This window comes from Diadema antillarum, unplaced genomic scaffold (assembly GCF_040938485.1).
Source record: "Diadema antillarum isolate AM-2024a unplaced genomic scaffold, OU_Dant_1.0 scf00000013, whole genome shotgun sequence".
Classification (NCBI taxonomy): domain Eukaryota; kingdom Metazoa; phylum Echinodermata; class Echinoidea; order Diadematoida; family Diadematidae; genus Diadema; species Diadema antillarum.
The window spans coordinates 739,746-811,834 of record NW_027270902.1 but is presented as its reverse complement, the minus strand read 5'-3'; the positions used below and the strand labels follow the sequence as shown (position 1 = coordinate 811,834).

At 39.2% G+C, this 72,089-nt stretch overlaps 1 protein-coding gene across 1 annotated transcript; it reads right to left on the bottom strand.

The window, feature by feature from the left end:
* Nucleotides 1-14,031: 14,031 nt before the first annotated feature.
* LOC139721117 (GTP cyclohydrolase 1-like) lies at nt 14,032-71,454 on the bottom strand. The gene is made up of 6 exons (XM_071632450.1): nt 70,861-71,454; nt 29,215-29,324; nt 20,796-20,851; nt 19,257-19,288; nt 15,659-15,743; nt 14,032-14,158 (listed from the first exon to the last, which is right to left on the bottom strand). Exons 1-6 carry the CDS (start codon nt 71,315-71,317, stop codon nt 14,032-14,034), a joined length of 867 nt encoding a protein of 288 aa, XP_071488551.1. The 5' UTR covers nt 71,318-71,454.
* Nucleotides 71,455-72,089: the final 635 nt, after the last annotated feature.

Sequence of the window (72,089 nt, the reverse complement as noted above, 5' to 3'; positions counted from 1 at the left end):
TTGTTACGCTCATCCCGCTGCGTTTACGCCGTCACTACGCTCTCCCCGCTGCATTTACGCTGTCACTACGCTCTCCTCGCTTGCCGTACGATTAAAGATATGTCAATTTTGATCGGGGAGATCGGGAAGAAATTTTGAACCGGTTCAAAATTTCTTCCCGATCTGAAAAAATGCCCGCTCCAACCCCGACCTCCACACGCTGCTGCTACGATGCTTCCGATTCCCGTACGCTTTTGCCGCTCTCTCCCGATCTGCTAGATCGGGACAGATCGGGGTCCAAATCGTGATAGTGGAACGGGGGCCTATAAGGCACTTCACTCATATTCAAAGCAACATAATGCGTACCCGGCGTAACAATTTATGGAATTCGTGTTAAACAAAAAATGATCTTGCATAGCGAGACCAGGTGACCAGAATGGTCCGTCAAACAACCCTCGGGGGAAGCATCCATTTCTTTATTTTCTATTGAATGCATTAAAACACGTTTATATTCGTATTGCCAAATACCAGGTTTACAGTCAGGTGGATGTAATGGCAAATATCATGTACAAGGATTGCATTAATAATCATTATAAATGCTTATCTCCGTGAATTTAAAAACCATCATGCGTTATGGTACCAATTACCTTTTTCTGCTCATGCGCAAAGTAGAACTACGAACTGGCTTATTCCTCATGTTCATTATTTCATTACGCTACTGTTCAAAATGATGAAGACATTCATTTTTGTTTGTATGTAGTGGGTATGATCCTATCTTTGAACGTCTTGAAGTCTTGGAGTCTCTTCGATATTTTAGTGGTACATATTCAGCAGTTTATTTGTCAGCGGAGGTCTAATTTCTGTGAAAACAAATCGAAGGATAATTTTCTGTAAATGTTTTCAAATTTGCAAGTATGAGAGTAAAAAATGAAGAAAGGTAAGGAAGGGGTTTCCTGCAAAAATGCATTGTGACGAAGAATGAAGTTGATGTGTGGTAAGAAGCGTTGAATAAATAGCGCCCGCTGGAGGCACACAGGTGTGAGCGAAGGACGGGAGTTTGGGATGCATCAGTAAAGGCCCGGTCCCACTGCACTTACGGATGCAAAGAGGATGTAAAAAGTAAAAAAAAAATCTTGCCATCCGTTGGAAAACGCTACGCATCCGCTGTGTACTCATCGCATACGTGTTTCATACGCTCTATCCATCGAGCATCCGTCCACTAGCTGCATGTGATTTCATCCGCGCAAAAAGTTTTAAGCTGCTTAAAACTTTTAGAACGGATAAACTTTCCGCCTTGTACGATGTAAATCCGCGACATACGAGCAACAAATGTTGTATGTCCGTTGAATATCATCCCTTAAACGTCCGCTGTATAATATCCTCTCTGCATCCTCTGGGCATCCTCGCAACTCACATCCGCTGCAGCTCAAAACGGAAAGAGCAGGGAGGTGCTAGAGAAGGAGAGACAACTACTGCTCTCCTTTGAAGTCATGCGCGGCACCGCCGAGAAGTTTATGCGTTCAACTACAGGTGTTGCCCATGTGCTTTGACAAAAGAGAGCATCAATAATCAGGACTAGCGCTTTCACATCTAGAAATACTTTCCCCTACTGCAATTCGCTCTCTCTTTCAATGTGATGGCAACAATGAATTTGTGTACCTTGAATTGGAGCAGCGAATCAAGATGCAGTGTAAAACTGACAATTTTAACAGCAAATACAGTGTAGTTTAAAAGCACGCTGGAACACGCTTTAGCAGAGTACTTTATTTGAAAAATCAAAAATATCCCAAATTAAAAGATAGAAAACTAACATGCGGAAATATGCGCATTATAGAAAAATATTAGGATTTTATGAGGGCCTAATTTTCATTTCATTACGATTTGCGCATTACGAAGAAACTAGAAATACATGTTTATAATGTTGAATTCTTTCCTAAACTATTCTAAATCAATTCGAGTATTTCATTTAAAATTTTACGGTGAAATAAAGCTTGTAATTCAACGAAAGGTGAAATGCGTTCTTCGTCTCCGAACTTCGTCTTGCAACTAGAGCGGTGCCGAGCATGACTTAAAAGCGTATATAGTGGAATGCTAGACATCCCATTGTAACGCCTTGAACCCAAACATGTGTTTGCATGAATTAAGAAGAGTTGCCACTCCATCTCTGTAACACCTCCCTGGAAAGAGGGAGGAAAGATTATGGTACATGGAACGTCTATACATCGTTAATAGCACGGAAATAGAAAGGATGTAAGCGTATGCATCTCGTATAAATATATATAAAGTATTCAGAACGGACAAAGCGTTTGTTTCCGTTAGGCGTACGTGATGCATCCGCTTCATAAGCTCTGCATCCGCTCTTTCCGCTATGCGTCCGTTTCGCAATTATCTCCGGTAACCCCTTCGGAGCTGTCATCCACTTCCATCCGCTTTCATCCGCTAGGCTTCCGATGAACATCCGTTTAACATCACCGCTACATACTACCCACGTCCGTTCTTTTTCCGTTCTGTTTTCGCCAATTTTCGCCAATTTTGTCAATTTCTGGAACGGATGAAAGCGGATGGAGCCATCTCCGAAATTTTGCTCGTCCGCTGTGTCCTTTCTGCATACGTTTTGTGTCCATCGGCCAGTGGGACCGGGCCTTTAGATTTTGATTACAGTGTACATGTCTTGTATACAGTTATGTATGTGCAAGGAGCTTCAAGAAGCTCGTTGGTATGTGACCACCTGAGCCAAATGCATGTACCGATGTTTCCGGAGAGACCGCTGTGTGCCCTTATCAAATCATGGACCCTACTTTTATCAAATCATAGACCCAATTTTGTGGTAGGGTCCATGATCAAATTGAGTTAACGACATCTGGGGCGAGCAGACAGGCTGACAGAAGGAAGGACAATCCAGTGACAACACTTCCTACTGCATCTTTAGCAAATTTTTAATGGACGTTTTTTTACGTACGTTTTACAATAATTTAGAAGAAATGTTGCATACATCGCATGATATGTAAAGAACTCAAAGGGCTGATTAGAGGGCAGAACGTGATGGAATTAAAGGAATAGTATAGTATTGGTCGAGGTGAGGATTCAGCTTTTAACTTTTTGCGAGATTCTTGAAACCACTTTATGAAATGCTGACGAGCATACAATTCTAAGAGGAATTCAAACTTTGTATGATGAAAGTCCGTTTTGAAATGGCTGAGATATCCAAAAAAAAAAAAACACAAAGCGATCCTAATAAAAGCTGGGTCCCACCATTTATCAGGATCGCTTTGTTTTGGATATCTCATCCATTTCAAAACCAATTTTCATCAAACAAACTTTGAATTTATTTTAGAATCATATGCTCATTCTTATTTCATAGCAGGTTTCTCATTATCTCAAAAATATCATCATCAAAAAAACATCTCAACCGAAACTGTACCCATTCCTTTAACGGCAACTTCACAAGTGGAAACTTCTAAACTGATAGTCCAACTTTCTAGCGTGTGAGAGGAAAACTGTACCGTGATGTATGAACGTTGCGTGAAGTATGTCCTTCGGTCGGTATTGTGATCATAGAGATTACACTATAGCTGGCTAGATAACTGGCAAGAAGGTGTCGATTCATCTGATCGATCTGACTTCAGAACACTGCATTTAACATGTTTTATTCTTTCTGTATGAATGTATTTTAAAGTGTTGCTCAGTTGAATATAATTTGCACTTTCTTTTTCTTTTCTTTTCTTTTTTATGGAGACATTCATTATGAGCCCCCTTATGAGCCCCATTGTATATACAATGATTCTGTTTGATTTGTATAAGATTTATTATGGTTTGATTTTATGTCGGTAGTGTCTGGGACAAATTATTTCTTAATAGGGTCGCATTTTTTCTCTCTTCTTTTCATTTTCCTGTTAAAACAATGACAATATTTTCTTTTAAAAATAAGTATACACTGTACTTTTTGCTGCACTTGAAAATAATAAAGAAAATTAAGAATATATACAATTTCAAATAAAAAAATGTCCATGAACAAAACAACCAAGACATGTTGGCTCTTATGGAAGTTAAATGAATTTTATTTCATTCATGGGACATGCTGAGTATACATATATATTATATATATATATATATATATATATATATATATATATACATATATATATATATATAAATATATATATATATATATATATATATTTATATATATGTATATATATATATATATATATTTATATATATATATATATATATATATATATATATATATATATATGTATATATATATATATCACTTTTTTTTTGGCTACAAACACGAGAGAAAAAAAGTCAACTACAATGCATGCACTCCCATCATAAGAAAGTAATCAGGACCTGCAATTTTCTTTCATATCAAAAATTGGTTACTGTAAAATGAGGAATGTTCGCATGCATTTTAATTTTGCGAATTTTGTGAGAGCCCAGATTCGCGAAATTAAAATGCATGTCAAAGTTCTCATCTACACTACACGCATTGAATGTTAGAGGCAACTCGCAAAAATTTAATGCCGTGAAAAAGGCCGTCAGCTCCAATTTGTGAAAATTTGATGCCGCAAAAATAATGTTTTACAGTATAACAAACAGTAAAGTAAATAAAGAGATAAACATGTAGATAATAATTTTGAGACCTAAAGTTTTGATTTGCTGTAACTAGAATTTTGTTATAACCATGCTTTTCAGAAAAGGGGTGCACTGTATAAAGGTGACATCTCAAGAGGGAAGTGTGTATCAAACCAGAAAGAGGAAAGTATAGAGAGACACACAACTTTATACACAAGAAGCATACATGAAGATAGGTGATTGATGTAAAAGATTATATAGATATATTTTCTTTATTTTCTATTCGTCTTTTCACATCTCAGACACATACACAATTGTGTGTTCAGTTCTACAGACTGATGGAACTTTAAGATAACCTTAGGATGTTTTAGAACAGTGTATAATTTTCATTTAATAACACCCACATGATTTGGTCCATCATATCAAAAAAATTTGATTTCTTCCACACAAAATACATTGTACTACATAATTATGAAACCTTTACAATATTACTACCAAAACAAACCCATTGTGCCTTAAAAAGTCAGCTCCATAGCCACATGTACTTTGAAATCCTAGCATTCTAAGTCCCCTATTTCATGATTTTCGAGATTTTTTTCCCCGCATGAGTCCATTCTGATGCCCTTAGGCACTGCTATCTAATACACAAATGGACATATACACAAAATAGGCCAGTCTAAAAATATACTGAAATCCACACCCATTTATCATCAAAGGTCCAAGAAGCGAGTCTTTCCATACACCTTAACACACTCAATGCTTTTAATACAGTAGTTAGAAGCCTATTTGCATGGATAAGTTGTTGCCTTGTTGGGCTAGTGTACTGGGTACTGAATTGGAACAACCTTGATAACTATACAAGACATGCATGTAAATTACATTTGAATACAAATACATTGTTTGTACTTTCATAAAGTGGTCTACTCTTTCCTTGGTAGACATTTTTAAGTTCATGTTCTGGTCAACTTTAACCTCATTGATGTGGTCACTGGGGGTTGGAACGTCCATCTGTCCACCTCTGACCAGTCCACAAACCAGAGAGCAGGAGGACTTGGTATACTTTCATAACTACATGTATATTGCTATAATGTTATCATGTTGGCACCTTTCATCAATCTTTATTCATCACAAGAATATTTTAATAACATTTAACGCTGTTGAAATGAAATATGTCACACACATTTTTCTTTATTCTAATGCCCTCCTTTTCTTATATCATAACACTATTATCTAGACTGGTAGGATACTAATAATTTATTATGGTCATATTTATCATCATTGTGCCTATTATGCATATTTCAGGACATTAACACTGACATTTTGATAAAAGTAACAATTCATGACATTCAACCCCCATGAATAAACTCTATTAAGTGTATTCTCCACAATTGTTAAATTATGAAAGGGTGAGTTTTATAATAGACGTATTAGAAACTGAGAAACTGTATCCCTAACAATGTCTCAGAATAAGTACATTATCCTTTACGATGAAGTTCTTCATGGGGCATTACATATGATTTGTGCAAATATTAATTGAATACGTTCAGAGATTTTGTGCTTCTTTTTCTTCATCCAAATATCTTGTACATTACACATCATGATCGACTTCCAACCATGTATCCTGAACAGCTATCCTGTCAAAAAAAATAAAAAAATAAAAAAATGAATGAATAAATAAAAAAATCTTCACACTTAACATACGGTCCCATGCATTCAAAATCATGGTGGCACTATTATATGCAATGGTGAAATGACCACATTTCAGTGCCATATCGTATTATGGCATCACATAATAAATTTTCTCCATCAATTCATCACACATTAATTTGGTTACTGGTATGTGACAGTTCATCCAACTCCATACAGCAATAATTACACCTACCACTTTTGAATAACACATTCAGATATTTCTTAACATGACAAACATAATTCCTACAACAAAACACAAAAGACTGCAATCAGTTGGACACAGTGTCCCTCCAAAGAAAAAGGAACTCTGTGAAATACTTTGTGCAGCTTACCCAAGTACATTATGAAATAATAATGATGAGAAAAATAATCAATATCAACTGTGCATGATGATGAACATACACTTTCACAAAACACTCCTGGGTATCTCATTACCAGTAATATAAAACCACACAAGTACTGGAATACAGCATGATGTTTGTACAAACATATTTAGGAATGCATGAATCAAGAACAAGAGATACATGTATGTGGCCAGTTACGTCACAAAACAATTTTGCATCACCATTTCCCACACAGAAAGGTTACAGTTTGATATTCTGAGGATTCATTTTTGCAAAGGTTCATTAATCTGAAAATGAAATAAGGTTTGTTATTCTGAAGGCTGCTTATTCTAAATGTTCATCATTTCAAAAATGAAATAAGGTGCGTCATTCCAAAAATGAAATGAGGTTTATTATTCCGATTCAAATTCACTTATCCGAAAATGAAAAATGGTTTGTTATTCTGAAGGTTGGTTATTCTAAATGTTCCTAATGAGGAATTAGTCACAATTTCAGTTGTTATCAGTTAGAATACACAATTATTTCATGATGTAGCTCTACTGAACTGCTTAAAATCAATTTCAAAGTTTCCTTCAACCTCCACTGGAACCATTTATAAATCATTTGATATTACCTGCAAAGTATAGAATTCATGTGGAACCTGTCTCCAACATCAAATTCAATGTGTATTTGATTGAGAGACTGTCAAATGATCTTACTAATATTCCTCTAATTCCTACTCTGCTGCTGTTGGTTATGGATTTTTTTTTAAATGTAATTGGATTGAGATTCACATAGTGTGTAAGTAGGGCTAGATCACGTTAAAATCTTTGGAAACTACAGGTTCCCTGCTTGTACATGTACATGAATCACATTGTTCTAACCATGTATATTACTACAGTCTTCAATCGAACAACCATGTTTGAATTATTTGTACATGATGAAGCCAAACAGGCAATGAAAAAATCACAATGGACTTTGGTCTTTCTTTGAATCTGCAAAGGAATTTCTATTCTGATGAAATCAGCTTGTGTCTGTGAGTAGCAAGGTCATGGAAGAGGTCATTTCACAGGGCCTATGTGTGCATTTGTCCTAATCACCATGCCAAACATTGGCAATATATATAAGTATATCTATATACATTTACATCTATATATATATAAATATTATCTATCTATATATCCACATAGGACACACACACCTGGTTTAGTATTGTACTACAGACCTTTAACCCTCTGCATGCTTTGAATGGCGAATGGCAAAGAAAACCCATAGCATTGTACACACTGTCCAAAGTCCCTGGTGCAGAAAGGGTTAAATACGCCCAGATAATGGGGACCATGGCATCACAAAATGATGGCTTCGCCAGTTATGTCTGGTCAAAGCTGATACACAAAGAGCCTGGAAAATTCATTTCTCTCAATCTTTTTTTTTAAACTTTCATTTTTATTTAATTGTTATCTTCACACTTTCGCATACTGCACATCTCGTCTTCAGCTTACTCGTAAAGGATCCCATTTCCTTCTTCTCACATTCCGGAATGTTGCGGACGGATCGCAAAGTTTGAGGGAATATACATGTCTTACAGTATATAAATATGCTATAACATCAGCCTGTGACAACAAGCCAGAGTAGATTGTCATATAAAAGTTGAGGTCAACAAGTACTTCTCAGTTCTCAAAATCAAAATTTTGAAATACCTTTGAAATCTTCACTTAATTTCACTTTCAGAAGGTTCTAGGGCAATTACCCCCTGGAAAATTACCCCACCCGTCCCCTGACTCTAACCCTAATCCAAACACTAACCCTAAACCTAACCCTAACCCTAATCTTTACTCTAACCTTATCACTAATCAGTATTTAGGGGGGGGGGGGATAATTGTTCTCAGGGGGTAATTGCCCTGATACGTTTCAGAATTCTTAGCCTATATAACAAATGAATTTCCAGGATTTCATCTTTATGATCTACTAGAGTAAACACTCAGTGAGTTGCATGTTGGGTTTACAGACATTTCCCCCTACAGATCTTTAAATACTTTGCAAACACTTTCACATTTTTTTGTTGCCTATAACCTGCTGGTAAGGAAAATTGGATATTCAAATCATGCTAATGTTAACACAACAGAAACTCTCACATCCTAAAACTAACCCCAAAATATATATTATATGGTAATTCTATGCTTGATACATACACAGTACATCAACATAAACATACTAAAATAAAGACACTTTAGTCAATCAAGAAGCCATTAAGTCTCTGTGTGTGCGACAAATTGTCGGTCCACAACACTGTGTAAAATGAAAGGGGCAAAACTTCACTTGGTGTTACTAGCAAACAAAGAATTAATCTACAGATATTGAGGTACTCATCAAGATGCTTTTTGAGTCTTTTCTTTGTCACATTTATGGATGTCAATCCACTGCATCATAACACAAGCTTTATAAAATGGACAGATAATTTCATCACACTTTAGCTGAGGACTAAATGGCATGATGATTCTGAAAAAAAAAAAATGGTTCTTGCTTTGTAATGAAAATGAATCACCTGCAGAAACCTATTCAAATACATGTACAAATTTTGATAGGAAATCGAAACTTGTCAAGTCCTATTAAAAGTACTTGCTGTAGAAATTGTCATCCTGTCTTCTTCAAATTGGCAACAGAATTTTTCTGCATATAAATCCTATATTGGAGAAAGATTAGATGGTAGTGGCTAACTTCGCTGAACAAAGTGGTAAGATATGAATGAAAATGAGCACAGAAATGGGGTTCAATTCTGATGGAATCCTAATATATCTGCTCATTTTCTTTTGAATATCCGGTCAGTTCCCCAATCATGTTTCAATTCATTATCAAAACAATAAGAAAACACTACAGAGACAGACACATTAACATTAATCTTCTAAATTGCACTGCCAATTTAAGAATCAGCTACAAATCTAATGATTTACAGGCTTTGACTACAGCTAAATATCCCCACGACTTGACTTCACCAAATGGTTGTATGGAGAAAGAAGACATCGAAAAAGACACTCTAGTTTTTCAGAATTTTATACCTCTGAAGAAATGCTTGTTCGTAGCACCAGATCGATCATAGGTGTATAATGCTGTTTACGAAAGTACGTAAGCACATCAATGAATGACAGAATACTTTAATATTTGCCACACTCATTATGTGCATCACCAATCATATTTTCTAGATATTTAAACTCAGTATGATATCTATAAATATTTTCTTCTTCCACAAAATAATTTGTGCTGTTCTATAAATTTCCTCTTATTACAGGTACAGTTGACCAAAATGTATTACATAGTTTGGCCTTCTACACATAAATTACTCAGTCTTCAGTGAAGAACGACAAAAGTCTTTATTTCTCCTTCAGTGCTGAAAGGGCAAATGTACATCCAATCTTTTAAAGTCCTATCTCATCACATATATTCTATATACATTTTAGGAGTTCATTTCCCTTGATCATTTGGACTAAAATCTAGAAGAGATGATTCTTCTGACACTTATCTCACTCTTGAACGAAAACAGAGAGGGAAATTAATCAGACCGTATAATATCACGGATATGCTAATAAAGGAATCAACTCTAAATGCTAGTGTATATCAGAAAATGTGGCACAGACGCAACATTGCTGGCAATAATGGTGAAAACTATCACAGCACATATTCATTCATATGCTTATATCTATATTTTCTATATGCTAATATCCATTTCTATGCTTATATTTAAGCACATTTATACGGTTACCATAGGCAAACGTTCCTGGAGAACACACCTGTCTTCTAAAATCAGCTTGAAAAAGAAATCTATACACTACAAAAACAAATATCTTGATTCACATGTAAAGTGAAGGTATCATGATGACTGTTTCATAATGGCCACTTTGGTTGATGAGAGATTTGACCACAATTGTAAAGAAAATATAAACAAACAGAAAAATCCATAAACATACCCTCAAAACAAAAAAGTCTCCACTTGAGTCTGTATGGGATTCAACAGCAAGAAATGTGACATGGCATTTCTAACACAGGCTTGGTGTTTGATATTAATAATCATTCTCTTTAAGTCTGACATCTGCACATGAAAATATTCTATAACTGTAAGCTATAAACAGCACTGCCAATACAGTGTACATTGGACATGCTTTGATTTAGGAGGCAGATACATTTGATAGGGAGCTTTAGATCTGTAATGCGGATGTTAACAGAAAAAAAAGCTCTGTTCTGCACATGTGCAAGACCAGTTTAAATATCAAAATCGATCTCACGTCATCTTGAGTTTTTACGACGGTTCTGGGACATTTTAACGTCTGGTCAAATTCACAACACACAGAGCGCGACTTGATGCCATTATGACCAAAGACATATGTGGTGGCACTATTTTACTTTGTATAGGCTGCATCTTCACAAAATCTAAAACTACTTTGCAACACGTTGCAGGGAGAGAGGGGAATGGACAACGCAACCGTCATCTTAACTTCCCCGTCAAAGATCTAAGCCTAGCTAATAAAGGCCATGGAGACAACATACAAGATTACATCTTACAGCTCTAGATGCCTGATGCAAATTCTTAATATATCACTATACTGAGCTGTGTAAATTTGTTGGGTACTGAGATGTTGACAGGATTGCCTTTTCACAATACTGATCAATTCAATGTCATGGTTGCATAGTGAAAGTGCATTAGGATCCCAGAGTAAACCATCCGCTATTAAAGTTTGTGCATATATATGAGACTTTTGTGCGATCTTTCAATCAAATGAACATAGGAACCATGAGCATTGTCTACAGACATATCTATAGCAACATTCATTTACTGGCAAATTAAAATGTTCCAGTCGAAGAAAGAGAAGAAGAGGAGGAGGAAGAAGAAGAAGAAGAAGAAGAAGAAGACGAAGAAGAAGAAGAAGAAGAAGAAGAAGAAGAAGAAGAAAGAGAAGGTCAAGAAAGAAAGAGAAGGAGAATAAAGAAATCATAATGAATCATGATAAGGAGATCATAATGAATAAGGAGATGTGAAAGAATAAAAAAAAGAAAAAAAGACAAAGACGAAAGGCAAAGTTGATTAATATATGTAGATCGAGCATATCTCTGAGACCTTCAAAGCAATTTGTCGCTGTGGGCAAGAAACACACCAGCCATCCTGTGAATACAAAAGAGTTTATAAGACTTCAAACTTAAAGGCACAACAAATAAACATTAACATGTCTGCAGTGATTTTCCAACACAATGATTATCATACATATTAGATTGCACTATATCTCTTTAGTACTTTTCCAAGAGAGGAAAAAAAGAGCAGAATGTATTTGAGTGTGTTTATTTCACTTCAAGGTCAGGAGGTCTAGAGTCTTTTAGGCAGAAAATACCAGGTTCATTTTCTTTTTCTTTTTTCTTTTAACTGATGATTTGAATATCTTTCTCCCTCAAAAAATATATTACCCTATTCCTTAACTGAATTCTGAAAGCTCCACAGACTTAATACACCATTCAACAGGTATCTGTGGGGTTTCCAATCTTAAGTATGCTCAGTTATCAAGGGTCTATGGGAAACATAAGTTACTACAACATTGGCTTGTCCTCAATGCTTTAAAACACTCCATTTCACTCATTTAAGCATAACAGAATTTTTGAAGAGAGCCCTCTACAGAAGTCAAAGTGAACTTTCAAGAAGGCAGAGCAGCAGATCATGGATTAGGTCCATTTCTGACCGAGCCAACAAGAGAGGGCGTAACAACTAGTACTCTTTTGGAACAGGATCGTCTTGTACCTCATAGACGGAGGTAGGAATCCCTGCTCGCCTCTAATTTGTGCGTCCCAGCCATGTCACCTGTGCTCTAACACCACCACCTGTTTGGTTGTACATAGGGGGTCTTCTGGGCCCTATTTCTTGAAGAGACTTCCAATTACTGGTGAGCTGCAACAACAGCAATCCCAAAGGTGGCAGCAAGGAAACAGCCATTGAGCTGTGAGCATTCCATACCCCACTGCCTCATATAATTCAAACATCATTATGGGGTTAGCACATGGCATACCTGGTTTTCACTCTGCAGTGGGTTTGAATAGTTATTCCTGTGGTACTTCCAGTCACTCCAACTTACAATCACAGGCACATTTCCCCCCCCCCCCCCAAAAAAAGGTCACTCCCTTGAAGGGTGAGAGATGACTGTCCCCTAGGAAATGGTGGCCTGACCCACCACTCTGGTGACACAGGGTGCTCAGTGCCCCCCTACCACCACCACTCGATTTCCCAGGAGTGGACTCTGAGGGTTTCCCTCGGAGCATAACGCTTGTGGATACTGTGTAAGGTAAGGTTTAACAGAACAACCTTAACAGAATACTTCAATTTTCAACATGATTATGACAATGAAGGTAACATGATCTGAATATTATGATTTACAATGATGGCACGTCCACACATTAAAGTTACACAGGAATGGTATCATACAAAAATATACTAGATTCTGTATACCATATTTCACTATACATCAGAGTAAGCTATTAAAGATGATATCCTCAGCAAAAAGAAGAGTGATAAATATCCAAGCAAGACAACAGTTAGATTAAATGCACATAGCAACTCCATGCAAGCAAAGCATAAAGTGTTTTCAGTTGCCAACAAACCTATCAGGAATGGACACAAATTCCTGACTACATAACATATTTTTTTTTGTCAAAGCGACTGCGTGGAAATAAAAGGAGGCCATCATAAGATAATGAATCCTCCTTCTTCCCGATAATGCCCCTCCATCATTTTTCTTCCCCTGAATTCAGGACAATTCTGGAATAGATATAACTTTAATATAAGATAATTTACAAACACAACAATGATTGTTTTTGTTTCCAAAATCAGAACAAAAATTGAAGTAATAAAATTGTAAAGATTCTCTAAATTTTGCAAAACAGTTTTCAAACAGTTGGTATGAATATGCAAATGAGTGAGACAATGCTGTCATCACCTTACAATTTTCCATTGATCGTATATACAACAAACTTATGATAATTAAACTCTTCTCCTGAAAAAGTATATAACTTTTTATGCATTGCTGAAAAACTTCAAAATATTGATCAATCAGATATACATAAGGATTTGAGACAGGGTCATATTTTCACCCTGATTAAAAGTTTTACAGACAAACAATATGGCAAGTTGTCATTATCAACTCACTCATTTGTGTCATATCAACTGTTCGAGAAAACAAGCGAAACTTTACAACTCATAACTTCTCTAATTCTTATAAGCGATCTGATTTTGATCAAATATTCATTGTTGCGCTTGGATACTTTTTCTCTTTCTTATCAGACAAACTTTCAACAGGTGTAAAATCATCCTTTACAGTGATGACCCACAACCATCATAACCACATCATCCCTCTCTCCCCACCCCAATACTTCCACCATTCCTTCCCACCACCCCCTCCCACCCTCCTCCTCCTCCTCCTCCTCCTCCAAGGCGTCAACCCTTAATGAGAGTGAGGAATTCGTCTCTGGTCTTTGGATCTTCCCGGAAGACACCAAGCATGGTGCTGGTGATGGTTTTGCTGTTCAGTTTCTGCACTCCTCGCATCACCATGCACATGTGCCTGCAAAAATATGAAAAGAAAAGAAAAAGGGAAGAAAATGCACATTACAATTTTTTTTTCTGGCCCCCTTTTTCTCAGGCACAATTTATCAGTCATGCAACACACTCTTACATTCACATTAGTTTCCATTTTTGTGTATAAGCATGGCACAAACTGAAAATAATGAAGTTTGGAACATAAATCGTAGTGACTAGTCCACAAATTGAGTTCCATTATGCAATGCATGGTGTGATAAACACACATATAGACAAAGCTAGAGCACATTTGTATCATATGATTCAATATGTCAAGGCTATAAACATCCTGAAAGGCCAAAATACCACACGACCACAAATGTTTCCTTTATACTTAACGTTTATGGTCTGCATACAGATCTAAAGGGTGTATTTGCTGGTATTGAGAGGGATTACACTTCAAGCTCAGGCTAATCAATGTAACCACATGTAAAACTTGGCTTACTTCCAAAAGTACCAATTGAATGCCAGGGGGTGACTAATACATGCATAATTTTTGGCAGCATTTCTGGAAAATGAAAAATGCCAAAATGAAATAAACATATGTTCCCTATCATGTTCAATAAACACAGTCAAGCACAAAGAAAGAAAAGAAAAGAACTTATCTCATCATTTAGAATTGAATCAAAAAGGCACTAAAGTCTTTAAAGTCTAGGTATGGTTTGAGCATAAAACCCTCAAATACTTCAAAATTATAACACATATTCAATTCAATATTTAATGATACATGTACGTACTTGTGCATTCATTTCATGCATAAATGACAGATAGATAGATAACATAGATTGACAGACTGAGAAATAAATAGATGATGATAGATAAAAGAATAAACCAAGTTTTCTTGACAAAGTTATTTTTTGTACTGACACCAATAGCTATAAGCCCAAACCTTTTCTTTAATAAAACATAAACACAAACACACACACACACACACACACACACAAACACACACACACTGTATTTGTCTCTTTATCAACATCAATCTACATGAGAAATCCTATCACATGAACAAATTTACATTTCAAGGTTTGCTCTGTTGCACAGACGTAGTCACAATTGTGAAAAAAAAAATATGTGTGCAAACATGTAATTGCACATACATGCTCCTATACACATCTAGATGTTTATTGTAATCTTCTGACGGTCTGGTCTATGAAAAATGCATTGCAGCTGTTGACCTTTTCAAAATCTTCTCCCCATGCATTTATCCCACCTTTACATGAGTAACAAATAAGACTGAAACACACAAACCCAAACATCTCAAAGACTTGAGTGTCTACACAAAGAAATCAAGACGTGCGTCAATAACGAATCCATATTTTCCATTATTTGGCAAACAAGATAACAGTGAATGACAAGCAAAAAACAAAAACATAAAGAGAAGACCCAAGCATGCGATGTGGTGATGGTAGGTCATATTTCATACATGAGATAGTAACTATGGTAACCGCACAAAGATGCCAAGAAATAACGGGCGGCAACTCACGTGGCCTCTATGACAACTCCTACTCCGGCCGGTGCAATGGCTTCTGTCACCGCCAGGGCGATCTGTTTGGTGAGACGCTCTTGCACTGGAAACAAGACCATAAAAACGTTGCTCATACATTATGTAATATGATGACAGGCTGGAGAGAAAACCTACAATATGTTCCATCCCCCCAAAAAAACACAAAACCATATATAGTTTGGAGATGCTATTGACAAACCTATTACCTACCGGTGATAGTTTTTCAAATCCTGAATTTAAAAGATTATTCACTATAGGCCTATTCCTGGCAACAAAAGATATCATGCATCATATTGTGCTGATCGGTCACTCTATTCTGAGAGCACATTACCTTCCAACTTGTCATAAAAATCTCAGCGGACCATGAAGCAGATAATATTGCCACTAAATGCCAGGCATTCCAAAGACTTGTGAATTTTAATACACCTTTTCCCTATACCACATATCTGTGTGCATTGCAAATTACTATTCATCCTTCCATAGATGGGATAGTATTTGGTGGAGATGTGGATTGGGCTTTTAACTTTTTGCGAGATACCAAGAAACAACTTGTGAAATAATACAGAGCATATCATTCTAAGAGGAATTCACAATTTATTTTGATGAAAATCAGTTTTGGAATGACTGAGACATTAAAGGGAAGATAAACCCCAAGATCAATGTGGATTGAGTGAAAGCAGCAACAATAGTAGAACACATCAGTGAAAGTTTGAAGAAAATCGGACAATTGATGCAAAAGTTATGAATTTTTAAAGTTTTGGGGTTGGAACCGCTGGATGAGGAGACTACTAGAGGTTATGACGTATGAGTGGACAACAATACCAAGAAAATATAAAGAAAATTCTACAAAAATCCATTTTTCATGAGAATTACAAATTCCATCAACTTGATATTGACATATGTTAAGGGTAGCAATTATTACCTCTGCTTTCTGAAAGCGGTTGGTCCATTGCTCTTTCATAATTCTAGAAAAGTGAATTTTTGTTGAATTTCCTTTATATTTTCTTTGTATTGTTGTCCACTCATACGTCATATCCTCCAGCAGTCTCCTCATCCAGCCGTTCCAACATCAAAACTTTAAAAATTCATAACTTTTGCATCGATTGTCCGATTTTCCTCAAACTTTCACTGATGTGTTCTACTAATGTTGCTGCTTTCACTCAATCCACATTGCTCTTTGGATTTAACTTCCCTTTAAAGAACAATGTAAAGCAATAATAATAAAAGGTGGATCCCACCTTTTATCAATATTGCTCTGTTTTGGATATATCTCAGCCATTTCGAAACCAATTTTCATCAAATAAATGTTGAATCCCTCTTGGAATTACATGCTCTTTCACATTGCATGAGAGGTTTCTCATTATGTCACCTAAAAATGTTATAAACCTGAGGTTAGGTCTCAACCAAAATTGTACAATCATTTTCAGCATTGCATGTGACATGACATTTCCATTCTCTTGATTTCATTGAAATCATCATCATTATGTCATAGCTTGGTATTACTTGCGATTTGTTGACATGAACAGTTTCTCTTATGGAGAACATAACAAAAAATTCCCACCGTTACATGATCTCATTCATCAAATCAGTGCCCAGTATTGACTAACCCATGCAAACAGATGCTGAATGGCAGTAGAGGAAGTATCACTCACAGAAGGTTCAAATTCTTTTAGCAATCAAACGAAGCCAATCGCATGCTTGCAATATGATGTAAAATTTCAAGGCAACGGCGTTTTGTGACATCCTGGATAGCCAGGTCTACGTTTACCACCACATCCTATGGCTGTTATGGGTCATTGCACTTTGTGAAGGAAGGATGTGGCAGATTCTATAAAGCCCCCCCCCCCCCCCCCCCACCCCACTACACGATCAAGAGGTCGTACGACCTAACTGTCGGTTTGACGTCACCAAACACCCTAGTGTAGGACGTAGGACTAGGTTGCATGACCTGGGCCCCATTTCATAAAAGATGTTAGGATGACAACTCTTGCTGGAATGACAACTTCCCACAGCAAACAGCCAATCAGGAAGCTGGATTCTTGTCGTTACCATGACAATTGTCATTCCAGCAAAGAGTTGTCATCAAATCAACTCTTTATGAAATGGGGCCCTGATCGGAAAGTTTTGGTAGGTTGAATTTTTTTTCAACTTGTTGTGGTTTGCTGCAGCTAGCTGCTAGCTTGCTCATGCACTGTGTGCTAAAGCATGTGGGAGGCAGGTTGCAGGTTCAAGGTCAGGTCGCATAGAGTGCATTGACAGGTCGCACGACCTGGGCTTCATTTCATAAAGAGTTTATTTGATGACAACTCTTTGCTGGAATGACTATTGTCATGGTAACGACAAGAATACCGCTTCCTGATTGGCTGTTTGCTGTGGAAAGTTGTCATTCCAGCAAGAGTTGTCATCCTAACATCTTTTATGAAATGGGGCCCTGGTCTCATGTTTGGAAGGTCATACAACCTCGGGTCATGTAGTGTGCGGCAGGCTTTACACTCAGGAAAACTGAGTTCATATCAAACATCATTGCATACTATTGCTACTGATAAATGATAACATCACAGTACATAGACAGGGAAGGGCAATGATGGTGATGATGAAGTGATGGTGGTAGTGATGGTGACGGAAATAGTCATAGAGACGGTGACAGAAATAGTCATAGAGACGGTGATGGTGGTAGTCATGGTGAAGATTGTAGTGATGGTGACAGTGATGGTACTAGAGATGGTGATAGTGATGGTGATGGTGAAGTAATGGTGGTAGTAAAGGAGATTGGGGTGGTGATGGTGAAGTAATGGTAGTAGTAATTGAGATTGTGGTGGTGATGGTGATGGTGAAGTAATGGTAGTAGTAATTGAGATTGTGGTGGTGATGGTGATTGTGATGGTGTAGTTAAATGGCGATGGTGATGGAGGTAGTGATAATATGGAGATGGTGATGGTGATGGTGGTAGTGGTGGTGAAGTGATAGTGGTAGTGGTGATATTGATGGTGATGGTGGTAGAGGTGATATTGATGGTGATGGTAATGGTGGTAGTGATGGTGAAGTGATGGTGGTAGTGGTGATATTGATGGTGATGGTGGTAGTGATGGTGAAGATCGTAGTGATGGTGACAGTGGTGGTGACAGTGATGGTGATGGTACTGGAGATGGTGATAGTGATGGTGATGGTAAAGTAATGGTGGTAGTAATGGAGATTGTGGTGGTGATGGTGATAGTCATGTCGTGAAGTGATGGTCTAGTAATGGCGATGGTGATGCTGGTAGTGATAGTATGGAGATGGATGACAAAAATGGTGGTATTGATGGTGCAGTGATAATGGCAGTGATGGTGATGGTGATGGTGACAGTGACGGTGATGGTTGTGGTGGTAGTGATGACGTTAGTGATGGTGAAATGATGGTAGTGGTGGTGGTGGTAGTGATGATAAATGTGATGTTGGCAGACATGGTGATGGTGATGCCGTGCATGGCATCTGCGGTGGTGGGGGTGTTTGCCATCGATTAAGAATATAACCCTAAAATGGGGATTTCTAAGTTTCTATGTTGAGATAAATGGCAGGTGGCAAACATCCATACATACCTTGTAACCTTCGACTGTAGATTTCAACAAGTCTGAAAGAAAAAGAAAAATGATATTAAAACAAATATCTCAAAATGTAGGCTAATTTCCTTTCTTTTTACTAATCCTGTGATATATAGTGCCGGAGTCATTGTTGGTATTTTGTTTTCTTTTCTTTTAAGGGGGGAGGGAGGGTACTCTCTGTCTGTTTGTTTTATTCTAAAATGTCTGTCCCACTTTCATGGTAGAACTTTCTAACTTATATTGTTTCCACTGAGATTATACTTTCACTTCAATTTTTTTATCCCACATCCATCAAAGATATACAAAAAAAATATACAAATCATATTCTTGTGAAATTGAAAGGTTCTAAACTAAGTTGAAACTTTTAATATTGGCAGCTCGCATCATTCCATCCCTCGATCAGTAATAGTATGATACTACATGAATTATTGGATCTCTTGATGTGAGTTTGCCTTTTCAGTTTTGTGCCTTATTAAATGACTCTATCAAAGACTGAATCAAACACTGGTCACAACAGCGGTCCACACAGCCTAGACTACTGCTCCTAAAAAGGGGCAAAGCATTACTGTCCGAAACTTTGCAGGGGTTCATGGGCCCGCTCCCCCACCTCCTGCAGCCACTGGTTATATGCTGGAGTGCATCAGCATTCATGTATACTCTTCATATAACAAACACATATAATATGCGCGGAATGCATCCTACCTGCGTATCACAGCACTGTATCCACACAGAAGAAGCAATGAGGGGAAAGTGTAAGAATAGAGGAAGAAGATAAGAAGAAAAGTAGTCTCCTACCATACCCTCTGATAAATGTTTTCCACAATCGCATACTGCATAAGCTGTTAATTTTGAGAGGATTTAACTTCGAAAATTTCGCAAATCACTGTTGGACTGAAAATTTAACACACAAAAATATATCAAACAGACTAGGCATTAATGTATTTATGACAGCCTCAGTTTCAAAAGCCTGAAAACAATACCTCGTGAAAATGTCAGTGACCGCCTCATTTGCAAAGATATCTGTATGCAAAAATAACAGCTTATAGAGTACTTTAAACTACACATAATACAAAAGAACTGGCATTCCTGTCCTTCAGAGACTCCAACTCTCCCACTTTGAACCCATTTTCTCAAAATCTCCAGCTCGACTTTAAATTTCTGCTGCTTTAGCTGTGTGTTTCCAGCTTTAGATGTCTTTTCTCCTGCTTACATTGCAAAGGACGTCGTCTAGCTGTGTGTCTCCCGCTTAAAGGGATGATATACTTTTGATTGAGATGGGACTTCATGTTTCCAACTTTTTTGTGAGATAATGAGAAACCCCTTATAGAATATGAAAGAGCATACAATTCTAAGAGGGATTCAATGTTTATTTAATGAAAATCGGTTTTGAAATGACTGAGATTATATCCAATTATAAATTGGTTTTGAAATGATATCTCAGTCATTTCAAAACAGATTTTCTTCAAATAACTCACAAAATACATGGTAGAAAAGGTAAATCAAACAATGACAAACCCGGTCCAACTTCTGCCTTACCTTGCTACTTTGCTGAGGCCGAGAACACGTTTGTTTGGCAAGTATCCGACAGAAACCTGCAGTACACATACAAGTTCATGTCAAAGGTAGAGAAACAAAATGCATTCTTCTTTTATACTTTATTGTAACAAGAGACCCGCGGGTCACGCGCTCACCCGAGTATCGCAATTTTACCTTCCATGCATTCTTGCACACTTTTACCTGAGAACATTGGACATTTTAGGTCTGCATATGGATCCCCCCCCCCCTCAACTCGGGGGGGGGGGGGGGGGGGGGCAGCCCTGGATCTGCAATTAACAAACTTGGAACTAAAGTCATCAATGTACAAACTCATGATATTAACTTTGCTTTATCATTTCTGGTTCTAGAGCAGAAGATTTTAAATATTCCTTAATGTGGGGGGAGGGGTGGGCCCCCTAGGGGCCCCCCAAGAGGGACATGGTGCCCATTTGAAGGAATTGAGATTCTATCCCCCTAGGGATGCTACCTGCTAAGTTTGGTCAAAATTCATCATGAGGTTTTCAAGAAGAAGATGAACATGTACAATTCAGGCTCCATTACAACTGTAGGACTTCTTCCCATCCCTCTCCTGGATCCCCAAGGGGGGGGGGGGGGGGGGGGTGGGCACCCCTGATTCCGCCATGAACAAACTTGAAACTATGTGTGTCATCAATGTACTAACTCATAGTATCATCCAAGCCCTATCACTTCTGGTTCTAGAGAAGATTTTTAAAGGTTCCTTAATTTTAGGGGGTTTGGGCCCCCTGGGGACCCCCCAGGTAGGCCATGGTGCCCATTTGAACAAATTGAGATCCTGTCCCCCTAGGGATGCTAACTACCAAGTTTGGTGAAAATCAGACATGGCGATCTCAAAGTGAAGATGAAAATGTACAATTTAGGCCCCATTAGAACCCCTCCCCACCCCCCCTCCCCTGGGTCCCAAGGGGGGCACCCCTGATTCCCCCATGAACAAACTTGAAACTACAGTCTTCAATGTACTTACTCATAGTATCATTTAAGCCCTATCACTTCTGGTTCTAGAGAAGAAGATTTTTAAAGATTCCTTAATTTTAGGGTGTTTGGGCCCCCCTGGGGCCCCCCAGGTGGGCCATGGTGCCCATTTGAACAAATTGAGATCCTATCCCCCTAGGGATGCTACCTGCCAAGTTTGGTGAAAATCGGTCATGGGGTTCTCAAGAAGAAGATGAAAATGTAAAAAGTTTACGCACGACGGACGACGGACGACGCACGACGCACGACGCACGACGCACGACGGACGCCGGACGAAGAGCGATCGCAATAGCTCACTTGAGCCCTTGGCTCGGGTGAGCTAAAAATGGCAGACCTTGATTAAAGAAATATACTTTGTGTGTAATCAAAAGGACTTTATTCTATGACAACAAAAATATGAAAGTAACTTCATATAATATCATATTGATGTAATTAGTAAAACGAAAGAAATAAAGATCTGTTCTTCAAGAAATATCTTTCCTTTGTTCCATAATGATGTATATTAGCAGATCTCATTCATCATGGCTGCATCTCAGCAGTTAAAACGTTTAATATTTATTGCTTATATAGAGAGCTATTTCATTACACTAGTACAACATTTGTCTTTGAAAAAGCTAAGCATATACTATACTTGTGGTTCGACTTCATCAAAGCATTATAGGATCAGATAATTATGTTTCTTTCTTTCCTTTTCCATCTGAGAAGATAGGTAGAAAGCCAATATTTAACTGCACAAGCAAGTATTTCGTGGGGTCCAGTTGGATGCGAGGTGGACCACTTCACCCGCCTTATGCACCCTGCTCTTTGCAGTGAATGAATGAAGCTGGATCTTTTATGTGCATGATATTTAGCCATACAATATGATCATTCAAACCCTTTAAAGCACCCTTGACTTCTAATCATCAATGCCAATCAGACTGTATTCATTGATAGAAAAGGCAATAGAGTGGAATCTGACATCAAGGGGCAAAGTTTCTGCAGTCTACATAAAGGTTATCACTGCCTTGTCCATCTTAAGAGTCCCAGCATACAAACATACACCTGTCGAGCGATGACATCATCGCCTCCTCCAATTTGCATAATGTGCAATTGTATACAGATGTGGAATGCTTTTTGGGGCAATGTTGATATTATTGCCTCCAGGCATCTCAACATTAGTTACGTTCAGACGACAAGCCCTAACCTCGAGGTTAAGCTCTTGCCCCCTAACTTCGACGTGCGTCCACATGACGAATCTTAACCTCGAGTGTGTTGATTTTTGTGTCCACACGGTGCTTAACTACGAGTGGGGACCCCCCCCCCCCCCGACTCGTGGTTAGAGCGCTAACCATAAGATTTCTTGTGGCTCTTAACATCGAGCTAACCTCGAGGTTAGCTATTCTCGAGTGCATCTTCACGGTCCCTAACTACAAGCTCAACCTCGAGGTTCTGACGTCTGAACGAAACTTCTATGTTATGACCGGTCATAGCATGAAGCTGAGATGCCAAAGTGTTTATTTTGTGGGTTTAAAAAGATAAGGACGTTTACGCCATAGGGTTAGTGAAACCTTAAAGTGTATCTTTGGCCAAAACATTTTTTTGGATATGTGAAAGAGACACATTTCAGTAATCCATTGCACCATCTTTCAGAGAAAATGGGTCATTAATTAGTGAAATAATGCATCTCAAAGTTTCCAAACACACTGTGTCTGGGAGATTCAGGAACCGCTGTGGTTCCGTAACCCACTGCAAACAATAGGGTTTGCTGTAGTCTTGCCTCCCAGACCCATTGTGTTTAGAAACTTTCAGATGCATTATTTCACTAATTAATGACCCCTTTTCGCTGAAAGTTGGTGCAATGGACTACTGAAATGTGTCTCTTTCACATATCAAAAATAATTTTTTGGGCAAAGATACACTTTAATGTCCTTGCCTTTCTCAAGCAACAATTTCTGTTTCGCCAACTAAAATTAAAATGAAATCTAATTTGGTTGATCACAATTGTGCTAGTCAGTTCACTCATCGTGATCCGGCACTGTATGTCTGCACAGTAATATATACAAGGGTCACCTTTCATGTGGTGGAAGCTACATAATGTGTGCAAGCATTTTTTTTTAATATGTGGATTTTACCAGCAGTCCAAGTTTAGGTCTTTATCTGATGAAATTTCTACCATTATGGTGGTCTGAATTTACTTTTAATAGGAGTATGCATAAAGGCCAGATATCTTGCACCTTGCATCTCAAACCAATCAGAAATGAAAAACTGTCCTAAACAATTGTGTATATGTGTGTCTTTTTATTTGAATGTTGGTTGACAAATGAGAAAAATTAATTTAGAAAAAATATATCGCAACAACAGACCCGTTCTTAAAGCCTCTTGAAGTTATTCTCTGGACTGTTTCACATCTGCATGTCAGATTCTTCAGAACTGTGGGACAGCCTGAATAAGACGATCGGCACCTTTAATTTGCATCTTAAACCAAAAACCACAAGTAAATAGACACTCCTGCCAACAGGGCGGAAATTAATGTCGCTGGCAAAAAGGTAGTGTCTGGAAGACCTGCGCTACCATCTTCCTACCGCTGAAACTCTGTTTGTCTGCTAAGTGAGCTCCTGATATTAAATTCCTCAAAACCTAGTCAACAGAGATGATGAAAGAGACCGGCAATTAAGAGAGCTCTCTGCTTGTAAGACATGCAGTTTATTAAAAAACACTCGCTTTATTATTCTCACCATGTTTTCAGAAGGGGGAGACCAAACAGTGGTTTTCAGGGAAGACTTTATTTAGATGTCCCAAAGGCATAAATTCCAAAAAGAAGATCAAGTTAGAAGTGACTCACCATAGAGGATTATTACCTCAATGCCAAAATTTAGCCCCTCAAATTTGTACACATTGTACTTTGCCTCTGTTGAAACTTCTAAAACCTGTCAAATTCAGGTGAAAGAACACTGGTGCCATAGTCACACTTTTTACAGGTATCATTTTATAATTTTCACTATTCAAGTTCTAACAGAAGTAAAGTATGATAGCGGTACTTCTTGAATTCAGTTGATTCTTCGCCAATAAAAGAATGGAATCCCATTTTCTTTGCTCAATTTTCCACTAACAAAAGAATTCAAGACATAACATACCACTCCACAAGAGAGCCAACATTCTATCTACAACTACTTGTTGTAAACTTTAATAATTTTTTTTTGCATGACATGAGGTTTCACCTCATTGCCTTGAGGAGAATGGTGTGTCCTCTGTACAGAGTTTCAATGGAATATTCATAATCTCATCCACATGGGATGCAGAGATTTAAGGGCTTTTTACACTTGTAAATTTTTGCTTAGTCCCGTACCAACGGTGGGGCTAAGGGGGGGCCTAAGCCCCAGCGTTGGTACGGGACTATCCTTAGCCCACTTTCTGTTTACACTCGTTTTTGCCAAAGTGGGCTAGCCCCACCGATAATCCCATACTATCTGGCCCTGCAAAATAGCAGGGTTAGCACCGCAATTGCGGTGCCAAGCAAGTGAGTGTAAACAGAACAAAAAAACAATCCTGGGCTAAGCGACAGAGACGAAGTCCGACCCTCACTGACCAATCAGAAACGAGGTAATCAAGTGCTGCCGGTGAGTGCGTGTACGGGTACAGTACACAGCGTAATCATGAATATTCATGTGGTTTGGAAAGTACCGGACTAATAAATACGAGTGTGAAAAGATCAACTTTCTCCTTAGCCCTGGACAAGAGCTTTCCGGGACTAATTGGCGAGTGTAAAAAGCTGAAAAAAATTGGTACGGGACTAACGATAGTCCTGGGTCAGAGAAAGTATGGGGTTAAGAAACATAAGTGTAAAAAGGGCTATACTGTGCCATATGACTCAAAACAAACATAATTTTTCTGGACCATGGTACCCCTTCTCTCCCTACCCATTTAGCTGAAAAATAAGCAAGGAAAAGACAAAATCAATAACAAATCTACTTCACAGCCATGAATGTTGCAATAAATGTCGTGTGCCCATACACTTGGTCACACCAAGGCTCTGCTCAGAAATTATGTGTGGAGTGTGATCTTTGAACAATAACATTAAAAAGATAATGGTCATGGGGGCACATTTCAGTGCTGCGGCAAAAAGAAAAACTGCTGATGAATCTTTATTTCTGGGCTACGAAATGTAAATGTAGTCCTTCACCTTTTAACAAACAAACATGACAATATAATAAAGAAAAATGTTTTAAGCACCAATTGACCCCATAATCTGTCTACTCCACATTGCCCGCTGCTCAAACTTTGGAGATAACTCTGCAGCAGGTACTCTCTGGTTTGTTTGCACTCTCATGCAACGCACTTTACTGATGTACTGGTAAAAAGATTTGGGTGCGAACTTTAAGTTTTGACAGGAAGTGCAGGGACAAGGATTCCATGTTTGAAAATGCGACCTTCCCCTTTGGCCATTGGTTCTCTAGCAAACCGCTATGGCTTTGCTTTTGGTGTGTTTATGCTCAATTTACGGAAGGCGGAATCAGCATTTTGAAATGCTGATCCCAAATGCCATTCACCGGGGTAGTGTTTATGCTCAGTTCTTTTGAGCTTGAAAAGGAGCCCATTTCGCGGACATTCACTGCATATTGTTGAAAAGCTTTAAAGCTGAAATTTATAGGAAATAATATCATATAAATTGACTGTTTTCCATCATTTAATGTTATTTTGATTAACTTCTGACATAAATCATGCAATAAAGTTGTCTCTGCTTTGAATATAAGAATTTTTATTTTTACCAAATTTGAGCACTGGAAAAAGTTTGATGTGGCTACGAAAAGTGCCAAATCTGTGACGTCACCAAATGTGTATGCAACCCAGTGGGATTTACATATCTACAGGCAAACTGTGTACACTTTTCAGGAAATTGGTGTGTAATTTGTTGTCAATCTAGAATAAATCGTCCGCCAAAACTATATATTCACGTCGTGAAATTGTTTGTTTGTTTGTTTGTGTTCATTGGAATCATTTTTTACACCCATAAATTTACGGAAAAACAAAGTTTTAAAAGCACAAAACCTATCGTCAGCTCAAGATTCACAATCGCCGTGATCAGCTGTTCCTTCGTACAGCCACAATTTGCTGTTATTATTGACACAACAAATCGATCATTGTGGGGGAATTGCGTATAGCTGAGGTAATCTTACATACTCATGAAGGATGATAACTAAGTCAAAGAGCTGTAATTGATTAGAAGGGGGTCCTCGGCGCAGTTGACCAATCGTGAACACGTATTTTGATCACGTGTCTTGGTAACAAGGCTGTTTACGTGTCTGGGAGACAATTTGCATAAACTTACGCATGTTTCAGACGAATTTATGAATGAAAGTGAGTAGCATGACATCATGCCATGACCATATTTGGAATAAGCAGAGGTAGAGCTTTCTGTAGGTACCAAATGTGTCAGGGTTCAACGCAGAATATCTAAGACACAATCGCCAAAAGAACAGTCATTTTTGCCGTAAGCGAAGGCGATTTGGTCTTAAGATGTAAGATTTTGGCCAACTTTTGAGATTGACATCCCACTTTTCTCTTCAAAATTCCACATTTTGTAGGTTGTATTTCAAAATGTTGTTGATATCATCAGAAGCTAGAAAATTTCCCCTACAACGTGATACCAAAATGTCAATTTGGTCCCTGAGGTCATTTTTTGACCTTTTTCGGGCTGTAGCACGAAATCACATTTGCCAAGAAGTTTCGGGTTTTGCCAGAGCGGGTCTCATATAGCCGTACGGCAAATCAGCTCATACACATTTGGTGACGTCACTCAAATCCAATAATTCTTGTAGCAAACGGAGCTATGTGGTCATGGAAATTGGGTGTTTTTTCAATCTCAAAAACAGTTTAGGGGTAAAGTTACATCGTCTAAAAGATATCCAGTTTTGTTAACTAGCTTCTTAGCTTTTCGTAGATATCAAACTTGTCATATTTCTAGATTCTATATAAATTTCAACTTTAAACCACTCTTGTAGCAAGCCGTTTAGCATGTACATGATTTTGTACTCATGCTTCCAATGAAAACGTGATTAGTGAGAATCGCCAATCATAAATGTGACATGCGTTTATGCTTCCCAAGTAAACATGACTAGAAAAATTGCAGTTTGAAATGGCGTTAATATCAAAGTGAGTCGGGATGCAACTGTGTTTTGCACTAACCATTTCAATACACTGCTTATGTCCCCCCCCCAAAAAAAAAAAAAAAAAAAAAAAAAACGAAAAAAGTTTAGCATAAATGTGCTGTAAGTTTACAGTTCAGTCTAAACTTTACTCATACAGGTCTCTGTCATGTCACTGAGCTGTAGCAGCTTTCTATGCAGTCAAATATTAAACTGATATCAAAGGGGAAAACGGTATCTTTTTTTTTGGGGGGGGGGGCACTAGTGAACTTCGTTATTTCTTTGTGCATTGTGTTATGATAAACCACCAGAGTTACTTCCTGCTGAACATTAATGCCAAAAAAAAAAAAGAAGAATATTAACATCTCACTCTTAGCTCTGGTTTGTGTTCTGTTTTGCTGTTTTCAAAACAATAGTAACATCAATGGTATCAATGATAAGAAAGCTTCATTTTTCCACACAAAAAAAGTTCTGCAATATCATGCAGCATTGACATAAGTTAAATACTGTTGACAGACATCACCCAAGAGAGACTAAAATAAGTAGTTTTTATGGACAGGTGACCACTGTAGACAAGTTCTCCAATCTGCAGGTGATACAATTACTATGATGGTCTCAAAAGACAGGAAGTGTTGAAAGGCTAGTAATCACTAAAGCCTGTATGATTACAAAAATCTAAAGATCTTGTTGAATCAATAGGGACACTCACACTGTAAAAAAAATTGAAAAAAAATTTGAAAAAAATCAGAATCATTATGCGATGTTTTTTTCTTTTCAGAAGATGCAAATGCGCAGGAAAGACTGGAATATATTTGGAGGTTTTTGTAAGTGCACATGCGCGACTTGCTACTTTCTTTGAGTGGAGACCACTGATCTGTGTGATTCTGAGATCAGTGTTGTACGCAGGCTGGTAAGAGATTGAACCTGTGTCAAGGATGGATATCACGTAACTAAAAAACAAACAAACAAAAAAAAAAAAAAAAAAAAACAGAAAGCAACTGGTGAGCAAGGAAGCCTGGAAGACCTGAATAAAGCTGTTGAGTTAAAACAAAAACAAAAACAAAAACAACTTTACTCCTGAGGAAGGGTTTTCGATTTTTTCGTTTTTTTTGTTGTTTTTTTTGTTCACATAACAGCAGTTGCCAGGCATATTGAATATAAAAATCTGGAATGAATGAAAAACTAGGGTTTTGGTGGGAATGTAAATGCCCCTAATCTCTCTTCTTTTTTTTTAAATGATTTCTGAAGACACATGGTCAGAAGTGACCACCTGTGGATGACCTTACCTTTCCTATAAATGGCACCAGGTGGTGTTCACAGAGGGAGAACATCTCAATGTCCTTGACCACCACCACCTCATCATGGTCCTCGTCGAAGATGGCGTCATTCAGCACATCTGGAAGAGCAACAAAGATTGGGATGGAGAGAGATCAGGATTAGGTGGCAACAAGGCACTGTGGGAAACTGACTACATTGACTTCTGTTGGCTGTAAAAGTGGAAATTTTTGCAGTGTTGAAATTTTCGTGCATCTCGTGCAACCAGAAACTGGCGCGAAAATAGAAGCATGTGAATATTTTTGCTGCCCATATGTTCGTTGTTGATGTCGTGGTTCCGTGGAATTAAAAACATGCGATACTCTTCTTGCCCAGCCGAGCGCGAGAAATTAGTCGCGCGAATATATCCACTTTTACAGTATAAAAAAGTTCTTGGGACCGGCAATTTTCATTTGTTACATTGAAATTTTGTTCTAGTCGAACTCGTACAGAATATATATAGATAATCATTTTGGGACCTGAATCTGTACTTTGCTGTAACAAAATTTCATTATAACCATGTTCATTATAATGGGAGTGCACTCTACCAGTATTGGAACTGTGGGGGCATTTCATAAAGTGTTTTGTCAGACTTTTGTTTTTCTGACAAACTGTTATAAGCTACGGAAATCCTTGCATCTGATTGGCTGAGAGTGAATATGTCAGAAAAAAAAAATATCCCACAAAATGCTTCATGAAATGCCCCCCTGAAAGCAACTTGACAAGTGTATCTGGAATTCTTCGTGGCGTATTGCACATAAGACCTCAGCTTGTTCCATCTATGGATCAAAAGTCAAGAGTTTTGGATCACATGTTCAGGGGACTTTTCAGAACTATTTTGAAACTGGACTATGTCACCTTTAATATCATCTGTAAGTTTGCGCAGCGCGTGATAGCCATAACAGCCATGTGTCATACACATTGTTGAATATATGCCCAGCTATTTTGTACACAATGAGTAATTACCATATGTTTAATAATCATTGAAATCTTATCTTTACTTTTCTCATAACACTTAATGAAGAGGGAACATATCCCACATGATAAATTGTGTCAACTTTGATCCACTGTCATTTTCTGAGATTCCATTTGGTCTGAAGTGTGTAGAACGATACAAAATACGACAAAAAGTGATAAGTTGAGACAGTTTGAATGGCGTGCAAGTATGTCATCAAACAAGCCATTCTTTGAACATGTCAAAACAGGTTTAACCGATTCTGCCATGATGACTTTGTGAGTGTGCTTTTCTGCAATTCCACATATATGTTTTCTAATAAAAGAAAGAAAAATAACACATTGCATCCTACTGTACAATCTTACTCATACAGGAGTGCAATTTTTATACACTATAATAGATTTCCTCCATATGGATATCAAAGGATGTGAAAATGTGATTAATGGACTACCTTAAAAAGAGTAACAGTAACGAAGGAATGATTTCAAAGGTGAAAAGATGGGCAGGTAATGAATGAACTGAGGAACAATGATGGAGGTGTATTTCAGGTACAGGGGATAGCATGAAATTGACTAGAGGGCCATTCTCAGATTAAGTGTTCAATTCCATGTGAGTAAAACCGAAAAATCAACCACAAAGTAATACATTCAAAGATGTGTTTTCGGAAACTTCAAAACCGGTCAAATACAAAACAAAAAGTGGAACATTCTAAATGATGGCCATTCATTGAGTAGAAATGAATTGAAATAGAGCATCATATATGATTTTTGATCATCAATCAGATACGTTACCGCAAATTTACATGTTGTAATGGACTCCTAACTCTCAATTAAATTTATTGTTTTGATCCAATTTCTGTTCAGGAAAAGACATCTGTCCCCCCTAAAGATATTGGGGGTTTTCAAGAGGTAAAGATGTTGTCATTCCTTGCTAATTGGTAGAAATTATTTCTGTGTGGTAGGTTGAAATATGCTTTTTGCTGAAATGAAATATAACCTTAAGATTCACTTTGTATTTTTTGCAAATTTCGCTTACAAATAAAGTTTCGAATCCCACAAATCATGCAAAGGGAACGATCCAATCTGGAATTTCCACAGGAAACAAATATGAATTGCTTTCCCGGGGAAATAACTATTGAAAAACATCGAATCACCTTTGGTAACGTATCTGGTAAAATATAAGTAATAATTTTAGTTGTGTATGAATTAATAAATATCACCTGTTTAATTATTTACCTCATGAATTGATGTAAAAATGAATGATGTAAGCCCAAATTAACCATTTTAAACATTGTACGTAATATTTAAACTATGAAATGTAGTGGAAAAGAGCCCTAAATGTGAAAGCTGAGTTCTTCATTCACAGAATATTCTCATCTTACGTCTGAATGTATTTATCCATCTGACTATAAATATTCATTAAGTTTTGATGGATAATGCAAACAAGGTTTAAAAAATATATTTTTGCAGGCACTTAGAAGGAAGTAGGTACAGTCTCTATGAACTCGATATGCTAAACAGTTGTTTGACCTATGGTAACGTATTTGGCTCATCCCTTTTAATGAAAATGAATAAATAATTGTTCAACTTATCAATGAATCTTGAGTAGTTCTTCATATGTTGAAAAACACTAGAATAAATATGCAACAGAACACTGAAACTTTTCTCGGAAGTGTTTCATAAACTACTTTTTACTCTTTCAAAGTTTGGTAACGTATCTGGCGTACCGTAAATGAATCTGTTGGTGAAGTTACAGAGCAATTTCTACTGAATATTCTTCATTTGAACATAACTTTAATTTTTATGGAAGCGTCATTCTATGCAGAATTGTTTTATGAACACTTTGTTTTACATAACATTATTTGTCAAAGTGGGTGCCCTGAATTATACGTAACGTATCTGCTAAATCTGAAAAGCAAAAAACTGATATGCTGAATCTTAGCTTCGTCTTGTAAAATAAACGTTCAAAGTTGTTGAATAGAATATGAAAGTGGCTGGGTTTTATAGAATAGAACTTTGGAGTTTATGAGCACACAACGATTTGTTTGTAAAAACATTTACAATTTCTTTTCAGCATTTTGATTATGTGGTAACGTATCTGTCGGAAAACTTGGCATTAAGTTGTGAGACACTGACGCACAAAGAAAAATCATGTGGAAGTGTTGCTCTTTTTCACCTCTCTGTCCTTATGGTGTAAGAATATAATCCTGAGGTCCAACAAAACGAAGCATGTAATGTGTAGGGATGAATTTTGACCAGATTTGATCCCCAGAAAGCACAAGACCAATGAGCAAAATTCGGTCACATATCTGGGGTAACGTATCTGTGGTAACGTATATGGTCGATCATATTATTATGAGAGCGATATCTACCGAATATTTCTCACTTGTACTAAACTTTAATGTTGAATCGATGCGTCATTCCGAGGAGTAATGTATAATATACAATTTGTCTGACATTGCAATGTCTGTCGCCGTGGGTGGCGTGAAAAGTATGTAACGTATCTGTCGAAATAAAAGTGTAGAAAACCGATATTTCAAACATTGTACCGTATTCTCAATAAAGAGCTGTTGCACAAAAAAATCTAAGTACTTGCAGTCTATGAAGTATATCCTCAGGGTTTCATATACACAGGGTCATTGCATAGTCTTGTTATTTTTGCAATACTGTAACACTAAAGAAACTGGTAACGTATCTGGCGGTGAATTTGGCGACAGGTTTCAAAAGGCTATAAAAAAAGAAGTCAATAAAAATTTTGGAACTTTTTGAGTAGTGTGATTAGCACATATGATATGCTCATCGTCCATGAAAATGATATTTGGAAAGTATGTTTGTGGACGGAGAGGAGCAATAAAACATAATTCTGAAAAAGCCGGCGACACTGCGTTTTGGGGGTCTTAACGAAGTTTAACAGCAAAATTTTATACAAAAAGGCAGACAACCGCATTTGATCGTGTTTATTTTTAACAAATAAAGTCCTCGTGATATATTATAAACATTTAAATAGTATCTACACTGTAATAGGTTTCAGGGAACCGCAAACTGTCATGGAATGTCGGCGACACCAAAATTCCGTATTTGAACGCTTTTACTGAGAATGGGCCTAGAGTGACATGCCATTTTAACCTTGTTCACAAACAGGCTCTTTTGTACAGTCTAAAACCCCTTCATTAGACATATATCTCATAGGCATTTTAGACTTTACAATAGAGCCTGTTTGTAAACAAGTTTAGAATGGCATGTCCCTCTACTCTTTTGTAAGTCTGAAAGCAAACTTGAACCATGATTCTCCGAAACCTATTTCTCATATCACATTTGACCCAGCATAGCCAAGAGATGTTAAAAGACCATCAGAAGTTTGACCAGGGAGGTGGGTCCACCTCCCTAGTTTGACATCTAAAATGCGACTGAGAAGGGGGAGCATACACTAACCTTGTATTTGAATGGTGCAGGCATATTACATATTTTTGTATGAATTCATATACTCTTGGTTTATGTTCAGTGCATATTGAGACTTGCGTGTGTAATTAACAGGCCATGGCATTTGTGACACAGCTGTTGCATGGGATATCATTTGCAGGTTAGCAGTTGGGGAGAAGACTATCAAATTTCAGCATCTGTAAACTCTGCAAATATGTAAACACGATTACAAACACGTTTCAAAATCGTGAATACAAATGTGAAGATTTTGTAGTCTGAGAAACCCCTCTCGGTTGCATGACCAAGACAATATGTTGGGACCTCATGTGCCCTCAGGCAGTGTTATGTGAAACAGTGCTGAGAGGGTCACGATTCTGCTGATGAATATCTCGTTAATTTCACCCCTGGATGCATCTCTGCCATTTTACTGTTTCAAGTCGTAAAAATATCACATTGTTACAAGAACCTCTCATGGGGAAATTACAAAGTGCAGGGCTTATAACTTAAGGCTTAAAGATGCTGGTATCATCATGGGATTCACAATATATTAACCAGACAGGAGAAGACATGAAATATTCCATTCATTCATTGCAACCACATGACATTTACATATTGAACAGCAGAATGATGTAAAAAAACAACAACAACCAAGAGGCACAGTGTAATACACATTGGAATGAAAACATACAATTGTATGCTCTTTCAAATTTCACAAGACTAGAGGTGTCTAATCATCTCACAAAAAAGTTAGAAACCTGCCGTCCCATCTCAACCAAAACTATACCATCTCTTTATAAAAGTAGCTTCCACAAACAGCAGCTAATTTGAAGTCAGCATTTTCTCCACCCTTCATACACTTGATACTATCTGTCCGACATTTCTGGTTGTATGTTGCTGAAAATGTTGTACTTGATTTAAGCCCAAGAGTAGCAAAGATGTCCACTTTCTGTGTGTCATCAGAGAGAGAAAAGCCAGCGAGAAACAGCCAAGGCACAGCGCTCTACCCCATTTACTTCATTTGGGACTTGATCAATGACCATCCAAGCCTGCGTGGCTCAAGGGCTAAGTTTCGCAGTGTTATTTCCACTCCGGGATCGATCGGGGCATCGCTTTACTCGTCGATCGCAAACTACAGCTAGTCTCCAGTAGCAGACCCTCCAAATCATTAAGTTCTCTGATGCTCCCAAACAAGCATGTGCATTCGGTAAACTATACCTAACCCGCTCAGTCTTAGTACTTCAATTTACCATATGGACATCTCTAGGCGATATACCTTAATTCATCACTGGTAGTGAGAGAGGGCATATGCTTCACTTCAAGGGCTTCCCCTAATCAACACAATTCAGTTTTCAACTGGTAGAGCTCCCACTCTTAAGGCGTGTCTTCATCAGCCGAAGTTCAAACTATCGCACCATTTTGCGGTTCAGGAAAATAGCCACATATTACGAACATGCGTCTTCATCGGCACGAAAACAGCCAACTCGGGACATTAGCCCAAAGTTGACGCATGCATACTTTGCATCATTACTCTGCTCGAGATCACTCAACACGCTCAGCCACATAACTCTACCAACAGTTCTGTGGGCTCAGTGTGCACAGTATGATGGGATCAGGAAAATTTTGAGCTGATGGAGACACAACCCAAATTGTGCGCTAATTCATAAATTAGCATGCTATTTTACAAAATTAGAACAATATCTTGGGGAAAATTTTCCCACTCAAATAGCGCGCTATTTTGCACAAATAGCCAATTCATTTGACATCGAGCTAGTTTCCTTACCTCTATTAAAGAGCATGCTATTTTGAAACTTCAGTGTGATGAAGACATGCCTTTAGACTTTACAGGGTTTCAGTGAGCCTGCATGCATAAGATTATGGGGAGTTTTTTTTCATCGTACATTATGGACTCTTCCTACTTGTATTGCAAACTAATGTAGGTAATGAGTTATGTGCCAGATATAATCAGACCATAAGCCACATCATTCTAGGATACACATTTTCATTGTAAAATGTACCAAAAAAAAAGACCTACTACAAGTGTATGACATGCAATTACACATTGTATAAGCACTATATGCAGTCATACCGAACCACATATAAACACACTATAAGACTTTTTTTTTTCCAATGAGATGAATATCCCTGGCCTCAATGCATTAAATCAGATTCCTACAATCACTTCCAGGCAAATCATACGCATGGCATTTTTTTTTTTTTTACAAATAGTAATTCATCTTGCTTTTTCCTTTTCTTACCTAGCTCTCCCCACTCCAAGAAATAACCACAAATCAAAGCAAAAAACAACAACAACAACAATCAAACAAACAAAACAAAACAAAACAAAACAAAATCCAGAATTGAAGGTTCCTTGAGTCCTCAACATGTATATGAAACTAGTCTGGAAACATTAGACTACTTTCCAACTTCTCAATTTTACCTCCTCCATGTTCCAACTGACACTTGTTGCTAATGAGAAGCACCAGACGTGTAGTCTGCCTGTTGCACACATATTGATATTTCTGTCTCATTGAAAGACAGCTTGCAGTATGCCGCTTCCTTATCTATCCCTATATCTCCCAAATATATATCTATCTCTCACTCTCTCTCCCTCTCTTTCTATACCCAATCCAGTCATCCTCTCCTATGTGTTCTATAACATTTGTGTGCGTGTGTTGGTGTGTGCATGTGTTTGTGTGTGTATGTGTGTGTATGGATGTGTGTGTGTGTGTGTGTATGTATGTGTGTGAGGGGGAGAGATAAGTGAAGCCATGTATCATAATCAAAGCCACCAAACATAGTCATATCTCACTCTTGAGAACCATCTACATTAAAAAAAATAAACAGCAAGCAAACAAGACATAAAACATTATCAAGCTAGTTTTTTATTCTCTTACTTTTAAATACATGTGTATGTATATCAGTCTAATGACTATGGGTGGATGTGAAATGACTGCAAATTTATGATGATAATTGCCATCACAGTAATCACAAAAAGCATCAACTCCTATCACATTACACTATGCAGCATCAATTTTATCTTTACTTGAAATGAAGTCAAGAAAGAAGATCTTATTCAATGACTGTATATAATTTTGATTCTTTTCTTATTCTTTTTTTTTTCTGCCATACAACAAAGCAAAATATTCTTTTGAAAGAAAAAAAGGGTGAGAAAGACACGGTCCATAAAATATAACAGCATGAGTACACCAACATATCAATGAAGATGCTGCGATCAAAAACAACAAAAGTGACCCAGGAAGGGAAAGAAATTGTCTATCCACAACACAAGAGAAGATTGCAACAATGGTGTGACAGGTTGTGATCATTTTGGCTCACATGGGGTTCAAATCTAGGTGTTTGTTCCAGATTTTTTTTTTTTTTTTTGTCAGTGCATGACACGATTTTGTTGGTTCATGACATCTGGGGTCACATCAGGAAAATGAGCATACAAACAAGCCATCTTGTGGTAAATTTTGATGTGTTTTACATCGTCAAAAGTGTTGATGAATGGTGGAGAAATCTGCAGACTTGGCACTCCAGGGTAGGATCCAAAAAAGTTTATTAAAAAAAACTTTGGCTCACCATATATGTCTAATAAGAAATGCCCAAAGTTTTGTTTGTTTGTTTGTGTGTGTTTTTGGGGAGTTTTTTTGGCAACACCACTCAGTAAAATCTTAAAAGAAATTTCATAATTCAGCTATGAAAATACCTTTAGAAGAGTCAAAGTCATATTGCAAAAGAAAATCATGATACATGCATATGGTTGTTATTGGTGTGTTTGATTGTTTTTTTTTTTTCATTTAGGAATGGAGAATACAACTGTATGCACTATATGCATGTACGTATGTACAACCAATTTGATCATAAAATACATGAAGATTTTACTGTCAAGATTGCCAGAGAGCTGAATACTGCATTTATACCATTCACAACTTTGACATCATCGGTGAAATGACAAATTACATGAGGTGTAGTAGAAGATATGCTAGTCTAGATAGAAAGAGGTGTTAATTGGTCACACCTCCTAATTAGCGCTAATTAACTAATTAACGTCCTCCTTCCGTTGCTTCCGGAAGTCTAGTGTTTTAAGGATGAACTAATTAATTAGTCATCCTCTTTCGTCACTCCCCTAATTAGCGAACTTCCCTCCATCTTCACGAAGGGGAGATGCGTAATATATGAATGTTTATGAAATGAACTTATGAATATATGCATCGGTAGTGTGTTGGTGAATATTGCTGCACTGTAGTTGTGTAGTGCAGTTTTGCTGGATGAGGATTGCATGAGTACTATAACGGTCCATGGTGACTTACACATTGTGTCCAGCTGCCACGATAAATGGTAATGCACAGGGTGAGTATCCAAACAGCGATCAAGAGTGTATCCACAGGCACAAAGTTTTCATTCTCGGTGTATATTGTACACAAGGGTATGCAGAATGCGAGTGTCCATCATGTACATAGATCATGGCATAAAGGAGAGAGCAAGTTCACACTGCAATAGCCTACATGAGAATGGTGAGGCGATCAGAGTTTCACTTTACCTCACTGTGCACAATGTATAGGGAGAACAAGCCCGGTTCAAGACAGGAAACCAAGAAACAATATTCCAGTAGCCACGGTGGGAGAAGTTCTTTGTGAGATTTTAAAACAAAGAGTCCAAGACAGGAAGGTAGGTATGAAAGCCCGGTTCAAGACAGGAAACCAAGAAACAATATTCCAGTAGCCATGGTAGGGGAAGTTCTTTGTGAGATTTTAAAACAAAGAGTCCAAGACAGGAAGGTAGATATATCAAGACCGGGGGAATACAATGTAGCTATACAGGGCCAAGGGATGCACGATTTAAGCAACTGTAGAGACTGAGGATGCGGGGGGAGATTGGAAAACAATGGGAGTATGGTAGAGCTATGCTGTACAAAGAGGACGTGGCCAAGTTGACTCGATGAATGGGGACAAAAGCAGGGTGCATAGATGGGGGGAGGTTGGCAGGAAGACTGGTTAAAGAGAGGGAGACAATGAAGAATGGGGGTGAAGGGGACAAAGGGCTATGGTCAATTCCAATGACCAGTGGGGGCAAGGGTGTGTGAAAATGAGGATGTGACCTGATTGGCTGGAAGTATCCCCAAGTGTTGACCAATGGGAATGAAGACAAGGCCTACTCCAGCATACCCGTTACAAAATGCCACGCTGTGATTGGTCAAGAAGGGTGACGGTGGTCAGCCCTCCGGAGATCGGGGTGAGTTGTGATTGGACGATGGAATGTCCCATAGGGTTGTGTGTTAAAGTATGAGAAGGATCGTTATAAAAGCCCGACAAAATTTGGAGCCATCATCAGTGTCAGTCTTCGAACTGTCTCTTGGATATCGCCTATACTTACATTGCGTGACCTTCAGTTTGCTTCGTTGGACCGTGTACATTATATACATCATGATGGCTACCCTGGCTCCTGGTGAATTCGACGCTAGCAACACCGAGGCAACTCCTTCTAGACCGGTATTTCAGGAGAAAACCAACACCAAGGTCCCACCCCATGTGCTTGCTATGCGGGTAAGTTGAACGATTTCAATACTATACACGTAATACCTGAATGCTCTGTAGAAATGATCATTGCATAATATATTTATGCATAAATTAAATAAGCTGCATGCGTGATTTTTTTTTAATGTATCAAATCCAACGTTTAAGATAAACGTACGTAACATAATATAGCATGAAAGTCTTGCATAGTAAATCAATGGGCATGCACGATACAGCATGATTTCTGTCAGAGTATCGACGAGAGTATTGATGGTATCCCATGTTTCTTTTGTTCTGTATAGGCAAGTGCTGATCAAAAAGGAGAAAGTAGTCTGAAGGTTGTTGAAGAGGCGGGTAGTCGGTATAGCCACGAGATAGATTACAAACTTTGCGAATTCGAATTGGGGTCAAAACCATTTCACTTGGGCGGAAAACGTTTTGCGGTAGTGAAAAAGTTCAGAGGGGTCCCCTACATTAATATTCGTGAGTACTACCAGCTGAAAGGGACAAAGAGAATGCTGCCGGGGCAAAAGGGAATCAATTTGACGGGTGAACATTGGTGGAAGCTGATGAAAGCCTCGTTTAAGATCAGCGCTGCTGTCCGTGAACTGAGCAATGTTAAGAAATAGAACAATTCAGAGATGCATTCTAAATGATTTGATCCAAAACGCAAACGTTTCGTAACTCAGTGACTATACCGTTCTACTCTTCCATCTTCACGTACCAAAGGCTGCTGCTGCTGAGGTGGATCTGCAGCAAGAGAGACCTCCTTCATCCCCGCCGTGTTTGACTCCTCCAACCCCCGATATTGGGCCGATCTACATCGATGATTCACCTTCATCGCCGCTGCTATTTTCCCCTTTCCCGTCGCCAGAGGGACCGATGCCAGCAAGACCTCAGCTACAAAGGCAGAATGCAGTGGTGGAGGAACCAATCAGCATTCCACCAACACCCGATGCCCCGGCTGTAGCGGTGCCACGTCGAATGCGACTGATGCGGCTGAGAACCCGACAGCGATACATGCAGGACCTGCAGATAGCTACACCACCCCGTGGATCAACTCAGCCACCACATGCCCCTTTACGTCAGGATAATAGAGGAGGAGGAGACCCGGCAGAGATACCAGCATCGGCCATCATCAGCCTGGAGAGTGTTCGAAAAACTCTGAACTTCGATGAGGAAAAGGAGGAGGAGGAGAGAGAGGAAGGGGAACTGATGGAGGAGGAGGAGGAGGAGCATCAGCAACGGTCGCAGCAGCCACCGCAGGAGGTAGAGGGTGAGGAGAGAGAGGAAGGGGCACTGATGGAGGAGGAGGAGGAGGAGGAGGAGGGAGGACACCTACCGGCCGGACCAGTAATGATGACGATGAGAGCACTTTCGAGCCAAATAAGTAGGCTCATCCATGACTCTTGCGTAGGTTGTCAGAATGGATATAGCAGTCAAATGGATCACGAGGACTGTACGTGGCTACTGTGGGAGGATGTGGTTGAGAAATACTTCGACCCCGCAATGGCCAAGTTGAATGAGGGCGAGTACTTTGGGTTCCTGGATGCAGTGTTTAACATTGCACAAATGTTTGACGAAGAGCGGGAGGCTTGCGTGGCTGAAGCCACGGAGTTTTTCTACTTGGACTTGCCAAAGGACTCAGTGAAATCGTACATCAAAACAAAGCTAAAGAGGCGGTAAAGGTTGAAAGGTGTGGGGGTGGGGAGGGGAAGGGAAGGGAAGGGAAGGGAAAAAAAGAAAAATGAATGCTATTTGCGTGCCTTGTATAATCATATTGTGAAGATTTGTGTGTACATATTTGCAGTTTGATGGTTTGTAACTGGGTTGAATATGTATTAAATGTTTACTCGAGATGGAGATTTGAAATCAATCGATGTCAATCGTTGCTTTCATGTTTGTGTCGAATGTAATACTCGTCATATAATAAGCGTGAGATGGATGTTGGTCGTCATTCGATGTTTGCAAGTGGTTTGCTCACGATTGAAACTTGAACGAATTGTGGTGAAGGAAAGTGCAGAGAGAGAGAGAGAGAATGGAGGAATATTTGAGTAAGATATATTACGATCCGGGACACGAAGCTGGATTTTCGGGAGTAGAAAAGTTGTATCAGTTTGCGAAGAGAGATGGTGTGCACGATGTATCGCGAAGAGAGGTTAAAAAGTGGTTAGAAAGCAATGACACGTATACTTTGCATCGTCCCGTAAGACGTAAGTTTTCTCGGAGCAGGGTAGTGGTGTATGGTATGGATGATGTGTGGCAAATGGACTTGGTAGATTTATCTTCGTTATCGAGACACAATAAGGGATACAGATACTTGCTGACTTGCATCGATGTCTTGTCAAAATATGCCTGGGCCGTACCATTAAAAGATAAAACGGGCAAGAGTTTGATCTCTGCTCTAAAAAAGATTATCCAGACATCAAATAGAGAACCGTATCACATTCACACGGATAAGGGGACTGAATTTACAAACAAGGCTTTCCAAACATTTCTCAAAGAAAAGGACATCGTGCATTACACAACCGAGAATAGTACCAAGGCATGTGTCGTAGAAAGATTTAACAGGACGTTGAAAGAAAAGATGTGGAAATATTTCACGCATCGTAACTCATTAAAGTACATTTCGGTGCTGGACAGTTTACTGAACGCGTACAATAATTCTCATCACGGGTCTATCAAAACGAAACCCATTCTGGTCACTAAAGAAAATGAGGGTGATGTTTGGGACACGCTTTACGCGGGAAGAGAAAAGAGAGGACAAACGGGTCGGTATAAAGCGGGTGATAGAGTAAGAATTAGTAAAGCCAAACAAATTTTTGAGAAGGGCTATCTCCCTAATTGGACGGAAGAGGTCTTCAACGTAGATCGAGCCAAAAGGCGAGGGGTACCCGTCTATAACTTAGTGGATGACACGGGGGAAAGCGTGTCCGGTACTTTTTACGAAGAAGAATTGCAAAAAGTGCGAAAGGATAAAGGTGGTTTGTACAGGGTGGAAAAGGTACTGAGGAAAAGAAAGAGGCGAGGGAGGACCGAATACTACGTCAAATTTTTAGGCTACCCGTCATCTTTTAACCAATGGGTGGATAATATACAAAAGTCGTACGTTGGGCAATAGAGAAAACATTCCAAAGTGTAACGATGGAGAGTGAAGATCAAATTTATGTCACCCTTCCGAGCAATAGTTCTTTCGACTATTTTCCGCATAACACCCTCACGAGTTTTACTACCAAGTTAGCAACGCCTTTACAATTAAGGGGCGAATGGGAAGTAGCCTTGGTGGATATCATCTACCCGCATTCCTGGTCGAACGTAAACAGGACCAACAACCGATACCGGATAACAGTAAATGAGGAGACTATCGTAGGACGCGTGCCGCAAGGTCATTATAGAAATGTGGCTGACGTATGCAATGCAATCAATAAGTCATTCCCCAATTCCGCGAGAAATAACGCGCACTTTGACGTCGATGCAATTTCTTGTAAAGTGACCGCCAATGTCAGAGATGATACGGAGGTTAGCCTGAGCGAGGGATTGGCGCAGTTGTTGGGATTTACTCAAAAGACTTTGAGAGAGAATATCGAAGCCTCCTATTTTCCCGATATTGACGGAGGATTATTCGCTCTGTACGTATACACCGATATCATCGATAATCAGAGAGTAGGTGATGTGAGCGCTCCGTTATTAAGAATCGTAGCTACGGATAAGGATAAGGCTGGTGGCGTAGTGCATCATTCGTACCAGACTCCGCATTATCTACCCGTCAAAATCAAATATATAGATACGATACAATTAGATATAAGGAGTGATTTTGGGGAAAAGGTGCCATTTCAAAGTGGGAAAGTCATCATGAAACTGCACTTTCGATCTTCTCGTAAACAAACATTCTTTTAATAGTCATGACGGCTCAGGGTACATCCCTGCCCGTCTTTCGAGGAGCGCGAATGCAACGAGGGTATGGTTTGGGAAGTATGTTGAAGGGGTTACTGCGATCAGCCGTACCTTATTTGGGTAAAAAGGCGCTGCAGACTGGTCTTAACATCGCCAGTGATGTGGTTCAGGGAGACAGCTTAAAGCGCGCCACCTCGGCAAACCTTAAACATCTCGGTCGTCAGTTATCCAGCCAACCCAGGAAGAGAAATAAAGCGTTTAAAAGGAAGCGCCCCATTAAGAAAAGGGTCACTTCGAAAGGAGCAAAGAGAAGGAAGACATCGGATATTTTTGACAAGTGAACTCATTCGTATCATCCCTGGCCGTGTGCACGCTCACGTCTCGACAATATGGATAAGATCCATCGCCAATCCTGCGATTGTTCAAAGTCAGAAGTGGACCTGTTTAGCATTCCACCTACGCAAACGACGGTCGAGAGTGGGAAATGGGTCGAATATTTTCCTCTTACAAACATAGGCGATGCCACGCCTATTCAGTTTCATCTACAAGGGTCGACGGATGAATACACCGATTTATCCCAGACCTTCCTGCACCTTCAAGTCAAAGTGGTCAACGGTGATGGCACGCCTATCGGCGAAAATGAAAAGGTTGCCCCGACAAACTTGTTCATGCATTCCTTATTCAGCGATGTGGACTTGATGTTAAACGACAGACTCGTCACCCCCCTCTACCAATACCTACCCTTACCGAGCCATCTTGGAAACTCTGTTAACTTACGGGCCGGCTGCGAAAGAATCCCAACTGACCTCGTCGCTCTATTTTAAAGACACACCCGGGTTTATGGATGATGGCAACCCCTTCAGCGCAACGCCTGGCAACGGAGGAATGAGACAGAGGCAAGATTACATCAAGGAGAGTCGGACTCTCGACATGGTTGGAGTTCTTCACTTGGATATGTGTTTTCAAGAACGTTTGCTCTTGGGAGGAGTGGATGTCAAACTTAAACTCAATCGCAGCAAAGATAGTTTCAGTCTAATTTCCGCTACCGACGGCGCCAGCTACAAAGTCCAGGTCACTAACGCATCTCTGTTTGTCAGAAGGGTCAAGCTGAGTTCAGACGCTGCGCTGCTTCATGCAAAGACCTTGGAGACGCAAACGGCAAAGTACCCGCTAAGGCGTGTGGAAGTTAAGACATTCAGCATACCGCGTGGGAACCTGTCATTCACCAGAGAGAGCCTGATTCTGGGGCAAATGCCCAAACGATTAGTCATAGGATGCGTGGGTAACACAGCCTTCAACGGAGATTACTCGAAAAACCCGTTCAACTTTCATCACTACAACCTCAACTTCTTGGCGTTGTACGCCGATTCCGAGCAAGTTCCCTGGAAACCCCTCCGTCCTAAATTCGCCGAACAGAATGCGAGTTACATCTTAGCCTACCAGACTCTGTTTTCCGGAACAAATTCCCTGTACCGGGACAAAGGTAATCACATCGATCGAAAAGATTACGGGAATGGATATTCACTGTACGCCTTTGACCTGACACCCGACCTCTCGGATGGCGATTGCTTCAACCTTCGTAAACACGGAAACGTACGTCTGGAGATGCAGTTTGAGGAGGCTCTACCAGAGACTATCAACGTTCTGGTGTATGCGGAATATGAGAGCATCGTCGAAATTGATAGAAATCGAAACGTGATTGTGGATTTTGGAAATTGAGAGGAGGAGAGACAGTTAAATCTCTACGGGGCATTCACCATGAATACGGAACATCTTTTAAACTTTGTTGAACGAGACAAACTGATGAAGAAGTATTTTCTGGGCATTTTTCCCGCGGACCACGTACCTGATTATGTGAAAAGCTTACCAGCGGCGTTGATCGCCAATGTCGATAACCATAATGAACCGGGTAGTCATTGGATCGCTATGTACGTAAATAGATATGGTCAGGCAGATTTTTTTGACTCGTACGGGAGACACCCGAGGATGTATTCTAGTTATTTCACCGAGTTTTTACAATACAACTCGAACGAATGGAAATATAATACCCGATCTCTTCAATCAGACTGGTCAACGGTATGCGGGCAATATTGCTTGTACTTCTTGTTTCAGCGAGTGAGAGGAAACAGTATGCAAAGTATCGTGTCAAACTTTCATTCGAATAAACTTCAGAATGATCGAAAAGTATACGCCTTTGTCAATACGCGATATCCAAATTTAAATTCTCATATGTATGACCCGAATCTAATTTTACGGCAAATATCAAAGTCTTTAAACTAATGTATGTATGTCCTCTGTGGCTCGTGTTAGCCCTATTTGCCATCTCTCTGTATGTCGATGTATCGCAATGTCTGTGTATATATTTATATGTTGGTTAATATTCACCTACGACTTGGTCATGCGTTATATATATATATATATATATATACACGTATCGTATACTTCATTCTACTTTTCTCCCTCAGTCTCTTTCTCTCTCTCTCTCTCTCTCTTCGCCTTCCTCCTTCCTCCATAGTGCATGCGATGAGTAGTTAATGATACCGACTCGTAGAATGCGAGGTATTTAACCAACGCCATTTAAAACGAGTAATAACGCGTACCATGAACGTACACGTACAGTGAGAAAGATAGATTCCATGCGGATGAAAATGCATCCAGACTGAGACAAGTACATTCCTTAATACAACGTCAGTGATAAAGCATGACGCGAACATAAACGAGTACATTTAAACGGATAATTCAATCCGCAAAATGTTTACAAATACATGAGATACTTTTACACAATGTGATACAAATTTGCACGACTATAAATCCGAGTGTTTTGCATCAATGAATGGAGCGAGTATGATTTAATCAAAACTTTCCCAAGTCAACTTGGGTTTGGTGGAACGAGTCAACTTCCTCGCCTGTGTTTTTCTCTTTGGTTGTTTGAGCGTTGGTTGATCGATACGTGTAGTGAGAATAGGAGTGGAGGGTAATAGTTTGGGTGATGCACTCGCTGCCAGAATACCGCGAGGACTCTTACGTTTCAATTGTTGCAAAACACTCAGTCGTTCATTATTCGAAATCAGAGATTCCGGTACATTTGATTCGGATAACACTCGAAGAAAATGTTGCCAACCAATCGGGTTGGACGATTTACGTCCTCTCATAACATCGAGTATCAAATCAACGATATTTGAACCAGGTATGGTCCTTCCTTCGTACACCAACTCTCCGCGTTTATTCCATTGCCAGGTAGCTCCTGGTTGGCGGAGTAACACACGATCCAATAATACATCGGCGCGTTTTTTCAAACTAGCCGGTAACAGACTCAATACATTATTCTTAGCACTTTGATCGACAATCGTATTTCCTTCGGCCTCATTCTGTCGAGCATTCTCGTGTTTATCACCTTCGATACTTATATGAATGGGATTTGGTCGCATTTCGCCATGTTGCAACTGCAAATACCTTTGCAAGGCTTCGTTGTAAAGAGTAACTTTTTCTTTATCCGACATATTCTCCGAATTCAAAATAGACTGTATTTCTTCGTCCAATCTGGACAGTATGCGGGTAGAAGGTTGACTTTTCAAATTTGAAGACTGAATCGCTCGTGCAATCTCTTCGGGTACGAGCGTCATTTTCTTCGCACGTTCCATCTGTATCAATATTCTTTCCACAAATGATGTTTATTTAAACAAAAGCGATAAAATTGGACCGAGTAAAGCACCGAGAAATCCACCGTTTTGAATCAAGATTTCTTTTTTCTTGCGATGCCCGTGACGTTTATCGGCTAATGCACGAATGTGTTTCTTGCATCTAGACAAAGTCTTCTTTTGATTCGAAGTAAGAGGTACATTGCCTTTTAAAGTATTGGCGCAACATTCCGCGAGACAAGTAACCAGATCCCTCGATGCATGGCGTAGGTAGGCCTTGCGTTGTTTTGGAGCGCACTTGGCCAACACTCGCAAGACATGCTCGTGCTTCTTAAGTCTATGAACCATATTGACAGAATGATGATTTTCTCATCGCTGCAACGATTATTATACCTTACTGACATAAACTACGGTAAACTCATCTGGAAAAATCTTGGTTCGTAATCTATATTCTTCCAGAGTATTCGATTTCAAATCAATCAATAGATACCCGTACGGCTCCCTAGTAGCATCTTCGTAAGACTCTTGCACATACTTTGCATTGCCGGGATACAGCTGTCGCCCCAAATGCATTATTTGTGATTTATCCCTCGGATTCTTATACATGACTAGATATTGCGCGTTTAAACTGATTGTACGGGTCTCTTTACCCCGATGGAACAAATTTTGAACTATGAAAATAATCGACAGGTTACGATGATGGGACCCTCGGGTGAAAAGAGCGGTCATTTTTGCATTGGTCGAACACTCGGCCATTAAATCATCGACGATTAATAGATTACGAACGTTTGGATCGATCGTACTCTCAAAATTAGCCGGAAACCCATCTATAAACTCAATACCTGGAAACTCGGATAACATTTCACCGTAAGCATTTTGATACACGCCGTAACACCACATAATCTTTTGCGGTGGTCTATCGATCATACTTTGGTTATGCTTTATCAACTTACGCACAAAGACGGTCTTACCACTACCTGTGGGACCCGCTACGATGCACGTAAACGGATGTACAAATTTCAAAACCATGATTGATTGATTTCTTTCCTTCACCGGCGTCTCAAAAGCGAGCTACCCGTACTCAAGAAAAACCGAATGACAAATGACAACAATGTAGTGGGAACTGAATATAAAAAGTTATTGCCTCGATTAAGATATGAGGCGAGTGGTATCGACACGATCCACGTGCAAACATTTCTAAGACAATTCCGTAAGATTAACGTAGTGGGTTTGGATTGCGTGGGAAAAAGGCATCGCCTCGGACCCATTGCGCTTTAGTAGATAGCTTACGTTACTATGAAATGGGAGGAAGTTTGATTCCGTCAGTAATAACTCTGAAATGAGGTTTTTACCTTGAAATACACGCTCGGCGATAAAAGAAATGATCGATAACACAAACAGCGTAATAACAATTACAACGACTCGGATACCTATCGTAATTCGTCGATGTTGCAAAGTATCGTTCAAATTGAATGGCGAATCAGACATGTTGACTGAAAGGAGTCACGTGCAAATAATGATAACGAAATGAAAAGAACCCCGTATTTATGATTAGTATTCGAGGATGGTTGCTGCTCGATCAAACTATAACCCGTGAACTAATCGCGTGCGACATACCCGTAGGGAAAAGTGAAAAAATCAGGCTGAACCACTCTCTTGTCGTACACTACTCTGTAATCCTTGCGAGCTGCTTTAGTTTCTATCCGCTTTCTCTTGGCATCTTTCGTGATTTGGTAGTCATCAGTGACAGTGATGGGTCTCTCATCATCAGTTCCAAAAGTCCTAACCATAGCTCGCATGGTATCGAAATTGATCAGTTGAGAGTTTTTGTAGTTTAAGGTGATACCTTTGACCTTGCAGTGCGTCTCACCATTTTCAAGTTGGTAGGCGTAATTTTTCGGACCGCCCGAACAAAAGGTCGTAATGTGATGACCATCCAGTTCGTCCGTCAATTCTCCCAAATAATCGCCCAAAGCGGGACGCCACTCATCGGCGTTGTAATCTCTCTCTACATAAACGACGCTATCCGTATCGAAATACAAAACGCGATTGTCTAAGCGGTCAATGACATCATACAGTTTAAGACGCGCCTGCGCTGTCGTAAATGCGGCTATGACTACGTTTGATCGAGCAGCCACCTCCTCAAATTCATCCCTTTTCACCGACTTGACCTCGATCACTTCCTCCGTGACAAAGTTCAAATCGGTGACGATGATCTGATCAGAAGTCAACATATCGTACAATTTTTTAGGACAACTTATGACTTCGATACTGGGCAGATTGGTTCTCATGCCGAAACGTCCCCAAAAAGAATTCAGCATGAGTTTCGAAAGGGACCGTAAACCCTTGTTCTTTGCAATTTTGTTCGGCTCTAGCCGTATACCCTCATTTAGGTAGTAGTCCCTAACGTACTGTGCCTTGTCTTCTTCGGACTTTACCCACTCGGGCCATCCAGAGGCTTCTTGTTTTATTTTCAGGAAGGTATTGATGTAGGATGTGAATAAACCCTCCGCGTTAGTATTGGGGTCGTACTGTGCTTTTCTTGGAAAGTGCCAAACGGACTCAATTTCAAGTACTCGATAACCCTTTTCAACTGCCTTCATTAGCTCGAGGGAAACCCAAGTGCTTTGGAGCAGTCGCTCCTGAGTACCATGGTTGCACTGAGTCCTCTGTCTCGTCTCCGCGCATGTGCGACAGAGTGGAAACATTAATTTCCCATTGATTTTGATTGGCAGTACTGGATGTAAGAGGGATTTCGGGGGTAACACCTTACACCTAACTAGCCCGTAATAGGCGGATACATCTTGAAAATGCGAAGTGATGACCTCTGGATGGCCCAAGGGGTAAGACCCGTACTTGTTAATGCTCGGGTACAGGGATGTAAAGTCCACGTACCTGATTCTTTCCCCCTCCCCACATTCATAGTACAAACAATTTGCATTTGTCCTTCCACCGTAGAAGGCTTCGCGAGGGTTAAGGGTGACAACGTCGTGTGGGTTGAGAGTGTGAATGTTCTGGGTGAATTGCGCTGGCAGACCTTTTTGGATTTCCTTCCATTCGCAAGACCACATTTCAACATATTTGTGGTCGGGAAGGACTTTTTTGATGTAATTTTTCTTCATCACGGTCTCTAAGTGCAAATCACCCATACATTTACCCTCTCGACCCGACGGCGTGTTGTACTCATAACATCTCGCACAGCCGTGCCACCAGCATCCATTAAATTCATACACGGTTTTGTTTTCCCTGCAAAACCCATCCACCTTGTAAGGACCGATCCAGACTTCCCCCTTGTTCTTTGCATGCTGAATATGAATGCCTTCAGACTGACTGACGTACGCCAAATACCGCAATGCCAACTTTGACTGTATGTCTTTTGGATCGTAACCTCTGGGAGGAATGACTGCGATTGAGTATATTTGCAGAAAGTTGCGCCGAAATACGAGGTTGCAGGCAGCTGCGATCGTGATGCAGTTCTCAAAGGGATCTACGCCGGTGTCAATCACACCAAATTTGTGATATTTCGTCACATTTTTGAACAAGTTCCGAAATTCTAAACAGCACCTTCTGAGGATGTCTACATCACTGACGCAGTATTCGTGGATTTCCTTTTGCATAGAAAATACCTTCCCAGAGGCTACTTCACCCGCGTGCCACTCGAGAAATTCTTCCCGCTTCTTTGGCGACATGCCACCGGGATTATAATATCTCACGTCGGGTATGGGACCTTCATAGTCAGCATTGGCATTCGTATTGAAAAAATGAGGAAAGAAGCCCTTCTTCAATTCTTTGATCCCAAAGGTGGATGGGAGGGCTGACAGGGGCATTGGCAAAAAATTTAACGAATCGATGAATCTGATCTTGCTGAATTCAACGTACATCGTCATGATTTTACCTCCCGACATGATCAGTTTGGGGATGATGCAGTTTTCGTACAAGTAACGTTGTATAAAAACTCCATCATACCCCTTGAAGTTGTGGGCGATGACCGTACTGCCTCTATTTTCTTCGTTGCCAAACAACCACTGACAAAATTCGTTACCAGTGTCTTCCCCCTTGAATACTTTTTCTTTGGTTCCGCAAGTGTCGCACGGTGTTTCAAGGGGTAACGAACAACATTCTGAGCACGCTTTCTGAACAACGCAATAATTTGGGACGTGCGTCCCGCTCTCTTGCGTGCATTCAAAGTCAAAGAATATGAATTTGGTTGCTTCTTTCTTTTTGGCGCTGTTTTTCTTTTTCTTCCTTCTTTTCTTTTTGTTTTCCTTTCCGCGCCCTTCATGAGGCTGGTCCGTTTCATCGCTCACAACTTCAACATCATCAACACCATCTACATCTACGTGTGGTTCTGCCCCCACCCCAGTTTCCTCGGACTCACTCTGATCCAAGTTCTGCGTGGTTTTAACGGGTTGCATATAGCACATATGTCCCGGATATACAAACTTGTTACAAATCTTACACAATGTTTGCCCACACTCGTGCCACGTTTTGTGCTTCTGAAGCAACTTGACATTACATAATACGTTACAGACTGTACATTTGAAATATTTCCAACAGACCCTCGTTTCTTTGTGGGTGCGATAACAAAGGTCATTCTTGAAGTTACGATTGCACCTCAAGCAGTGTCGCAATGTTTCGTCTTGCGATGGTGCGGAACAGTGTTTCCCGTGACACAGGTTACAGGCGTTTTCACATTTGTGCTCGTGCTTTACATCGTACCCCTTCAGACACTTGTCACAGAAATAAGATCTGCGATAGAATGCGCTGAGGGAGGTAACCAAGTCGAAGTGTTCGTCATGCCAGTACAGGTATATGGCGTGATCTCGATCCTCGGGGCCTGAATATACTATCGTGTTCAAATTCTCTTTTGAAATGACTATGACTCTATAGTCTCTCATTTGAGGAGTGTTTTCAAAGGCTTTGATCTCTTCCAGACCGCATTTTCCATACGGGACATTCGCTTCCCTATGCAAGGCTCTCGCATAGTCTGCTTGTTTGCCATAACTTTGTCTTATCGAACCCCAGTCTGGGTCTTTTTCTAACCTAGCGATACCCGTTACAATCGCTCTCGCGCAACACATCTCATCCACTCCACGATTTTTGATGCGAATGATGCTGCGCATTTTCAACAGTTTTTCATTTATGTTCACAAACCTTCGACTTGATTTTCCCCCCTCAGGCATGGTCAAATGTATGACATTAAACGTACAATTTTCGTCTAGTGACAACTCCTCGTGTGATTGCAGCGTTGCCTGTAATTTGGTGCTGAAGGCGTCGTGCCTCAACTGGTCCTTCCTAACAAATGGCATGCTGATTGGTTTATCCAGTCTTGGGGCATTAAAAACAACTCTAACGAAATCTCTGTCCCGAGCACCCTCTATCATCTCATCTACAATGTTATCGAACATCCCATTCACACGAGGTAGCATGTCAATCATGGGGCCGTTTCTTCCAACCGGGTTAAAAGAAACTGTGTAATCAGTCATGGCGGCATTATACTTTTTACAATGTCTCTGACTGACCTTTCTCACATTGTACAATGGTAACTGTTGAGCGTGTAGTTGGGGGAGAGCGTGCTCCTCGGCCTGCCGCTTCCTGCCTGCGATGGATGACGTACTCCCTCTCCCGGCTCCGGATGTTTGAGGCCTCTCAGCTCTACGTGTCATTGCTGCTGGCACTGTCGTTGGATGTTCCTCCTCGCTTGGATGAGTTGAACTGCCACCAGTTGACCGTGCTCCTCCGATATGACTGGTACTCGGACCGGGTTGGGGACTCCTCCTCCAGCTGTGGTCATCTATGACGTGAAATATATCGAAGAGCGGATTAGCATCAACGCTAAGAATTGCTTATTGAGATGTGTCTAACATACATACCATTTGCGTATTGCATTCTTGCACTCTCACTGTGAACCTCTTTAACGTATAGTCCTACGAGCGAAATCACTTTCAACGGCGAATTTTACATGTACCGGATACAAATTGAAACAATCTACAAAACATAAAAAAGAAAGAAAGAAATGATGTAACGTACCTGTACTCGGGTGATTGTGGAAACTCTGCGGGGCATCTTCCTGTTGTAAAAAGTGAGTTGTCCTCGTGAAAATCAAACAGTGCTGTTCAGGTTCTAACTCTTCGTAGAGTTCCTCTCTAAGAGCAGACACGTCAGCGAGGCATTTACAATCGTGCAAACGCTGTACAAGTTCAGCCGTGGTGATCATGGTGACTCAGCGTTGCCCCCTCTCCATCGATATAACGTTGACGCAGCGAAAAAAATGTCAATGTCATGAACGAAGATCATCGAATGTTGAGAAAGCCTAAAAGTTTAAATCTATATATATCTTCATTTTGCCACTTTTATTACACTGCGTATGTGCCTTCTCCACAGGTTTGTATTACCCGCCATACATACATTCACTCACTACCACCAATCACAACTCACCCCGATCTCCAGAGGGCTGACCACCGTCACCCTTCTTGACCAATCACAGCGCGGCATTTTGTAACGGGTATGCTGGAGTAGGCCTTGTCTTCATTCCCATTGGTCACACACCCTTGCCCCCACTGGTCATTGGAATTGACCATAGCCCTTTGTCCCCTTCACCCCCATTCTTCATTGTCTCCCTCTCTTTAACCAGTCTTCCTGCCAACCTCCCCCCATCTATGCACCCTGCTTTTGTCCCCATTCATCGAGTCAACTTGGCCACGTCCTCTTTGTACAGCATAGCTCTACCATACTCCCATTGTTTTCCAATCTCCCCCCGCATCCTCAGTCTCTACAGTTGCTTAAATCGTGCATCCCTTGGCCCTGTATAGCTACATTGTATTCCCCCGGTCTTGATATATCTACCTTCCTGTCTTGGACTCTTTGTTTTAAAATCTCACAAAGAACTTCCCCTACCATGGCTACTGGAATATTGTTTCTTGGTTTCCTGTCTTGAACCGGGCTTTCATACCTACCTTCCTGTCTTGGACTCTTTGTTTTAAACTCTCACAAAGAACTTCTCCCACCTTGGCTACTGGAATACTGTTTCTTGGTTTCCTGTCTTGAGCAGGGCTTGTTCTCCCTATACATTGTGCACAGCGAGGTAAAGTGAAACTCTGATCGCCTCACCATTCTCATGTAGGCTATTGCAGTGTGAACTTGCTCTCTCCTTTATGCCATGATCTATGTACATGATGGACACTCGCATTCTGCATACCCTTGTGTACAATATACACCGAGAATGAAAACTTTGTGCCTGTGGATACACTCTTGATCGCTGTTTGGATACTCACCCTGTGCATTACCATTTATCGTGGCAGCTGGACACAATGTGTAAGTCACCATGGACCGTTATAGTACTCATGCAATCCTCATCCAGCAAAACTGCACTGCACAACTACAGTGCAACAATATTCACCAACACACTACCGATGCATATATTCATAAGTTCATTTCATAAACATTCATATATTACGCATCTCCCCTTCGTGAAGATGGAGGGAAGTTCGCTAATTAGGGGAGTGACGAAAGAGGATGACTAATTAATTAGTTCATCCTTAAAACACTAGACTTCCGGAAGCAACGGAAGGAGGACGTTAATTAGTTAATTAGCGCTAATTAGGAGGTGTGACCAATTAACACCTCTTTCTATCTAGACTAGCATATCTTCTTCTTTATGGGGGGCTTGTGAAGGTTTCATGGATACAGTTATAACAGAGGATGTTTGATGCTAGGTTATTTGACTTTGATAAAGCTCTACATCTGTGAGAAATATTCCAACTGATGTTTTTAGAAAACATGACACCATGATATGTAAATTTGTTATCATGTGAGGTGAATTACATTGTAGTATGCAACAGTTGGATTAATCTAATAACTAATGCGTATAATCAAAAAGTTACATTCACAACTTTCTTTTTAATGGGGAATGTGTGATAGAAAACAACAGCAAAAACCTGCTCTCTAAAAAAAAATAGAGTGAATATATTCACTCTTAAAGGAGTGAATTTAAAAAAAGCGTGAATTTAGAGTGAAATTGGAGTGAATTTTGAGTGAAAATGTTCATTTTCACTCATTTTGGAGTGACCTCAAGGATCACTCGAAGATTTTGGAGTGATCCCTGAGGTCACTCTAAAACAATTGAAAATGAACATTTTCACTCAAAATTCACTCCAATTTCCCTCTAAATTCACTCTTTTTTTAATTCACTCCTTCAAGAGTGAATATTTTCACTCGATTTTTTTTTAGAGAGTGGGGAAGGAATTAAAATGTCCATCAGGGACACAAGAGTTGAATGCAACAATGGCGTGACAGGTTGTGATCATTTTGCCTCAAATAAGGTTCAATCTCAGTGTTAGTCCCAGATTATTTTGTTGGTGCATGACATGTGAGATCATGTCAAGGAAATGAACATGAAAATAAGCTCTCTTTCGGGTCAACTTTGATGGATTTTACAGTATCATTGATGCTTGGGGGAGGTATGTGTACTTTTTTTTCGCACTCGTGGGTATACAGTGTCAAACATTTAGGGCAGGGGAAAGTGAGGTAATACAGTCCACCTAGTTTTGGCTCGTCCTATCTTTGTAGTAAGAAATGCCCCAAGGTTGTTGTGAAACTTTTAAAGAAATGTGGCTTTTCAGAAATTAACATATCTTTGAAACATATCATAATCAGAAAGTTACATTCACCCAACTTTCTTGAGGGGGGGGGGGGGGGGGGTAGGTCGGAGGTGTAGAAGATGTAATGTAAAACAACAACCTGGGAAGGAAAATAAACTGTCCATGCGTGATACAAGTGAGGTGGTGGTATCAGTTCAGTGTGAACCTTCCATGTACGAGATCACAGGAGTATGATGACCTCCGGACATTTTTCCAATCAAAGCCATCCTTCTGGTGGCTGACATTTTTTCATTACCCTTGCAGTAATGCCAGTATGGCAATCCATGCGCTGCCCAGAGGGACGGTGCCAATTTACAAACACAAGCATGTGTCATGCGAATATTTACAGCAGTTACGACTGCTGGGGGGGGGGGGGGGTGTTGGTTTGAAATGTCCTCTCCTCGGATAGGATGACGCTTTCTGCCGATGAGCAAACGTATACCCGAGATGGGGTAGGCGAAGTTTCATGGAGCATGCTACGCAATCCCGTTCAACATCTGTTGCATGACGTTGATCAAACGGAAGATTGACGTCATGAGTTTCTTGTGCAATTGCTTTTTTTTCCTACCCCCTTCTTGCTGTTTGAATGCTTGTCTTTTGCCAACTGCAAATAAATTTTGGCAATTGGAAATGTACTATTCCTGGTATGTTTCTCGGAAATGTACTTTTATTTAGTGGTTGAATAGTTCTTCAGGCATAGCCATGTGGAAGACTCATCACCTTTTCATCTGTAAATTCTTGGTAGGGGCTTGTCAAGATACACACCTGTACAACTATGTAGCTCATATTCTTGCTATGATATAAACTTAAACATGTGATTCAAGATGAAACATTCATCAGGAATTAAGATAAAAGAACATAGTTCACCTTTGCCAGCATGGTATTGTTTTGGTTTGAGATGGAGCTTCAGGTTTCCAACTTTTTGGGGAGAAAATGAGAAACCTCTTATGAAATATGAAGGAGCAATGCCATACAATTCTAAGAGGAATTCAAATTTATTTGGTGAAAATTTGTTTTGATATGGCTGAGATATTCGAAACAAAGGGATCCTAATAAAAGGTGGGACACACCTTTCATCAGGACTGCTGTAAATTCTTGGTAGGGGGTTGCTATGATATCCAAAAGGTGGAACACACATTTTGCAATGCCCGATGTCAGTGAGGTAATCTTAGCAGTCAAAAATAACCAAAGGGAAGGGATCATACAATGGCTTGAACAAGAGATGTGATACACTATTATATATACCATGGCTCGACACTAACTTTTTTGTTTGGTGGCCCGATGGGGCCACCAAAATCCTAAATTTCAAATTTTTGGTGGCCCGAGAGAAAAATTTGGTGTCCCGAAAAAAACAATAAAAAACATTAAAAGTCCTTTTTTTTAATGAGTCAAATATTCAAGTTTTATGATAGTAAGAATTAGAAGTTGGACATATCTACTCATAAATAAACTTCAACAAACATGCAACACTCACTCTCAGGCACTCATTCAGTCCTTTTCATCCATCCTTTAAACAAATTTAACTGCTAATTTCCAGCGCAAAAAGTTACAAATTTATTGACATACTTTTCAAAAAATTTTGGTGGCCCGAGGCGGGCCACCAAATTTGCCCTTTTTTGAAATTTGGTGGCCCGACTTTCATTTTTGGTGGCCCCGGGCCACCGGGCCACTGTTAGTGTCGAGCCCTGTATATACATATATTTCACAGCTTGAGACTTGTATTAACCCAATGAGGATGAGCTGACTTTGCTTTGACACACAAGTCCCATAGTCACCTGCCAAAATATACTCGGGACTAGCCTTCAACAGGTTATTTCAAAAGTTGTCAGAATTCACAATTTCAAACCACACTGACAGCATTAGAAATGAATACATTATATTACCCTTTTTCATGAAAAAAAGTTAACAATTTTCCATCTCTGAGAGAAATACAACATATTTGTGTCATGTGAGGCAATGTTTTGCAAACATTGGTCAACTCATGAAATTTGCGGGGGAAAAAAACACCACACACACAACATATTCCAGTACTGCTAATTCAGTATTTGTTATTTAAAAGCAAATGTTCACTTCTCAATACATGACGCACTGAGATTATTTTATTATTCCTCCGCTTAATTTTTGCCATCTACTGTACACATTCTTCCTTCAACCTTCCCCATGCCTAAATAAGATAAAGAATGTCTTTTTAAATGTACACCCATTTATCAAATCTTTCGTTTCCTGCACTCAATATTTGATGATATTAGATACAGAAATATGATTGACTAATGTACATGCCTTGGATTGTGAAGAGAGAGAGAAAGAAAAAAAAGAAAAAACAAGCTCTTCTTTCTTGCATAATAAAGAATGATAATCATCACTTGCTTTGGAAGCCCAAGTAGAATATGCTGGTTGCTGGAATTTTATGATTTAATAATTTATGTGTTATTGTCCTGTTGGCATTTTTATGTTGCCATTTTACCAGGCCATCTGTCCAGCTAGGTGCAAAATGAGTCTAGCATGAATATCCACAAATAAATGATGCCCTGAATGCAATAAAATCTAATGAACAACAACAAGCTCAATCAAAGAGACATCACAATAGTAAAGGTAGGACAATTTCCTGTATGACATCCAACTTCTGTGATCTTCAAAGGTTTTTCAACATATCACTGGAAGATTTCTGTTACATAAGCGGAACCAGATGGGGGTGCCCCGGGCACGTACCCTCCTATTTCTTTTTTTAAAACAAAAGAAATACAAAGAAAAAATTAAAAGGGGGCGTGGGCGCCTCCCCTTTAATATTTGAAGATACCATCTTTGTCAGCCAATTGTAGTGGGAGCAGAAAATTGGGCTGAAGCCCCCCCCCCCCCCCCCAAACCACACCTTTTTTTTTTTTGCTTGTCAGCCAAAGAAACCTGGAAGTGGCTCGAGAAACAGAAAAATTGTGCGCTGAAGCATTTATTTGTTTGTTTGTTTGTTGTTGTTGTTTTTTTTTGCTTGTCAGCTGATGAAACCCGGAAGTGGCACTAGAAATATTTTTGACACCCCCCCCCCCCCCCCCTTTCGGAATTCCGATTCGCCCCTGTGTTAAAGAGGTACAGACTTGAACAAAATGCATCTTCTTACCTTGATTGATAGGCAAATGGATTGAAAAGCGTTGGGTTTTTTTTTTTTTTTTTTTTTTTGCTCATCACAGCTCTGGCAACAAACTTTCAGTCAACAGAGATGTCGGGTGATTCTAACTTTTTTAACCAGCCTTTATTCTATTGACCATGAATAATTTTCCATGGCCAATGTGGGGTCACAATGCAGTGGAAAAGGTAAATCAAAATGCTGACTGCTAAACACTTCCAGGTACTACGTATAGTACACGTAGGGTCTTGGCACAGATATGAAAAGTTAAAGGAGACCTCGAGATGATTTTCAGGCTTTCACATCTGAACAACTGTAAATTATTTACACTGAGTACAGAGTTTCAGAATTTATAGGGACTGAAATGAGGAATAAGAATGTTTTTAAAATGTAATACAAATTGCGATGAACAAGGATGATGACATGGCAGCCTCACCATAAGAATGCGTGAGTTGGGGCTCATGGAAGCAGAACAAAAGAAGAAGGCATGCATAGATTCTACACGGGAGAACTTGTTAACAAGCAGCATTGTAATGGAATGACACTGCTACATTTCTGAAATACTTGAGGCTAATATGTCTGTCATCAAAATTGTTTAGTGTAATTTGTTTAAAGTTTTTCAGAGTAGGCCTATTTGTTTCTCTACTCAAGGACCACAATAAATTCCACACATCTATACATGGAGTTGTTGATTTATCCGCTGCATGATGTGAAATTTTGAAAATCGTCTGGAATGCCCCTTTAAATGATTGACAAACAGCAGAAACTTTGTATAGTCTCTGGTTCTATGGGTGACCCTGATGCCTTCAGGGTCAAGTCAAGTCAATGCTGTCAATCTTACCCTCTCAACTGCCCAGAAAGGTGCAATACAAGTCTGGCATGAATGTACACAAGTTGGTTAATGTTGCCCTGAGTGCAATAAAATTTGATCAATAACAGAATCCATCTCAGAGACATCCCAGTGATCAAGGTGGACCAAATTCTCTGAGCACAGACACGCCAAACTCCATAATTTTTATAATACTGAAAGGATTTTCAAGTTTTACCACCAGAAATTATTTCTGAGACATTTAACAGACTTTAACAAGGTGCGGGTCTTGGACATGCAGCAGAGCACAGACATCACATACAGCTGTACTCCATAAATTTATACAATTTTCAAGTTTTACCACCAGAAATTATTTCTGAGACATCTCACAGACTTTAATGAAGTGTGGGTCTTGGACATGGTACCCTCATATATTCTAGAGAAGACTGAAGGTTACATGATGATGTCACATCATCACAGCTCTGACACTTTAACTTTCATTCAACAAAGATGTCAGGTGATTCTTTACTATTGAAACCACACTTTTTATTGACCACAAAGTCTGCACAGGCAATACAGGTCACAATACTGCAAGAAGAGCTATCTGACGGCACAATATTTTGGGGAACTATGCTCTACTGTCTAAGTTGCACATGCCTGGAGTTTTGCAGTGTCTTCATGGCTGTATCCTTGACCCTGATGCTCTGAAGGTCAAGTCAGGTCATAGTGCTCTTGAAGTTGCTGTGTTGTCACACACACACAAAAAAAATCTTCGCATCGATTACAAGTGTACAGTACTACAAATAATGTGAAATAGGCCTATATGGTCCATGCAAATTACAACAGTTTGTTGAAGCATTACTTGAAATGATACGGGGCATGCATTGAAAACAAACTCTATGGAAAGCCCAAAAAAAAAGAATTTAATACAAATATTATATCTTTGGATCAATGTCATGCTCTTACACATTGCAAGCAAAACAGGTTGGTGAGGAATACGCTCACAGCACTGGAAGAGGCAGTATTATCATTATATGATGTCTCTACTGAAATAAACAGCAAAGCTTGCTATGCAATGAAAATACATTAAAGGGATGGTACAGTATTGGTGGAGATGAGAATTGGGCTTTTAACTTTTTGTGAGATACCAAGAAAACACTTATGATATAGTACAGAGCATACCATTTTAAGAGGAATTCAAAGCTTATTTGATGAAAATCGGGTATGGAATGACTGAAACATCCAAAAACAAAGTAAAACAAAGTGATTGTAATACATTGTACAGTGTGGGTCCCACACTTTATTAGAATCGCTTGTTTTTGGATATCTCAGCAATTTCAAAACCAACTTTCATTAATAAACTTTGAATACCGTACCTAATAGAATTACATGCTCTTTCGTATTTCATAAGAGGTTTCTCATTATCTCACCAAAATATGTTAGAAAGTTGAAATTAGGTCTCAACTGAAACTGTACGATCCACAATCAAGAATTCTTACATCTTTCACAAATTTGTTACCTGTACATTGTCATTGGTGTCTGCATGCACATTTGCCACAAAACTACAAAAGTATTGATCATCAAGTTTTTATAAAGTTAAAGGGGGGTTTCTTGCCACATTTTAAAACATGAAGGTTTTTATTTGATTTTGAAAACATCCAAGTTTTGTGAGAATGAGTCCTTAGTAGCATAAAATCTTGTAATTTTTGCAGCTGTACGACAATACTGTCTCTGTTTACAACTACACAGTTTTGTTTGGAGAACAAGTAGTGGTAGTCTATGTGGAGGGCCAAAGTTGGGCTCAAGGTACAGGCTGTAGGCTCTGCATGCCTATCGATTATGTTTGCGTTGCCCTACAAATCAATCATTCGAAGCTGTTGATGAATATTGCTTGATTCGATTAGTTTTCATGATCGAACTGATTATTTTGATACCTATAACTACATTTTGTCATACTTTTATTTAATTTTCTTCCTACAGTAAGATTAATTTTACACAAAATTCCTGTTTTTAAATGAATACTAAGTACCGATAACTGACCAAAAACTATGTTCCATTTAAACAATGTTTCATCCCATTCACTGAAAAAAAAAAAATGTTCCTCACATACAATGTGTAGTCCAAATTAAACAGTGTAAACTGTATTCGTTTAAAACCTACCATAATTAGAGACAGCTATTCCAGTCGTGTGGTCAAAATTAAGCACACGCTATTGCAGTATGTTTCTTGTTAGCCTGGCATTAGCATGAAAAACCAGCCGTGGCAGCTTGGGTACCACAGGAGACCTTTTAAGGCCACCTTGTTTGACATCTAGGCTGAGTACCTCAAGTAATTATTCCTGCCTTATTCCCCCAAGGCCCTGGTGAACTCTTACAAAAACAAAAAACAAAAACAAAAACCTAGCATCGTAGGGTAACAATAGTTCTTTATAAAACATGCACCGAGATTTGAAATTGAAACCCTAGTGACAGAAATTTGTGAAAGAGTGCAAATGGATTATACAATGGTGCTTAATTCTTGGATAATGAAAAGCTGATATTCCCAGTGGACTTCGACAAAGAGATGTACCGGTGAATTAATGTGGAGACGATCTGCTCTGGATATCTACGGCACGAGGAATTAATTGACTGCTAGACAGATCTATGCAGGGGCGAAGCTGGTGATTTGGCACAAAACTGGAGACCCCCCCCCCCCCCCCCCCCCCAACAATTGCAGTCTACTCTTGGTTAGTCTGTGCCACAGACATGTAATGCATTTGGACTGCGGATGAGGAGAAGTGATTAGAGGGAGGATACTAATTGCATTGCATTAATTTTTTTTAAAATCAAGTTAATACAATGTAAGCTTCATGAAGAGGAGTTGTACAACAATCTTAATTCATGTCAAGTTGGTATTAAGATAAAAGCAAGTTGGATGACATTGGCACTGGATCACAAAAGTAATCTTTTCAAAGCACAATACAGATATTTGGTGTTTGGGAAGAATCCATTCAAGTCCCAACAGATTTGTCCAGGTTTTTGTTTTCATCATTGTTGTTGTTATTGTTGTACATCACTATAAACAGAGCAATATAAGCCAGTTCTTGGTATTCAAGCACCATGCTAATCTGAATCGCAGACTAATCTCAAACTTCATTCTAACTCCATCAATATCTCGCTGGAGGCTTCCATATACTAATCATCAAACAAGATTACAACAACCCGTTCAGGAGCCCTGCTCAGGGTTTCTACAATTGTACGTTGTACACATATGTGCAATAAAGCACATGTGTCCTCCATCTGGATAAACCATTTTGTTAAAATAAAAACAAAAACAAAAAAAATATCCAGCATTTTTGGGCTAAAATTCTGGTTAATTTTGGGCTGAGGAGCTGAGCCCATGTCACCTGCCACAAGAACTCCACTGGGTCACTCCTAAAGTGCCGCCATGAACCAATCTGATCTTGGTATGGAGCCTATAGGGCCTGCATTATGCAATTTGGGAGTGCTACTTTTCTATCTCGATAAGATATCTATTGGTTAATCCTTAGTGCTTTGTCCTTTTGCGGCTCTTATTGGAGGTCTATACTTCTGGTTGGACCCCTCTCAGTGACACACATACATTTTAGATTATGTTGCATCCCCCAACTCTTGAGGATGACTGCTACCAAGTTTTGTTTTTCTTCTTCTTTTTCAAAGCTGTCATGAACATGTATTTAGAACTAGAAGAAGATGAAACTGATGCTAGAGCATGGTGGGTTGTGTGTGTATATAAAGTCTGTTGGGAAACAAGAATTTCTTGAAAAATGGGTTAACAAATGAATGACTAAATGGGGAGAAGAGAAAGGGGTACCACACAGCATTTCAGACCAAAGGGAAAAAGAGTTGGTGAAGTTTGTGACAGACGGGGGATATGCTGCCGACTGTTGGGACTCAGTTACAGCATGCCATCTACAACCTAGGGGTTTTATTAAAATCAAATACCTGCACACAGTTGTCCATACAGAATGAGTTTCAAAGATCTTTGCAAATCAAAACTCATTTACCTGAAAATGAAAATGCACTCTTTCATGAATTGGTAATACCGTCCACAACTGCAGTTTCAGATTTTTTTTTTATCGTCTCTCCCTCTCTCTCTCTCTCTCTCGTCTCTCTATAGATGTGACCAATCTACTGTAAAACCAGAAGTTTTTGCAGGCATGAAACTTTTGCAAATTTTGTGATGAGCCAAGATATGTGCAAGTGTTTGTCTACACAATGCACTGAATCAATGGCAGTTGAGATTTGCAAAGTTTCATACTGTGAATGTTTCTGGTTTTACTGATCACAATTCTAGATGGTGCCTACTATATTTCCAGCTGTAAAAGTACAAGTACATGTAGTTTTCACATTAACCTTTTCAACACCATGTTCTTATGATATCATTCGATCTGTATAGTATATAACGATATACAAGTATAAGCAGGTGAGCATACTAGTAATAAGTGAATGAGATTTTGTATCAGAGAGGTCCATATTTTTTCAGTTTTGCACCAAAATCCAGAAAAGGTTCATTTACAAATGTACTGTAAAACATGATATATTCGCGGCATGAATTTTTCGCGAATTGGAACCGGTAGCCTTTTTCGTGGCATGAAATTTTCGCGAAGTGCCACTGGCGTTCAATGCATAATAGTGTAAACAAGGACTTTCGCGTGCATTTTAATTTCGCGAATCTTGGCGCTCGCGAAATTCACGAAATTAAAGTGCATGTGAAAATTCCTCGTTTTACAGTATGTTGCATGTAGGCAGTTACTCAACTGTCCAACTTATTCATTCATGCAGGCAGATAGTAAGAATGAATTGGAGCTCCAAACAAGACAGATATTACTTTGATTTGCAAAACAAATTGGCAATTGAGAATATGACACATTAAATGACTTGAAAGCATCAAATATCTCTAGACAACAGCAACAGAATCATTATTATCATTATCTTTATCATCATAATCCTTTTCATTATTGCTGCATTGTTATAACTGAATAATGATTATAGTGATACTTACAATAATAGTAATACCAAAACTACTAAATCATCACCATGATTATTATCAACACTATTACAGCTTGATAAACATGATCATTTCTGTTATTTCAAGGAAGAGTGAAAGTGCTTTTATTGTCTGAGCCTCAAGTACACTCATGACACATGATATAACTCTTCTTTCAAGTGGTCTATCTGTAAGTGCACTTTGATAAATTTGTTTTTTCCAACAGGTGCCATATGATTCTAATTCTGAAGAGAACAGTTACATTCACACAACCTTCCTAAACTTAGTTTAGCTTGAAGTTTTAAACTTTGATCTCATTGATAATAAGCTTGTAGTTTAGCATCATGTAGACACACTTCGAAGTTACACGTAGCTATCTTAAAGATTACCTGATGATAATAGAACCTACAAGATTTTTCTGGGTTTACGCTTTATCCATGAGCAACGAACGGTTACCCAATCATAACTCAGCATCGCGTGGACACGATAATTAACGAACTTGAAAGTTAGTGTGACCTCTCAGTCAACCTCATTTCCCCTTCCTTCCGAGTCAACCTCCAACGTGTGTGTACACATACATTGTACTGTATACGCCAAATATTTCACAAGGTTTTTACTTTCACAAATTTCACAAGTCGAGTGCTATTCACAAATTTGAAAACACTGTACTGTGAGTGTACAGTGACGGGGCGATCGTTAACAGGCCGCTAACGATCGCCCCGTCACTGTACAGGCATGCTATTGACCTGGAAACATTAAACTGCACATTATTCTTGAATATAAGACCATTCTGAAGCAAATAACTTTCACACAATAATAGATATATATAATGTACTCTTAAATGAATCCCACAAGGATTGGAACAATCATCCCCAGCATTCCCACTGATTCCCGCTGATCAGTTACTAGCCATCCCCTTTATGATTAGGTGTTGTGTGGATATATGCATCATAGTTTAGGGGGCAAGATTTTCCATCAATGATTATCTAACATCAATAATTAGTTTCTATAAGAATGCAACTAATATGTTAACACTGTTCTGAAGAAAAAAAAAATCCTGAAGGGACCAAATCAATCATCGCCCTTTCTCTAATGTAAAAATACAAAATGAGTCATCATTTACGTCTGTAGGAGACCCTCTGCCATGCTGGAAACCTGTACTGTTTCCATCCAAGAGTACTGCAAGCTGCCGCACCAGCTCTATGATCTTACGCAATCCAGGCAACATCTCGGACGAATTTGAATTAATTGGGACACGCAGCGCTTGAATAAGCGATCATTAATAAAAAGCCCCCCAGCAACAGCTTGCCGCAGAATCATCACCCCTGCCCGGCAGGCTGTAATTACTCCTCATGGGAGGCAAGATGCAGGCACTTTACCAGCCTACTGGAGCACCTAAACAAGTGGCAAGGGTTCATTAATTCTGCATCAACCCCTTTGACGGCTGACTGGGCGCCCACAAAAGGATCTCACCGCCTCATCACGAGGGGTATCTCCTGAGCTGTTCGCTTCTTCATCTTTGGTTTGTGGTCTCAAGTTAAAGGCCCCGTCACACTACAGCGAATGCCCAACGAATGCCCAACGAATGTCCAACAAATTTGAAAATTTGAAGATATGTTCACATCCGTTGGTAATACTAGAATAGTTCGTAACATGCTTGGCGTTCTTTGTATTCATTAGCTATTCGTAGGGATTCGCAGAGACACGCTGCAGCCGATTTTTCTTTTAAACATGTCCAAAATCTCCAGCGTATCTCTGCGAATCCCTACGAATAGCTAATGAATACAAAGAACAACAAATATTTTACGAAGTATTCTAGTATTAGCAACGGATGCAAACTGTCTTTACATTTTCGAATTCATTGGGCATTCGCTTTGCATTCGTTGGGCATTCGCTGTAGTGTGACGGGGCCTTCAAGAGGATGGCTAGTAACTGATCAGTGAGAATCAGTGGGAATGCTTGGGGATGATTGTTCCAATCCTTGTGGGATTCATTTAAGAGTACATTATATTTTGTGTGAAAATTATTTCCTTCAGAATGGTCTCATATGCAAGTAATGTGCAGTTTAATGTTTCCAGGTCAATAGCATGCCTGTACAGTGACGGGGCGATTGTTAACGGGCTGTTAACAATCGCCCCGTCACTGTACAGGCATGCTAACCTGGAAACATTGGACTGCACATTACTTGAATATGAGACCATTCTGAAGGAAATAATTTTTACACAAAATAGATATATAATGTACTCTTAAATGAATCCCACAAGGATTGGAACAATAATTCCCCAGCATTCCCACTGATTCCCACTGATCAGTTACTAGCCATCCCCTTTAAAGCTACACTGTGGCTTTTTTCTATTCAGTGCATCCCTTCCTTGATTCCATCAGATTCCAATCTGAGATGATCTTGTTCTCTGAACTGCAACCTGTATAATTTCAGCTCAAACTATCTTTTAGTGGTCAAAAAATACTATTTAAAGGAATGGTAATATTGGGTGAGATGAGGATTCAGCTTGTTTTGTTTTGTTTAGTTTTTTGTTTTGCTAGATACTTAGAAACCACTTAATAAGATGTTAAAGAGCTAACAAGTCTATAAGGAATTCATATTTTATTTGATGAAAATCGGTTTTGATGTGACTGAGATATCCAAAAACAAAGTAAAACAAAGTGATCCTAATAAAAGGTGGGTTCCACCTTTTATGATCACTTTGATATCTTGGCCATTTCAAAAGTAATTGCACTTTCAAGTACAATTGCATTCATGCATAACATGTTTTACATACTTTGCTTTCAAAACCACACTGTATGACAGAAAATGGAAAACAACATGTGAACTACTGAAGTTTTGAACTTTGTGATCTTTGTGGAATCTTTCTACATAACACAGACAAACACACATGCACACATAACTTTAATGCATCTCTGGTTACACTCTTTGTTCAGTCATATAATAGGCCCATTCAACCATCCACATAAAGGCATGATTATTTAGATCATAATGATTTGAATTGCGATGCAAAAAAAAAACATTTTTAAGTGTGTGGACATACAATTGTAGTACAGTGTAGTCACCACCAGTAGTGAGATTCGAATCATGATCTGAACACCACTACGAGGGTAAAATTTCTGATATAGTCATGTATTTTTTCTGAATATTGATATAATAATAATTTGCATTGCAAAATGTGAATGCTGTGCAAATCCCTCATTTTTTTATATCCCATATTGCAAGTAGTATCCTATAATGCAAATCTAACATCTGAATAATAATAATATCCATCACTTGCATTGCAAAATGTGAATGCTGTGTGAATCCCTAATTTTTTACCCATAATGCAAGGTGTATCCCATAATGCAACATTTATGATATTGAATGTTTTTCTCTGAACAATATAATAATTACTTGCATTGCAATGCAAAGTGTATGGGACAGCTGGATCAAAGTCAGGTCAAACTCGCAGACCCATCGATGATGCAAATTTTTGCCTGGCTTCAACCAGTGCAATTTGAGTCGTGATTTTTCTTAATAAACCTGGGCGATTTACATCGTGATTTTTAACTCGCCTGCGTATGTGTGAACCACAGAGCTAAAAAGTGTGATTTCAATTTTGTGATTCGAATCACACTTTTCCTGTGTGTGTGAATGAGCCTACTGATTAATGTACTTTATATTCAGCAAGTTGGTCTCTGTACCCCAGAGGCTCTCAACAGAATAAATCTTTCCTTAGCATTACTTGCATCTTTTATACCCATGAAAGTACTCTATTATGCAAGCTTGAGATGTAGGTTAGGACACACTCAGACACACACTGAAGGTAGCGGTTAGAATACATACTATTACTAATTTACCTCCAATATTTGTAGGTAGTGCGGTAATATCTTGTACCACTTTGGGGTTTTTTTTACTACTCTGAGTATTTCAAATTCTAATAATTCTGTGGTTACCAGGCACAATCAAAATTGTTATGCCCATTCACATGCACATACAAACACATAAATATAATTGTACATTTTTTATACACACATGCACACAAACATAAAGTTGTTGTTTTGGGGGTCAGAGTACTGTTCTATGTTGTTGGTTTTTTTTTTTTTTTTTTTTTTTTGGGGGGGGGGGATTTTTATTTACATTGTATTTATTCATTTTTTGAAACTGCAAACCTATGCTTTGGCAGAGGACATAATTCTGCTACCAGACATAAAAACCTACAGGTGTTACCTTCTCCTCGTCCCATATGTATATCCACAGGACACACTCAAACATATACAATGTACACCCTAGCTGTGTGTACATGAATCTGATACATCACTATCAATTACAGCTGTATCTTCACTTTTTTTTTCTGCCACCAACATACTGTGAATAAGTACCTTGGGAATATTCAGCAACTTACAATAATTTTATATTCCCAGATGTAATGAAATTTGGCAATGTTTGATGTCATGTCATCTCTATTAAGAATTATAGATTATATTTGCCATACTGTATAATTTACTAAACCACTCTGTATCTGTAATTCAAAATATATTTTTCTTTTCTTTTGTTCATGTTTGAAAAGAAAAAACGTCATACATTCTTCCAAGGTGTATATGCATCACCATTTTCTGCTTCAGCTTACTCATGGGAGCAAACTTCTTCACAATGATCAAGTGATTAGGAAGATTATCAAATATGTTCATTTAGACTCAAGCTGGCTTGATCATGCATCAATACTCAAAAACTCTTTTTATTTCTCTTCTGACTAGCTTGGCCCTATTTGACCCGCTTTTACTTTTTAGGTTTGATTATTTTTCTTTTATAATTTTTTTGTCTCTTTTATTTTCTACTTGTTAGCGGAATAGATATGCTGACCCTGTAAAACATTGGAGCAAGTGATCTTTAAAGGACAGGTTCACCTTCATAAACATAAGGATTGAGAAAATGCAGCAATATAAGTAGAACACATCAGTGAAAGTTTGAGGAAAATTGGACAATCGATGCAAAAGTTATGAATTTTTAAAATTTTTGTGTTGGAACCGCTGGATGAGGAGACTACTGCAGCTTGTGAGTCATATGCGTACAACAGTATAAAGAAAATGTAAAGAAAATTCAACATATTTTCACTTTTTTCGCATAATAAAAGACCACTTGACTTGTCTCTTTCTAAAGGCAGGGGGAATAATATTACCCATAACATATGTCGGTAACGAGTCAAGGGAATGTGTACTTTTTTTCAAAAGATGAAATTTTGTGAAATTCTCTTTATATTTTCCTTATATTGTTGTACGCATGTGACATCTGAGTTATTCATACACTGCAGTAGTCTTCTCATCCAGCGGTTACTGCACAAAAACTTCAAAAATTCATAACTTTTGAACGGACTGTCCGATTTTCCTCAAACTTTCAATGATGTGTTCTACTAATATTGCTACAATCGCTCAATCCTTATGTTTATGAAGGTGAACTTGTCCTTTAACTATCACAATTTAGGTGTAGGTCCTATATACTCCAGTAGTTACACGTACATTGTAGGAGTAGAAAAACTGGAAGGACAGAAACAAATGTGTTAAACTTCTCTGGGAAATTGCAATACCTAATGCAAAATTTTAGCAGTAAGATTGTTTAATTTGTACATGTGTAAATCTATCATATGCAGCACTTAGCATTTACAGTAGTGGTAGCCTCATTCCTTTTATTTCAAGCTCATGTGTTCATTTCCCAAATGACCTTTCTTTCAATCAGTTTACACACATCACTTGTTTTCCTAGACAAAAAGATCTGTCTGTCCGGAGGAGTCTTTTATTTTTTTTTTGACGTTATCGCTCTCCTCCAGAGACGGATGCAGTCTCCACAGAACATAACCCATCTATATGAATGGGATAACATATAACATCTATACTGTATATTGTTTTGCATTGAGTGCATTCACATTTTTTTTGTAAATCATATGATTACCAAATATCTGGTAACTAAAACCTATGCTGTGTAATGGACATTTTTGTTGCTGCTCAGATCAGCTGAGTACTAGAGTAGAGTAGATGAGCTGACAAGCATCTTTTAATATAAGGACTACATAAGACCTATATACGACCAAAAAGACAAATCAAAGCAAAGAAATTTACTGGGTTTGAGGCATGCAGACAACCTAGTAGAAAGGCAAGTCACAAATCATAGTAAGTGTTTTGTTGTTGAAAGTTCAAATACAGATCATTATAAGAACTCTTTTTTTGTTAAGACAACGGTGGACTGAAATCATCTTCCAGACACCATACCAACTTCCCGAACAGTAAGCAATCTTCAAGGCTGCGGTCGGGGACCAATTTCTTCAGTAGTTGGTACCAGTAATCTTCATCAGCCCTCTCTCTCTCCGGTGCACTATACCACAACAGTCCTGCACTGTACACATCCAGATCCAGATGAATTATCATTATATCACAGATGCTTATCTCAGTAAATTTATAATCAACATGCCTAATAATATCACAAAAATGACTTTTTGTTTTGCTCATGTGCGCCAAGCAGGAATTACAAATTGGCCTATTTGTTTTGCATGAACTTTACATGTCATTCAAATAAATATGAAAAGAATTTTCAAGCCGAAGAAATAAATGGAAAAGTGAAAATGCATAGAATGAATAGGGCCCTACCTTCAATTTTCTCTTCATATCCCTTTGTGAAATACATCATGGCTTTAGCTGCTCTCTGCGGCGTCTTCATCAGACCTTGTCTCGCCGGATCTTCTCCGACGCCGCGTATGATCGAATTGTACGCGCGCTCCAGGGCCGGTAGCTGTAGGTCGGAATCCTGGCGATACAAACTGGCAAGTGGTTGTTGGGAATATTTTGACATTTCGCGTCCATCTTTTCGACTTGCATCGTCCTTTTTCTCTTCAATCGTCCCGTTCATAGCTGACGGCTTCCCTTTTGGTAAATGCACGGCACCACTGTCTTTGATGGACAAGTTCCGAGTGCTCGCAAGCAGCTGGAGATCGGCCGCCTCGTCTGGAGGCAGTCCGTTCGGTAGCGCTACGCCGCTACTGCCGCCGCTGGTATCTTCATTCATACGGGCTGCACTGGACGTTGTGGTTTGATTGGAAGACGACATCTTTGCAGCGAGTGTAGCGCACTAAGTGGCGGCAGAATGAAGGGCATTTACTCTAAAAACTATAGATCCAGATTTTCTGACCATGGACTTTTAAACCTGATTGCTGAGAGGAATGTACTTCGGTGACTGGCATGGCATATAAAAGAAGGTAAAGCCTGTGCTGTACTCACGCCGTTCTCGCTGTCTCTTCTTGCGTGCTCAGTGGTTATTCGAAGGCAATCGTAAACATACTTCGCGCGTGTGGGATCTACGCGTAATTTACGGCTCGAATGCGGGGCTCGCTGGGGGAGGGGCGATCAAGGGCAAAACAAGGTCGCTGCGCATGACGCATGATGTTCTGTCAAATTCTAATTCTGCACAGTATCTGCTCTCTCTCCTTCTGTATCCCTCTCTCTCTCTCTCACTAAAGGATTAATTATATATCCCTACACTCATATCAACTCACTTCCGAATATTATACAAATACAGTACAAATATATATTGCCTTGAGAGTTTCTTGTTAAAACTATGGGCAGAGGTGACTCCAAAAGAGCTATTCACTGGGAGAGGCGCAGCCCGAAGTGAATAGTTCTTTTGGAGGCACCGAGGCTTTCAATAGTTTTTACAAGAAATTCGAAATTAGGCAAATTATATTTGTTTTATGGGAAATGGGGGAAACGCAAAGCGAGAAGTATGGTGGATGCGATGTTGTGAAGGGATATATCCTACATTGACTATAGAAGCATGTCGCATCACACGATGTCAGATCGAACTGCTTTGTGATGTTTGTCAA

Excerpts from the sequence above, each read along its gene's own strand:
- LOC139721117 (XM_071632450.1), bottom strand. The coding sequence starts at position 71,317 with ATGTCGTCTTCCAATCAAACCACAACGTCCAGTGCAGCCCGTATGAAT. Across the intron at positions 19,289-20,795 it reads GGCCTCAGCAAAGTAGCAAG|ACTTGTTGAAATCTACAGTC; the intron begins GTAAGGCAGAAG and ends TTTTTCTTTCAG. Across the intron at positions 14,159-15,658 it reads GGAGTTGTCATAGAGGCCAC|GCACATGTGCATGGTGATGC; the intron begins GTGAGTTGCCGC and ends ATATTTTTGCAG.